This window comes from Physcomitrium patens, chromosome 5 (genome assembly GCF_059467195.1).
Source record: "Physcomitrium patens ecotype Gransden chromosome 5, ASM5946719v1, whole genome shotgun sequence".
In the NCBI taxonomy this organism is placed as follows: domain Eukaryota; kingdom Viridiplantae; phylum Streptophyta; class Bryopsida; order Funariales; family Funariaceae; genus Physcomitrium; species Physcomitrium patens.
Genome location: NC_143414.1, coordinates 10031370 through 10103458, shown reverse-complemented (window position 1 = coordinate 10103458; position 72089 = coordinate 10031370). Strand labels below are relative to the sequence as shown.

At 33.6% G+C, this 72089-nt stretch overlaps 3 protein-coding genes across 10 annotated transcripts in view; 2 read left to right on the top strand and 1 right to left on the bottom strand.

The window, feature by feature from the left end:
* The window catches only part of LOC112282520 (putative polyamine transporter At3g19553), a 3489-nt gene extending 2201 nt beyond the window's left edge, over positions 1-1288 (bottom strand). Inside the window, exons 1-3 of one of the 5 annotated variants that reach the window (XM_090250442.1) lie at positions 1053-1144; positions 472-735; positions 1-299 (exon numbers count right to left, since the gene is read on the bottom strand). The exon at positions 1-299 is cut by the window's left edge and continues 1616 nt beyond it. In XM_090250442.1, the coding sequence (XP_090106568.1) occupies positions 1-125 (125 nt within the window). In that variant the 5' untranslated portion in view covers positions 126-299; positions 472-735; positions 1053-1144. Of the gene's footprint in view, positions 300-471; positions 796-862 lie in introns of those variants that run through there. The other 4 variants (XM_024520190.3, XM_024520192.3, XM_024520191.3 and 1 more) reach the window with 4 other exon arrangements.
* A 52835-nt stretch (positions 1289-54123) lies between these two features.
* Positions 54124-57783, top strand: LOC112282136 (ammonium transporter 3 member 2). The gene is made up of 3 exons (XM_024519405.3): positions 54124-56026; positions 56158-56443; positions 56562-57783. The coding sequence occupies exons 1-3, from the start codon at positions 55349-55351 to the stop codon at positions 57101-57103; spliced, it is 1506 nt and encodes a 501-aa protein (XP_024375173.1). The 5' UTR covers positions 54124-55348; the 3' UTR covers positions 57104-57783.
* A 119-nt stretch (positions 57784-57902) lies between these two features.
* On the top strand, positions 57903-59424 carry LOC112282137 (putative phospholipid hydroperoxide glutathione peroxidase). 4 transcript variants are annotated; one of them, XM_073533927.2, is made up of 3 exons: positions 57903-58569; positions 58710-58809; positions 59095-59424. In XM_073533927.2, the coding sequence occupies exons 1-3, from the start codon at positions 58329-58331 to the stop codon at positions 59111-59113; spliced, it is 360 nt and encodes a 119-aa protein (XP_073390028.1). In that variant the 5' UTR covers positions 57903-58328; the 3' UTR covers positions 59114-59424. The 4 variants fall into 4 exon arrangements, with proteins under 4 accessions (XP_073390028.1, XP_073390027.1, XP_073390025.1 ...); XM_073533926.2 differs by having other exon boundaries at positions 59013-59182; XM_073533924.2 differs by having other exon boundaries at positions 57912-58809.
* Positions 59425-72089: the final 12665 nt, after the last annotated feature.

Genomic DNA, 72089 nt, shown 5'->3' with positions numbered 1-72089 from the left:
ACTAGTGGTAGTAATCCTAGTTTGGATCCTCCATTATTTTTCCCATGCGAATCCTTAGTCATCAATGAGGGAGCCTCTGGAGACTCAGACTTAACCTCTCGCAATGAGTTTAGGAAGACCCCCATCAGGTTTCTCTGTCTATCTAAACCACATGGGGAGGTGGTCCGCAGACGTCGAACCAAATCCCTCACCCTGACTCTCAATCGTTCGATCTACTCGTAGCTCTTCGCCATAGTTCTTTCCTTATAAATCACCCAATTCTGAAGGGTTCTCTAGTGAAGAAGTGAGTGGTACGGAACCTGCAAGCAAAAAATGGGACGGCAATCAGACATGTATCCGGGTTCGGCCTGAAGAAGGGACTGCTGCACAACTTAATTTCAACCCTATGACATTAGATGAGGCACTGACAGAGTGGGACCATCATTTAACACTTAACCAAGTAAAAAAAAATTAAGTGAGAAGGCAACTCGCCATCTGCAAACAGTCACCACAAAGAATCTAATATGTAACAATCCTCCGCCTCATGCCTCGCAATGTCCATTTCACATTTCCTTGAATGTCGGGAAATTCTACGCCTCCATGCATCCTCTCCGTATCACAAAAACCAAAATCCTATCCTCTTCACAATATTGGTGGAAATTGATAGAACAAGTGGAGCGTTGTGAAAGGGAAAATCATGCAGCACTGAATGCGACACCGAACACACCACAGCTCATGAGGCGATCTCAACTTCTTCTACACCGACACCAACAAAATCATGTCACACAAGAAAGAGCTTCGTCTTCTCGAATAGGTCTAAATCCAGAACAATTCAAACCCAAATCAAATCTTAGAAGCGAAACAACAAAACACAGTTCCTTACACTCCAGGGACACCCTCGATCACGGAGTCTTCAGAACACAAAAAGACACAACACTGCTCCGCATCAGCCTCTAGAGTTTGACCGAAAACCAAAAATTACAGAAACAATTGAAAAACAAAGTACAAAAAAGATACCAAAATCTGAACCTCAACTCCACCCAACTCAATCCAGAGAACGCTCCCACACTTACATTCACCACCCCATCCGAACAAATGGTCGGATCGCCAGATCATGCCTTACTCGCCCAACCCCTCACCCCCTCCCCGAACCCTAAAGACCACGGCGGAAACAAACGCGAAGGCTCAAATGCAAAAAACGCAAAGAAAAGCGTCGACTAACGAGGCACACGGCACGCAACACAACAATTCCGTGGGATTTGGAAGAAAGGATAAACTAGGGCAATGAAAGTCCGTCAAAAAAGAGGGTGAGAGAGTGATACATTATTTTTTTTTCATTACTTATTATTGTTTTCCCTATTTTTGTTCCCTTCGTGTTCCCTGTTTTGTCCCCTATGTGTTCCCATCATGTTCTCATTTTGCTCCCACTGTATTCCTGTCGCATTTTACTCGTGTTCCTTTGGAGGTCCCGTTATTGCGGGTGTCCAATTTCCCAGCAAATGTCCTCACCACAATTCAACATTTTGGTGGATTGGTTTCGTTGGAAATGCGTGTGTACGCACGTATTCAAACGTCAATATACACACACACACACATATATATATATATATGTATGTATATATATTCATTTTATTGGATGAATATTTATTATTTGATTTAGTGTTTTTTTAAATATAGAATAGGATTTTTCCAACTAGAGACAATTCCAATTCATTTTATTTATTTGCACATACTTACATGTGCATGTTGTCTCTTTGTTACATATAGGATAAGGTTTATTCATTACTTTTTCTTTTTTATTCCTCACATGTTCCATTAATTTTTATTCTAAAATTAACCATGCAATAGTATTAGTGTCAAATCTTTTGTCTATTGAGTCAATTTATAAGATAACTTGAAAGTGTTTATTAAAAATTTTGTTGATTAAGAACTTGTACTCATATATAATTTCCTATTTTTTTGAAAAAATTACTTGTTGATGTATTAGGTAAAAAAAGAGTATTGCTAACGTTGTCATATTTTTTTGTTACTGCAATTGCAATCTCCCATTCACTACATGTTACTATCGTTTCTGCTATTGTTACACAATTTATCATCCACCACATGTCATCATAGTTTTTGCTATTGCTACCACAATCTACCATGTACCACATGCCATCCACACTTTTTTGTTTATGTTAAATAAGAATGTAACTATTTTTAAAAAATATGTGTATATATATATATATAAAAAAAAATTATATACATATATTGTTGATGTGAGTTTTTATCCTAGACAAACTAAGTACTTACCGTATCTCAAAATTTTATTTTATTTTCTAAAAGACTTAATACTCATAATAATAGTAATGTCACACGTGAATTTTAACTAGATGCTATACTTTAAATGCAATAAATTAAATTAGTTCACAACTTGCATTACTTATTTTGGTGGCACAAGGCCAACAAATCACGGTGACGGGATGTGAGACCTTAAAAGGTGCATGTAACTTTTTTGAGCCATGGATTGGGCCTGAATGGACGTGCCACCTCACCCATCCACGTAGATCCAGGTATTTTTGCTGCCTTCAGGTGGGATATTTATGTCTTTGAGCTGTCCATACTATATGTCATCTTGCCATGTGGATTGGATTCCGGGAGTTCCTGGTTCCATTTCCAGTCCCCACCAATGGTTGTTGAAGCATTAGAAGTAGAAGTATTAGAAAACAACATGCTTTGTTTTAGAGTAACTGCTTTATTTATTTTTATCGTGCATGTGTGTGTATATGTGTGGAAATATACATATATACAAATATCCATATAAACTCTCATATTTCTCAAAAAGTTACATGATGCCTTCTTACATTACATTTACAAGTATAAATGTATAGCATAAATATTAGAAATATCAGAAGAGGTATTAGAAGTAGAAATTGTAGAAAGTACAAGAAAACATGCTGTGTTTGGGAGTAAATAAAATATCCTGCCAAATGTTCAGATTCATGGATCTAACATCTTCACCATAATATATGATAAAATAATAAAGGAAAATTCTCAAATACACCCCCGCAAGTACCCTCAATATCAAGAATACTTTTGTATACTTGATAAGAGCAAATATATCCATTACTTATTGGGTATCACCACCAGCAATGATCCTTGTATTGTATCGTATATTAACGGGTGTCAACCCCTCTCAATGATTATGCTCAATGGTATATCAAAGTTCAAATTTATGATCAACTCCACGTTGATGCTCTCCATAAATATGGACATGATTGCACTGTAGCGGATATCAAATGAAACTGCGTCTAGACATGCAACGTTGTTATCAATCCTCTAGCCTCGCAATCAACACCTGCGACAAGGTAGCATCAAAGATTGAAGACACTCAGTCGAAAGAGTACACTGCAATGTGAGATGAGGTCGATACAGCTACTATTGAAATCAACATCGGCATGTTTCTTTCTTGACGTTCTTATATTAGTTGTGTCTAAGTTGGATGCAATCTTCTTATCCTTGATAGTGTTCTTTATGTTGTAGGCGTAATTCTCAAGTCCGTTCTTTGCTTCAATCTTCTTCTGGTGGTCCTCATCCTTAGATTTGTATTTCCCAGCCTCCTGAACCATCTTCTCAATCTCGTCCTTAGATAGACAACCCTTGTCGATAGTGACGGTGATTTTGTTCTTTTGTCCCGTTGTCTTATCCTTGGCAGACACGTTTAAGATATGCAAATTAAAGTTGAGTAGTTTGCGTTCTTCACAAATCACAACTTGCAAGTTCAGTGGATTATAATTCAATTTATCTAGCACAATCAATTTGCCAAGCCATTCTTTGATGCAATCGCATTCACAATGTGCACTCATCTTTGACTGCATGTGTGTTTTACTCACAGAGTCTTGGGGACACGTTTAAAATTACAAGGAGCCGAGTTTGGCACGGTAGTTTCTAAAAACAACTTTGAAAAATATTGCACCCTCATCCCGTCATCTGAGGACTGACTCCATTGGCGCGGTTTCTAAAAACCAAACATATAGAATTTTAGATGGCTACGACTTCTTCAAGCGGACAGTGGCAATACCACCATCGCCACATTTTTTTCTGTTTGTGTTGCTAGATTTCACGTGCTTCGCGGGTAGAGTCCGAGATAACTCCGATACTAGCGGGAAAATTTTGGGGTTTGAAAATTTAAGGCAGACGAATGTTGGTCAAAGCTCTCTCATTGCTACAGCCTTTGTTGTAGCTAAGTATGAACCCGTTGTCAATAATTACAAATTCTAATGAATAGATCGACGAAGCAAGAATGATTCCAGATCTTTAACTAAATTATTTGGCTATTCACTTGATTAACACAACTCATGCTCGTAGGATGTTATTGAAGTTGTGTGTGACGGATGTGCCAACATGTGAATTATTCCTCAATAATATATATTCAAGTTGAATTTTTTAGAGGTAGGATTAGAGCGGTCTCTTCATTGAAGAAACTCGTTGAGCTCGTCGTCTCTTGTAATTCTTTTGTTTGATTGCTTTTATGATTGATTACGTCTAGAGTCAACTCTTTAACTTCTGAGTGCAGAAGAGCGTTCTTTTGGATCCATTCCGAAGTTACAAAGCAAGTCTTTGCTGCCCAAGGATTGAGTGTTCCCCATCACACGTAGTTCAATCCTTCTCATATCTACATGCTCATCCCTTGATTGAGTCGTTAAAGAATGTATTTTTTTGATTATGCAATGGTTTTGATGGCCCTCCAGACGTTGTGTGGTGCTCCTCAAGTCCTCCAAAAAATGCCGCCATGTATCCCACCACAACAAATTTTGTACAATATATGCACTTGCTGAGAATGCATTTTACAAAGATCACGGAGCCAATAATCTATGCATGAATCACAGGATCAAATACTTGAGTATAGATCACAGAGTCAACAATCTTTGAGTGGATCATGGAATCAAAACAAGTAATAATGAACTCAAGCTCTTAACCACACACGTAGCTCATGTGTTACACTACTCTAGGTAAACAAGAAGAATCAAGCCAAACTGCCTCATTTATCTAGTCCACATTGACATTTTATTCAGAAAATGCAAAAGATAATGTAAAGTCCATAAGTTTAATTTCCATCAGCAACAACATTAATGAATATTAAGCTTTTTATTTTTAGGTAATTGTATTTATATCTAAAGACTAGAGAATACATTAACGTGCATCAGCTTCAATCCAAAAAAATATTCAACATAATAAAGGTATTACAATATCTTACTTAATGGCATGGTGTATATTTTATTTTATTTTTATTTTTTTAAATTGAATTAATTTGCTCCTATAAAAACAACTACTTCAACTTGAAAGCATATTGTCATCAAGTCAAAATAAAGAGTACTACTTCAACTTGAAAGCATATTGTCATTAAGTCAAAATAAAGAGTCTTGAGAGCTTTGTAGAATTTGAAAGTCAATAAATAAAATTGCTTTCTTCAATTGTTTGTTTCCTATAATGCAAGCTTACATGACTTATAATACTATCAACTTGTCATTGATATGGACAATATCTATTTGAAAAAAAATATTATAAAATATTCTTTGCTCTTATAATAATTAATGCAAAGAAGCAAATATTTTTTATTACATTCAATATTATGAATGTTGATATGATAATAATTAGGTGTGATTCTTAGAGAAGTTAAAGAAAATAATTCTTCCATCATATCTACTAAAATACAAACTTTTGAAATTTATATATTTTTTTAATCAATTAAAAGATCTTTGGCTAAGAACTTACAATGATAATTTAAAAATATAATGCTTATATAATATCTTTGTATAGTAGCATAGATACTAATTGTTTCCAATTTCAATATCAAATTCTTAAAAATCTAGGTTATATCCAAAGAAGTTGCAAAATACTTGATAGACAATAGGCCATAATATTGGAATTGTCATAGTTTGATAGAAACCAATTTAGTTACATGATTTTGAATATTACAAAATCTCTAAATTCTTAGATCTTGAAAGTGCATGAAATGCCATTAATTTTAATGTTGAAAAATATTTGGCAGTAATTAATAGCATATTACAATGAATAACATATAATTATAAATATAATTATTATACTATTATCAATTAATACAAAGCAAAAGTTTGAATTGCTACAAACACTTGCATATAGCTATTACATCATTTCTTTATCTTATATTATCTTTGAATGCATGTTGAAGCAATCTTCTAATGTCTTAGATTTAAAAAATTATACATATACTTATAATCAATGACAACTATTTAGAATCCCATGTGTACATACAATTAGTGCTTTGCTCTTCATGTAACAATTAATTGACGACTATACTCCTTACTTTTATATTGTTTAGGCCTAATAAGTAATTTATGCAGCAACTATTATTTCAATACCATCTATTGAGTATTAGACAAAACTAAGCAATAACAAAATTGATGTTGTTCAAATCCTACCATCCTTGATATAACATCCATTTGGCCATCTAAAAAAACATGATATCTGTATAGAGGATATAAAAAGAGTTAAAAGAATATTTAGATATATTAAATATAAAAATACTATACATAAATATTTAACATGAAGGGAACCAATTTGATTCCATCAATGAAATGGTACTTAATGTAATATTTAAAGATGTAATATTCAAGAGAGAATTATTGTAAAGCCTACTTATAACCTTGTGAAATCCAATTTTTTTATTTTATGGTTTTGAATCTAAATTTTACCAACTTGTATACTTGGCTTGACTAAAGATTGATATTATTTTATATTTAATATATGATCTTATTTGATATTGAATTTTTTAGAAATAAAATATAATATATAAAATAAAAAATAATAAAATATTTATCAAACTAATAAACATCATATTCTATCATATAATTTTTGATTTCAATATCTTTGAAAGAATGGGATTTTTAATGATTCTCTCTCTATATTATCAAAACTAAGCAATTCTCACAATTATAGTTTTAATAAAAAAAATTACAATAAACAATCAAATAAAAATATGTACGATTAATAGGATAAGGTTGGATCAAAGAAGAATAATAGGACCTTTTAATTGTTGGAAATAGAACCAATTAAAAAAATCAAATAAGAGCCATAATCAAAATAATACAATATAAGAATAGTTGTTATTTTTATATATATGTATTTCTTGGTATGTATATAACCATCTAATTTGGAACATGCCTAGTTGATATATACTAGTAGAAACATCCAATATTTTTGATGGATTTGGAAGAAGACCACTTCAATATTATTGTTATAGGCAGATAAGACATTATGCTTGTAAATATCTCAATCTAAGAGCCAATGCTGAATATGCTCCAATATATAGAAATTACAAGCAATTGGGACATACTTATCAGTAGTGTAATGCTTTGTTTAATTTTAATAACTAAGACCAGTAGAACCAGCTGCAAAGTAAGATGGAGGATAGTAATTGAGGCCAACAAGTTTCTCCAATAAATCACATGGAATGCGTTCATGCATTACTTACCAAAGCCTAGTAAAAAAGGAAAGGCCCAATTCAACAATTGAGTACACTTGTTGCGAAGGACCAATTCAAACCATTTATAAGAACTTCAAATCTAATACTTGTATCGAAAATATTATTAATAGTGGAAACTTATCTGTTTGCCCAAATCAATGATGTTCTTAGTATCGAGTCTCAAGGACATGAATTTTGAAGAAAGAAAATCCTCAATATACTCTTGTATCACTGAAAGAAACTAAAAAGTTACTCAAAGATGATATAATATTGAACTAGAATAGCTATTGCCAAAAACAAAAAGACTAGGAAGTTTTGAAACAAGATTAAAGACTAGAAAGACATTGACAAGAATGAAGAAGGCTTTATTTTTGCCTCCTTATATACTTATAACTAGAAGCTACATGGCAATGTCTTATAGGACCTCCAAAACATGTTGACTTTGCTAGCCACATGTCTTAATTTGCAAGGTAAGTTATCTATGTATGCACCACATAGTTAGCTTGTTCCACAAGCTATTACATGGAGTTAACTTGTTCTATAAGCTATCAATACATGACTAGTTTGTTGGCCAAGTTTCTAACCTACAAACACATCCAAAGACAAAATAATATCTATGATGCTTCTAAGAAGCTTTTCTAAAAGACTTTATGAAATTAATCTATATTTACTTACTTCTACCTAATCATATAAATAATTATTGAGATAAATGTATATGTCCATAACATTATCTCCTCTTCTAGGAATGAGTTCCATGAAGAGTGGTCATTATCTTTCATGGATCTTTGCAATTCTTTATCTTCATTTTGATAGATGTCATCGATAAAAGGCTTCAACTTTTTTTATTGTATTTATAAGATTCTTTGCTAGCTGCCATGTGTATTCGCTAAGATCATAACCATGCCAATGAACAAGATATTCCAATCTATTTTGGTGCCACCTTGAATCTAAGACTTCTTCTACCTCGAATTCTTGATTATTATCTACTTCTATAGGAGGAGGTGGCATTTGTCTTCTTCTCAAGATATTCACTGTCTTATATGGCTTAAGAAGGAACACATGAAATATAAGGTGGATCTTCATAAACTCCGGTAGATGTAATCAATAAGCAATAAGATTGATTTGTTGACAAATAGAAAAAGGTCTAAGCCTATGATAGTCTAATTTATCACAAGGGCGAATAGTCTTGATATTTTGACAAAATAACTATATCTTATCAACTATGTTGAATTGTAGTTGCTCTTTGTGATAGACATCTACATTGGTCTTTTGTCATTTTTGAGCTTCTTTTAATTGTAACTTTATTGTTTTATGTAGTTCTAACAAATGATTTGCTAAAACTTTCATCTCAAGATTATCAACTTTTAAAAAGTCAAGAGTATCAAGTCATGGATGATAACCATAATTGGCAAAGAAAGGTGTTTGTTGAGTAGAAGAATGTACCAAATTATTATATGCAAACTCTTCCAATGGCAAAAGAGTTGTCCAATCATCTTGATGATAGTTGATAGTACACCTCAAATACTGCTTCAAAACTTGATTCATTTATTTTGTTTGTCTATCAGTTTGAAGATAAAAAGTCAAAAGAAGCTTTATATATACCTTTAGAATCTTAAATAGAATTCTCCAAAAACTTGATAAAAATGGATTCTTTCTATCTAATATAATATCCTTTCGCAATCCATGATAGCAATAGCTATCATCAATAAAAAGCTTAGCTATTTCTTCATCTGAAATAGATTTTGTATATAATATAAAATGTGCCATTTTAGTGAAGCAATCTAAAATTACAAATATGGAATCATATGAATTTGAGATTAAAAGATCCATGATAAAATCTATAGAAACAAAAGACCATGGCTCTTCTAGAATTGGTAAAAATTGAAGAAGTCCATAAGATCGATGGTGAGGAGTTTTGGAACTTGAACAAGTATCACATGATTGTACAAAGTCTTTTATTGCCTTCCACATTTGTAGCTACTAAAAATCTCTGGATGTAAGTTCTAAAGTCTTGTTGTATACAAAATATCTTGTTGTTAGAAAGTCATGATGTGCTTGAAGAACACGTAAATATGCTTCTCTTTCTCGAACATATAGGCATCCTTAAAAATAGAAAAGATTGTTCTTAAATTTGAACTTTGAAATATTATAAGACTTAGAAGAAAGATTCTTGATATCATGAAGAAGATGATCAAAGGACATACTTAATTGAATTTGCTTGATAAAGGTTGAATCAACAGTCAATATTGATTTTATTGCTCAAAGATGAAAACGCTCGAGCTTTAAGATAATCATTCTTTGTTGATCAAAAGATGCATCTCTTTTTTTTGGTGCAAGATAAGAACATTTAGAAAGGGTGTCTAATAGACCTTATTATTTTCCGGATCAATAAGTCATCTTGAAATTGAATTTGGATAAAGATATACTCCAACGGGCTTAACGACAATTCAAAATATGTACTGACATGAAGTGCTTGAGGTTCTTATGATCCGTATATAAAATAACTAGATTTGAAGTGCATTCTAGATTATGATGCCATTCTTAAAATGAATCCATAATTACAAGGAGTTCTTTGTCATAGATCTCATAATTAATTTTGGCTAGTGAAAATTTTCTAGAATGAAAAGCTATTAGGTGGATTTTATCATTTATTTCCATTTGTGACAATACAACATCCATAGCAAAGTTTGGCATGTCTGTTTTTATAAAAAATACCTTAAAAATTGGTGCAGAAGTAAATTCTTTTTTAAAACATCAAATAATGTTTTTTCTTCTTTATTCCACTCAAGTTTGTCTTTATAAGTCAAATGTATAAGTAGAGCTACAACTTGAAAAAAGTTCTTGATGAAGATTTGGTAGTAATTAGCAAAGCCCAAAAAGCATTGTACATCTTATATCGTTCTTGAAATCTGCCAATCTATGATAGTTTGGACCTTCTTGGGATCTATCATAAGGACTTCATTGGAAATGATGTATCCTAAAAAATCAACTTGAATAGTATGGAATACACACTTTTTTAACTTGGCATATATTTCTATATCTGTAAGTTTTTATAAGACACAACAAACATGAAGTTCATATTCTTTTGTACTTTTAGAGTAAATTAGAATATTGTCTAAATAACAAAAAAAAAAAATCATCCAAAAATTCACAAAAATTATCATTCATAAGATGTTGAAAAGTGGCTAATGTATTTGTGAATCTAAAAGGTATGACATTATATTCAAAATGTCCATACTTAGTTCAAAAAACAATCTTCTATTTTTTTCCTTCTTTGATATGAACTAAGTTGTATGCTCTTTGTAGATCTATTTTGATATAGATCTTTGCTTGATTGATTTGGTCAAGAAGTCTTGAAAACAAAGGCAAAGGATACCTATTTTTGATGGTGATCTTATTGAGTCCTCGATAATCCATACTTATCTATAGAAATCCATCTTTCTTCTTCACAAATAAGATAAGAGCCCTGGCTAGAGATTTAAAATGGTGTATGAAGTTCTTTGCCAAATTTTTATCAATTTATTCTTTTGATGCAGCCAATTCATTCTGCGACAAGCTATAGATTGGTCCGAATGCTAGTTGAGGTCTTTCTTGCAAATCAATTAAATAATCATAAGATCAATGCTATAGAAGAATATTTACATTCTTTTTTTCAAAAACATCTTGGAATTCTTAATATTAGCTAGGAATACCACTTGACATTTTTTCATCATTAGAAATGGGTATAGCATATATAACAAAAGATGTTCTTTCTTTTGCAGCATGCATAAAAGCTCTCACACCTACTGGAAAAGTTTTAGATATACTAGACTTATATATTTTTATTTCACTAATTCGATTTTATATAATACTATCAAAAAAATTAAGGTTATGAGAAATTCAATCTATTTGAAGGTTATATTTTTTTATCCACAATAATCCTAAAATAATCACATTATAGATATATCTTATTACATTAAATACTAATATGTTGTTATGATCTGTAATTGTTACATCTAAAAGAACAATCTTATGGATAATATTTCCAAAAGACAACAAACAACCATCTATGACTTTTACATGTACGAGTTTATTTTTTTTGATTAAAGGTATTTTTTGATTTTTGAGAAAATCTTCATCTATAAAATAGGCTAAAGCTTTTAAATCTAAGAAGACAAAGACTTTGTAATTTTTAGGTCCTAAATATACATCTATTATAAAACAAGGTAAAGGGTTTGAGAAGAGAATATGACCTTTACTAGGTGTTGCATATGATTTCAGCCGCACAACCCCTATTGTAGCTAGAAAAATTGGTTTTTTGATACATTATCTTCTTTGGTAATTGTGCTCTTCATTTCATAATTGATTTTCTTCTTTAGACAATATTGAGCAGTGTACTTAGATTTTTCATAATATAAACACAAACCCTCTTGGCAACATCAAGTTTTTTTTTTTTTTTTCAGCTCCGTGAGAGATTTAAAACATATTGTATCAATTTGCATTGGTTCCAGCCTTGATGAATATATTTCAAAAAACTTCAGAGCTACCGCTATTACTTGACTTGTTCCTCTTTAACTAAGTCTTTGTTCTTGACGCCTTTCAAATAATTGATTGTTGCATGCAATGGCTTGAGTAATAAATTATTCTAAAGATTCTACTTTTCGCATTGTTAATAACAAATCTTTGACACTATCTTTCAATCCATATTCAAATTGATTGATAAGTGCTTTGTTATTTCAGTCCACATCACAAGCAAGGTTTTAAAATTTAATAGTATACATGGTGATTGACTATGATCCTTGTTGTAAAGATAAGAGCTTGATCTCTACTACTCTTTTTTGATCATTTTCTCTAAATGTGGCTGTAAACACTTCTAAGAATGAATTCAAATCATAAAAGAGTCATGAATCTTTTTCTATTAAAAGTGCAAATCAAGAAAGAACACTTCCTAATAGAAGTGCACATATGAATCCGACTTGAGTAAATCCATCGAGGTATTGAGAAGGATGCAATCTTAGATAGAGCTTAACTTATTGCAAAAATCCTCAAAATTTTGATCTTGTTCCATCAAACTTCTAAAGTATATTAATCCTTGTTCCTGTCATACTTATAGAAGCAAAACTCCCTAAATTTGGTTGTGAGGTCAATCTACTTCCTTCCTTTAATTGCATAATTTCTTATCGTAGACTCTGAACTTCTTTCATAGGCATAGGTATAGTACTTCCATGATTCACATTAGAAATATATGAGATTTCTATTCTTAGGGTGTTGACAACTTCATGAAGATCTGCAATAGTTGTAAATCTATTTTCACTTCCACTAAGAGTAGCGTCCATAATCTTTCTTTCCATAGACAACTCAAACAAATTCAAAAAGTTAAATTAAAGGAAGATAGTCTATAACTTCTAATAAAAATTTCTACAAAAATAGATAATCTATTCTTTTTAAGAAAAAAATCAGTGTTAAAAAATAAGATTTTTTGTTTAAAAGTGGAAAGTCAACAACCTTCAAAACTCAACAATAGAAGTAGGGTAATCTACTCATTTCTAAGACAAGACAAAAATATTATATTATCACTCTTGTAAAACTGTCAAGAATATAAATCTTAAAGAAAGAAAATCCTCAATACACCCTTGTATCACTGAAAGGAACTAAAAATTCATTCAAAGATGATATAATATTGAATTGAAATGGCTATTATCAAAAATAAGAAGATTAGAAAGTCTTGAAATAAGACTAAGGACTAAAAAGGCATTCACAAAAGTGAAGAAGGCGTCATTCTTGCCTCTTTATATACTTATAACTAGAAGCTATGTTGCAATGTCTTGTAGGACCTCCAAAACATGTTGACTTTGCTAGCCACATGACTTAACTTGCAAGGCAAGTTATCTATGTATGCACCACATAGTTAGTTTATTTCACAAGCTATTATATAGAGTTAACTTGTTCTACAAGTTACTACATGGAGTTAACTTGTTTCATAAGCTACCAACATGTAGTTAACTTGTTGACAAAGTTTCTAACCTACAAATATATCTAAAGTCAAAACCACATCTATAAAGCTTCTAAGAAGCTTTTCTAAAAGACTTTATGAAATTAATCTATATTTATCTACTTCTATCTAATCATATAAGTAACTATTGAAGTAAATATATATGTCTGTTGTCGTAATATGTGATTTGCTATTGAGAATATACTAGATATCTAATTATAGAGAATTTAGCTTAAAATTTTATATGTATCTTGTCTTAGCTTCTAAAACTCTTTTAATTTGCATAAAACTCAAAATATAGCAGAATCCCTTCAAAACATATTTTTTCCGTGAAGGATTTTCTCTTTCTGAACTTTAGAAATTCATAACTCTTGATCTAAGTGTTCAGTTTGTCTCAAATTTATAGAGTAGGTAGAATTCATATTTAAGTTTTATCACAAAAAAATCAACTGTAAATTCACTCTCAATCTTTTGGAATCTAAGAAATCCTAGCAAATGCTCTAAATCCTAATTTACAAGCATCTGAGTACTATTTTCTTAATATCTCAAGAATCCAATATTCAAATGCCATTAAACTTATGTATAAAGTTTATTAGCATGAATATACACATTTCTTGAAATTTTGAGCCAAAACCTTATCAAATTACTAAAGATATAGCACAAGATACAACCACTAGTAAATTAGATTACTTACTACCATTAGATTGCATGTGTTGACTTCAAAATTCAATAATTCTTTTACATCAACTTAGAATCCAATAAGTAGTATGCAAAAAAATGTAGCTACAAAAGTGCTCTCTATAGTAACAGTTGCCAATTCTCAATTGTCCTCTATAAGCATGTGTTATGTTGAAAAGAATGATAGTAGCTTCCAAATCAATACCTTAACTTTGAGCGCCTATATCTCCTTCATGTAAACTCCAAATCATATAAGATTTGCACTAAAACCATAGCCAAAAATCTAAACTCGCCGATTCTAGCCTTCAAAGCTCAAATGGCCTCAAAAAACTAATCCTAATATCTAATATGGCCTCGAGCAGCCTTCTTAAAGCCTATTGGTTATGATTTTTGACCAATAGGAATGGAGATTTTCATCATCCATCTCCATTCATCTATATTGGTACCCTAATTACTCCCTTTGATTCTAAAACCCTTCTACAACCCTTTTTCTTATAAGATTTATATAATTTATGCTCTAAATATCAAATAAAAGAACCAAATAAGTTTTCAAAGGTCACCAATGTCTAACAAAGGTAACTCTAAATATTTAGAAGTTACTATCAATCAAAACCAATCTTAAAAGCCACTATTAAAAGAAATTAAAGTTATATAAATTCTATAGTAATATTTTTAAACAACCTCTTTTTAAGATAATAATCAAATTATATTCTACAACCAACTAAAATCTACTAACATGGCTCTCACCATGTTATTTAGTAAATTATATATTAAGTACATAGATATATTATTTTCATATAGTAGCCAAACCACAACATGATACTGTGACACAGAGGTATTGATTTAACCTAAATCAATATCATTATTTGTAAAGTTCTAAGAGTCATTTTATCTATTAAAAGATCTTTTTATAGATAGATATTTCAAAAAAGTATATTTAGCTATTCTAATTTTGAATCTCGTAAAGAAAGATATATTATCTTAAGGAATTAAGTTGAAACCCATGAAAAAGAAGAAGGCCTTGAGAATCACTACCAATATGGAATTGTATGATATTTAGAAAGATTTGGATGCACTTAAACCTTTAATTTTAATGAAGCAATTGTTAGCACTTATGTCAAAATATTATTTTACATTGAATTTCTTGTTAATACAATATAGGGATTATAATAAAGAAATTCGTGAAGTTAGTTTGAATCTCGATTTAAGCGTATCAACTATTGATGTATCCAACAATGGTGTTCTTATTTTGAAAGTTCAAATAGATAGAGGCTCTAGTATAAATTTAATGATTGCAGATACAATGGAGAATTTTGATTTAGTTCAATTGTTATCTACAACATTGGTATTGAGAATGGTTGATTATAGTCACGTAAAGCCTATGGATATACTTTGTAGTATTAACACTGCTATTACTGGAATCATATACAAAATTGATTATATTATCTTTTGACTACAAAGCTCTAGATTATCCTATCCAATCTTATTGGATTGACTGTGGCTATATCAAACCAAAACTAGAGACAATTGGGACCGTAGAATGTTGACTATTGGGAAGGATAGAGATAAGATTGTATTACAAATGTATTTAGTTTAATATCATGGAGAGTTTTAATTTCTGAATTCAGGAATGACATTTGATAATAAGGGTCAATCTGATGCAGAGTATGATAAAATTACCAATGCAATGTAAGTTGGTGATGACCTAATTTACATGCAAAAGTAGGATGTGATATATCAATGTGGAGGACTTGGAGAATATTTAGTATATCAAGAAGATATATTAAAATTTGACTACGCTATTGCGGATTGGATGAATAATCCCTTGATTAATGAAGTTAATACATTAGACCCAAAATTGAATAGTTCCAATTTGTTAGATTATATGAAGGATTCAGAGCAAGAGAAGAAAATCAAATCAAAGATTGTTGAAGAACTTGTGTACCAATCTATTAATTTAGGAACCAATGACATTATAGATTATCAATGTATACAACGAGATTATGGATATCAAGCTGGAAAATTAGAAGGCTTTCTTTCTAACTCATAAATTTTCTTTTGTTTAGTTATATGTAGATTTGAAAGGCATTCTTGCTGAAGTTTGTGAGCATCAAATTATTTTAGAAGTGAATGCTTAACCAATTTGTCAACATCAACATTGACTTAATCTAAAATATTCTTTAATGGTTAAGGAAGAATTAGACAGAATTCTTAAAGTAGGTTTTATTTATCTAGTTTTATATAGTGAATGGATTTTACCAATTGTAATGGTACCCAAAAAAAATGAAAAAATTTGAATATGTCATTTTTTTTATAAATTAAATGTGACTATCAAAAAAGACTATTTTTCTTTACCTTTCATAGATAGTATCCTAGATGTTGTAGCCGGGCATGAATATTATTCATTTTTGGATGGATTTTTGGATTATAATCAAGTTAAAATTACTAAAAAAATTCAGATAAAGACTACTTTTATTATGGACTGGAAGATCTTTGCTTATAAAGTTATTCCATTTGGATTATGTAATGTCTAAGCCACATTTTAAAGTGTGATGATGCAAGTTTTTCATAATCATTTACAACATTTGATGGAAATACTTTTAGATGATTTTTACACATTTAGTACTAAGATCAATCATTTGGAATGTCTTGATAAGTATTTGGATTGTTGTGCCTATTATAGGATCTCTTAGAATTTACAAAAATACCAATTTGAGATACTATTTGGTAATATATTAAGTTACATCGTTTCACTGGCCTGTGTTGCTAGTGACCTAGATAAAGTTATGTATATATTGGTATTATCAAAGCTACAAATAGTATGAAGTGTTCATGGTTTTGTAAGCCATCTCAATTATTATCGACAATTTATTCATTTATTTGCAGTCATATGTCAACTTTTAACTAATTTTTTAAAGAAACCACCATTAAATGGATCTAATTCAATTTGGACTAAAGAATGTTCATTTGTATTTGAGGGATTGAAACAAAAATTGATATCTGCACTAGTACCAATTATACTTTGTTGGACAAAACCATTTCATGTTTATGTTGATGCATTCAATATTGCTATTGGATCCATGTTAAGTCAGAAGGATGAAAAAGATTTGGATCATCTAATATATTATGCTAGTTGATAATTAATTATTGTAGAATAAAATTATACTATGATTAAACGGAAAGCTTTGGAAATGATTTATTCTATTCAAATATTTTGGCATTATTTGCTTGGTGTTAGGGACATAGTACTTAGAACCTTCTAGAGACAAGTTTCTAGAACCTTCTAGAAGCAAGTCTCTAAAATCTTCTAGAAGCTTTCTAGTTAGTAGAAGTCACTTGAGAAGCTTCCTAAATAGGAGTATATATTGGAATCGAGGTTGAAGAGTTCTTCACTCTCGACAACACATCTCTTAGAGCTCTAGCTCACCTCTCTGGTGTTGTTTTTGTATTCATCTGATTAATCTAGTTCTTACCAGTTCTTCTTGAACTTCTTGTTAGATCTCGAGCATATATTTCTGTGTCTATGATAGTTTGTCGAGACTTCACTCACCTTAGATATCAGAGCTAGTTTCTTCCTCGTTAGGGTGTGGATTATCCCTCTACTTAGAAGTGTACTAGTATTTTAGAGGTTGCGGATTACCCTCCTCTAAACTCATACTTCTTTTGTTATAATATTGGAGTCTTATTCTTCTTGGAGAGAGTGGATTACCCCTTTTCTTGAAGCTCTTAAGGCATTTTAGAGGTTGTAGAGTACCCTCTTCTAAACCAATATTGTCTTCTTCTATAGTCATTTCTGTCCTTCTCTTAGAATGGCCGGAGGCCAAAACATTAGTATGACGGAAAGTTCAGAGTCCAAGTTGGATGCTATCATGAATGTCCTCACTACGTTATCGCAAAGAACTGCAGAGATTGAAGGAGTCGTGGAAAGGCTTCATAATGATGGAGTATGTGGGATAGCACAATCTAGGTTGCACCAACCTCAAACTTCTGCACTTGGAGAAGCAACTTTGCCTCAGGTTCGACAAGCACCACTGGTTCTACAACATAAGGAGCCCCGAGTTAGCCTTCCGGATAAGTTCGATGGTATGAGTTCCAAGTTTTGAGGATTCATCAACCAAATCAGGTTGATAACAGTTTTACAGTCCGAACGCTATCCAACAAAGGAGTCACGTTGTCGTAGTACGTGCTTTCCTGCTCGAGAACATGCCGGACGTCTGGCTGTAGAAGATAGTATGGAGATTCGCCAATAATCAAGCAGTCTATCAGTTTTTAACTGCTGGAATATAAACGAATGCAAGAATACACCGTAAATCTATACGGATGCTCTTCGACTGCTTGTCGAAGTCTTTTTTGCTCCAGCAGGTAGGTCTCTACACATTACAGAGAACCCCGAACAACCCAATCTACTAATCTCCGATACCGCTTTGTACTTACGATCTTGTATCCAGTGACTGTCTTGTTAGATTAACCCAATAAATTTCATTCACTCCGCATACTCAATCCTATAGACACCCTTTTAATTCTTCAATCACAGACGTAACTCGATTTCACAAAACAGTCAAGAGTAATCAAACCCACTTCATTAAAAAAAATCCCGATTCACCATTACAACATTGACTTCAGCAACGATTGCCTTAGTCTTCCCAAAACTCTATGAAGAAGAAAAATCCAATTCTCCGTCTTTTCTTCTCCGACCCGAAGCATGAAGCTCCTCTCCAATCCCTTTGATCTTCAAAAACCTCCAATGAAACCGAACTAGTAACCTTGAAAAGAGCTTGAAGCTAGCTCCCTGATAAAAAAAAACCCCACTCAAAACTTATTCTCCCCCTAACCTTATCCTCTGAATTTCTTCAATCTTCCGTCTTGGATCCGAAATTGGCTCCCATCGTCAGAGCTTAGATCCGAAATTGGCTCACGCCATCAGAGCTTTTTCCTCCGTTTTTACCTTTAAGAGATCCATTTACTGAAAACAACCTTCCTTGAAACGGCACAGAGAATAGGACAGCCTGAAACAGAATCGAAACCCCATACTCAGGTCCACATTGAGTTGCCCGACCAATTCAGGTCTCATATTGGATAAGAGTCCAGTACTAAGACCCGGATTTTCCCGTAATTAGACTGCATTGGGTTGCCCGACCAATTCAGGTCTCATATTGGGTAAGATGCCCGTAGTAACCTGGATTTTCCCGTAACTAGACTGCATTGGGTTGCCCGACCAATGCAGGTCTCATATTAGGTACGATGCCCGTAGTAACCTGGATGTTCCTATAACTAGATTGCATTGGGTTGCCCGACCAATACAGATCTCATATTGGGTAAGAGGACCCGGATTGGATTCTCGAAATTGGATCCAATTGGCTCTTCGAACCAGGTTCACCCGTCGCATGAATTGGTCCTTTCCCTTCCTGCTCACTCCCGTTATTGGAATCGAATGGAGCATTTCAGTATGCCCTGGCTGCCACTCAGTATTTGCACTGGAGTTGGTCATTGCTTCCAATATTCGAGGTAACTGAACATTAATAAAAGTCCCCTTTCTTTATATTTTTACGGTATACTCGTGGTATAATACGACATCCACCCCCTCTGAACCTATGCATCCTCCGGTATGCACCAATTTACCCAATTGCTGTTTGATTCAGAATATATCCTCTACCTCTTTGTCCTGTTCGTCTTCATCACCTTCATTATCCAAATCACTTTCATCTTCTTGTTGCTGAACCTCTATACCTTCATTAAGATCTTCCATATTCATCTCTGCATGTCTTCGTTTAAATATTTTTACTCGCTTCCCTGCAATTGGTATTTTCAATTTTGTACCATTTAACTCCCGTAACGAGTAAGTCGCATTATCATGAACTGTTGTTACCACATATGGTCCAATTCCTGCATTCTTGACAGTTATTGTATTTACCTGTTGCATATCTTGAATAAACCGTAGTGACCCATTCTTCTTAGGTATCGTAAACCATCGACTAGAATACGGCGCAAATGAAGGTTCCAATATTTTCATCTTTATTTTTTCTTTAAATAGTTCAACCAATTTAGGTAAATGTGCCCTCGGTACTGGAATCGGTCTTAAATTCCAAGGTACATGTGGTACAGTGAAGATAACCATAGGTGTTACAATATTTGGATCCACACACCCAATTTCATGAGATTCGAAGGCAAACGATCTACCTTGTTTAGCCAACATCTTTTTGAAGCAAGTAATTTCCTTCAGTAATAAAGAACCATCAGAACCAATCTTCAATTCTTCAAAAGTCTCTTTAATAAACTGATGTCCAATACTCATTGGATCTCTTAAACTTGCTTCTTTTGATGCTTCTCCCATTTGTTCTTTAGAATCTTCTGGTAATGGTCCGGCAACAGGCTTTATCTTCTTATCTGCCGTTTTATATCTCGTCTCTACAATGACTTCTGGTGCTTGAAAAGATTCAAGCATGGTATAAACCTCTCTTGAATGAATCTCAACAATCTTATCATTATCTCCTAACCCAATAGATGTAATCAATTCCAATGAATCTTCCAGTCCATTTTCTTCATAAACACCTAAAATCCTCTCATCATCTTGCAATGTACCTAACTTGCGTAATTGTCCTTCAATATCATATAATCTTTTTCTTTCTTTTCTTTTAAAATCATTAACTTTCTTATACATAATATTTCCATTCTCCAATATACCAATAAAACTCGCATCAAAGGCACCTTCATCTCGCGAGAGTACCTCCTCCTTTGTACCTCCATAATCTCGCTTTACAGTGGTACTTCCCCAAAATCCTTAAATCCTTCAACAATCTTTGGCAATGGTTTCTCCCTCAACCTATCTCGATTCCGTTCATGGTTAGGAGGTATTGTTAGAAATTGTACAACTTTCCTCCCATCTTCGCTCCGTACCCTTGCATAAACAGAACCATCGTCAAGTACTTTTGTTTCCATCCGTGTTGTCGTGATATAAGGTTGTCCTAAAATCAACGGATAAGATGTTGTATCTTGAACAAAGAAATGTTGCTCCGTCGCAACATCCCCAATCCAAATTTTGACATCTGGACAAGCTCCATATAATTCGCCCCATGTGTTATTAGCTGCTCGAATTGCCCATCCATGTTCCATATCAATTGGCCATTTTTGCTTCTTATAAAGATTTTTAGACATGAGATTTATTTCAGAACTATGGTCGACTAAAGCAACTATTGGTTCTTCTATATCTCCTACTTTCACCAATACCTCAGTAGTTGCCCTTGTCCAATGCTTTCGAGTATAATGGCTCAAAGTTTCCATTTCCTTATCAGTATAATCTTCAAAATGTACTCGTTGATTATACCCATTCTTTTCATTTGTTGGTTGCTTGTAACCAATATCAACCTCTTCTTCTTCTTTACATATTCTTGCATCAATAGCATGACTCATTCCAGTTTCGCCCATTAATTGCCTCTTTCGCTTAATGCTGTCAATGATAACATCATGAAACTCCTTCTTTGCAATTTCCAAAACTTCTTTCAATGTGAATTCCACCTTAGCGTTTAATATACGTTCTTCCAGCACCCCTTTCAAATTTGTTGCCGCTTCAATGTCAGAAAGTAGCTTATAAGCAATTGATTTACCTTTATCTTTTATCTCCTTTGTTTTTTCTCCCAATGATGCTGAGGTATCCTTTACAGGCAATTCTTGTGAAGCTGCCTCCCGAGCCTTGTCTCCTCGAGTTTGCCTCTTAGAAGAATTTTCTTCTCTAGTATCATCAAAATTTCCTCGTCTCTTTTCTTCCATCAAAGCTTCATGTTGGCTCTTAGCAATATATGCATGAACAGAAAGAGATTCAACAGGATCCTCCCAACCTGTTCTACCTCGTATTGTAGCTGCAGTTCTCAATAACGCTTCTCGAGGTAATTTCCCTTCTTGCATTGTAGAAACGACAGAAGCCCAAAACTCACTAGTTTTCGTACTTCCACCAATTTCATCATCTACTCTAGCACCATAACTTGCACTTTCTCGTGCTGCTGTTTCATGCTCTTTTAAGTAATCTTGAACCAATGCTCTCATTCTTTCCTTGCCAAAATTGGTTTGAAGAAGATCCTCTCTATTTTTCAATGGTATCTTCCCATCTTTCCAGCAAATAATTCCCTGCCGTATCATATTATTAAATTCATTGCAATCTTTTTTAGTGTGTGAAGCATCATCACACCAAATGCATCTTTGTACATATCCTTGTTTTGAAACATTCTTCGAATTATTTATAGAAGTATTCTCTTCAAGTCTTGCCAATTTGATTTGAAGATCTCGCATTCCTCGTATAATTTCTTCCATCCCCATATCTGCTTTCTTTGATAAGGATGTCGAAGGTTGAACTGTAGGCATTATTGGTGGTGTTGTACGAACTGGAGCTTTGGGTGCTTGTACTGTTTTTGGAATATTCTTTCTATCCTTCCTCCTTTCTCTTATTGTAAGCAATCCCACCGCATCTTCAATGTTCTTCCACTTTGTTGTCAATCCTTCATCTTCTTCTTTGTCTTCAAGAAGGGGTTCTAATTTCCCTTGCAATTCTCCATCAGCAGCTTGAAGAAATAGATCAACTTTGTTCGGCTCCAATGTCAATTTTTCTACCTTCGATAATTGAGAGTACTACCTCTCAAATTTCATTAGTAGCTCTGTTGCTTGCAAATTCTTATTGGGCCGTTCAATCCATTCCAGAAACAGCTTCTTAGTAATGCGATCAGCATCTTCCAAGAAATATTTGTCTTTCAATGCATGTGAAAAAACCTCCAATGAATTCCCATAACGATCCGTAATCGATGTAATGTGGTCTCTTATCTCCAGTATCGTGGCAAGTCCAAATAGTGCAACCATTTTCTTCTCAGAAACTAGATTTAATTCCATTTCACGAACATAACATCTTAAATACCTTGAAATATTCCTCCCATCAAATTGATCAATTTTATTGACCACTGCTTGCAATGCTTTGGTTGCCAAAGCTTCCTTTCGATCATTGCTTTGCTGTTGCTGCATTGACAATGAGAAGGCTTGAAACATACTAGCAATAGATGGATCTATGTGCATACCTTGTCCTTTAGAAGACTCCCCACCAGAAACTCCTCCCAAAAATCCTTCAAAATTTTTATTTTCGTTTTCCATAAAGTAAAGATAAAATCAAACGAAATGTAATACCTTCTACCTCAAGCTTTCACATCGGGTTCACCACTTTTGTCGTATTACGTGCTTTCCTGCTCGAGAACGCGCCGGATGTCTGGCTGTAGAAGGTAGTATGGAGATTCGCCAATAGTCAAGCAGTCTATCAGTTTTTGACTGCTGGAATATAAACGACTACAAGAATATATCGTAAATCTATACGGATGCCCTTCGACTGCTTGTCAAAGTCCTTTTTGCCCCAGCCGGTAGGTCTCTAGACGTTACAGAGAACCCCAAACAACCCAATCTACTAATCTCCGATACCGCTTTGTACTTACGATCTTGTATCCAGTGACTGTCTTGTTAAATTAACCCAATAAATTTCATTCACTCCGCATACTCAATCCTATAGACACCCTTTTAATTCTTCAATCATAGACGTAACTCGATTTCACAAAACAGTCAAGAGTAATCAAACCCACTTCATTAAAAAAATCCCGATTCACCATTACAACACTGACTTCAGCAACGATTGCCTCAGTCTTCCCAAAACTCTATGAAGAAGAAAAATCCAATTCTCCGTCTTTTCTTCTCCGACCCGAAGCATGAAGCTCCTCTCCAATCTCCTTGATCTTCAAAAACCTCCAATGAAACCGAACTAGTATCCTTGAAAAGAGCTTGAAGCTAGCTCCCTGATAAAAAAAAACCCCACTCAAAACTTATTCTCCCCCTAACCTTATCCTCTGAATTTCTTTAATCTTCCGTCTTGGATCCAGAATTGGCTCCCATCGTCAGAGCTTAGATCCGAAATTGGCTCGCGTCGTCAGAGCTTTCTCCTCGGTTTTTATCTTTAAGAGATCCATTTACCGAAAACAACCTTCCTTGAAATGGCACAGAGAATAGGACAGCCTGAAATAGAATCGAAACCCCGTACTCAGGTCCACATTGAGTTGCCCAACCAATTCAGGTCTCATATTGGATAAGAGTCCAGTACTAAGACCCGGATTTTTCCGTAATTAGACTGCATTGGGTTGCCCGACCAATTCAAGTCTCATATTGGGTAAGATGCCCGTAGTAACCTGGATTTTCCCGTAACTAGACTGCATTGGGTTGCCCGACCAATGCAGGTCTCATATTGGGTACGATGCCTGTAGTAACCTGGATGTTCCTATAACTAGACTGCATTGAGTTGCCCGACCAATGCAGGTCTCATATTGGGTAAGAGGACCCGGATTGGATTCTCGAAATTGGATCCAATTGGCTCTTCGAACCAGGTTCACCCGTCGCCTAAATTGGTCCTTTCCCTTCCTGCTGACTCCCGTTATTGGAATCGAACGGAGCATTTCAGTATGCCCCGGCTGAGTGTAATGGGGTGACTGAACCTGGCCACTCAATATTTGCACTGGAGTTGGTCATTGCTTCCAATATTCGAGGTAACTGAACATTAATAAAAGTCCCCTTTCTTTATATTTTCACGGTATACTCGTGTTACAACACGACAACGTGTTGGGCTTGTTAGAACCTTACTTATAGGACAACCTCTATCATGGTTTGTTCTTTTGTTTGAGAAATGATCATCCATACTAAACAACTTTGAAATCTTTTTGGATGCATTTGCAGAAGTATTTGGTGAACACGACAAGGTTCAATGGGTTTCAACAAAGATCCGATCACTACAACAAAGGATGCACTCTACATCAGTCTATGCATTGGACTTTAGGCAATTAGCATGCAACATCAATTGGGACAAAGAAGTGTTGATGAGTCAATTCTATTGGAGTTTAAGTGACGATGTGGAGGATATGCTGTTAACTCTTCCTCATCCGCAAATGCTCAATAAAGCTATTAGCCAAGCTATGAAGTGCCATAACCACCTATTCTAACGCCGCCAAGACCAACGTTCAAGACAACATACGGTTTGTCATGCCCCAACTATGTCGGCAAGCAGCGTGAATTCACATTCAGAGGTAGAAGATATATAAATTGATACGGTATGTGTCAAATCCCTTACTCTAGAAAAAAAAAAAACAGCGTATGGAGGAAGGTCTATGCTTGTATTGCGGTGAAGAAGGCCACAAAGTTGGAAACTGCCCCAAGAAGCAAAATCGACATATTATCAAGACTAGGGACACGTTTGTTCAGGAAAATGAGGTTACCCAGCCACAATAAGAACCGTGTGGTTGGACAGTGAAATATCGCAATAACAACCAGGTTCCTTTCTTTCCACTCAACCTGCCATTTGCTTTACAATCCCTTTGCTTATTGGCCCTCAAAAATTGAGAACCTTAGCATTATTAGATTCAGGAGCATTTGCTTGTTTCTTAGACAAAGAATTTGTAAAGCGTCATAAGATCCTTTTAGTACAAAAATCCAAACCTATTCACATTGAGGTCATAGATGGATGACTTTTATTGTCTGGTAGTGTCACCTATGAATCAAAACTTATAGAAGTGACGTTTAAGGGCCATAGTAGTCATATTATTTTTAATATTATTAGAACCCCATCAAATCCTATTATGCTTGGTCTATCTTGGTTGCAAAAGCATAATCCATCCATAGATTGGAGGTTGCGGAAGATGACCTTTCCCACAAAACCACCCAAGAGAAAGCCTAGTAAAAAACCCCAAATAGAGAAATCCTTATTCATTGAAGCAAGAGCGTTTATAAGATTGTCCAAGGAAGGCACATCGTTTGTCATTTATGCGGCTCCAACTATCGGAGAGAAGATCTCGACAGCAAGTATACCGGAGCAATATAAGGATTTTAAAGATGTGTTTCAAAAGAAGAATGCCGACATGCTACCAGACCACTGACCATATGATTGCGCCATAGACTTGCAAGAAGGAGCACAACCACCTTTTGGCCCAATCTACAATCTATCGCAGACGGAGTTGGCAGAGTTGCGGAAGTACATTGATGAGAATCTAGCCAAGAATTTCATCCGTCATTCAAAATTGTGACCTGGAGCACCCATCTTATTTGTGAAGAAGAAAGATGGCTTGTTGTGGATGTGCGTGGACTATTGAGGCCTCAACAAGGTAATAAAGAATAATCGTTATCCATTACCCTTGATTTCTGGTCTCTTAGAAGAACTTGGACGTCCAAGGATCTTTACAAAAATTGATCTAAGGGGAGCTTACAACCTCGTACGAATCAAGGAAGGAGATGAGTGGAAGACAGCGTTCCGTACAAGGTATGGCCATTTTGAGTATAATGTCATGCCCTTTGGTCTTACCAATGCTCCAGCGGTCTTTCAACATATGATGAATGATATTTTCCAAGAGCACCTTGATGATTTTGTTGTCATCTATTTCGATGATATTTTGATATTCTCCAAAAACGAAGAAGACCATAAAAAGTACGTTCGTTTGGTCTTGGAGAAACTATGCGAGCGAGGACTATATGCCAAGTTAGAGAAGTGTTTATTTCATCAAATAGAGATGGAATTTTTGGAGTTTGTTGCGACTACGGAAGGCTTGAAGATGGATCCCAAGAAGGTGGAAGCAATCGTATCTTGGGAGGTTCCAAAGGCGGTTAGAGACGTACAATGTTTTCTTGGTTTTGCCAACTTCTATAGGATCTTCCTCAAGAATTACTCTCAAGTTGCTGCTCTTCTCACTCGGTTGACATGCAAAAATAAGCTGGAATGGGGACCTCTTGCGGAAAAGGCGTTTCAAGACTTGAAGACCGTATTTACTACGGCTCTAATCTTGGTACATTCAGACTTTACAAATGCCTTCTATTTAGAAATTGATGCTTCGGATTTTACTTTGAGAGTTATACTTTCACAAATGGGAGAAGACAAGAAGCTCCATCTGGTTGCATTCTATTCTCGAAAGTTCTTTGTTGCTGAAATCAATTATAAGATCCACGATAAGGAACTTCTTGCTATAGTGGATTCTTTTCAAGAATGGTGTCACTTTCTTGAAGGAGCTGTACACCCAAAGATTGTATACACAGATCACAAGAATTTGGAGTATTTCATGTCGACTCAAGTTCTAAATCAACGTCAAGCTCGGTGGAGTATGTCGCTATCTAGGTTCGATTTTGTTATCACCTATCGACTTGAAAAGCAGCAAGGACTATCTGATACCTTATCGAGGAGATCGTATCTTGTACCAAAGGTTGGAAAAGCAGTATTTGATCAACAATGTACGATGTTGTTGAAGCCAAAGTAATTTTGGCTTTGTACTATTATTATGCCAATTGATGCTGACTTCCTGAATCAGGTACATTCTGTAACCATTGAAGATTCAGTAGCCATTGATATCAAGCAGCGTGCCAATGACGATAAGTTCAAGGTGGAAGGAGATCTTTTATTCTTTGAAAAACGGTTGTATATCCCAAAAAGACCAGCATGACTCCGAGTTCTTCAATCTCGCCATGATTTTCTAGCCACGGGACATTTTGGATTCAACAAGACCTTGGAGCTTATTTCTCGAGATTTTTGGTGGCCCTAAATGTGGAAGGATGTGAAAGAGTTTCTCCTCTCCTATGACATATGTTCAAGATTCAAGAATCCTCGGCATTGCCCTTATGGACTCCTATAGCCATTGCCGATTCCACGTCGACCATGGTCTTCAATTTCCATGGACTTCATCATGGACCTCCCATCATCGAACTCATTTGACAGCATCTTTGTCGTAGTAGATTAGCTTACAAAGATGGCGCACTTTGTCCCTTCCAAGAAGACATCGTCCAGTGAAGTCACAGCAAGGTTCTTTCTCGATAATGTGTATCGATATCATGGACTACTAAATGATATCGTATCGGATCGAGGAACCCAGTTTGTATCAAAGTTTCGGAGATCTCTCTTTGAGATACTGAAGGTGGATATCAAGCTTTCTTCGGCTTTTCATCCTCAAACTGACGGCCAAACGAAACGGGTGAACCAAGTCTTGGAACAATACTTACGATGCAGCATCAACTATCAGCAAGACAATTGAACCACATATCTGCCGCTAACCGAGTTTGCATATAACCACATCCTCCAAGCGTCAACTCAATATACACCATTCTTTTCCAACTATAGGTATCATCCGAAGCTTGATTTATTGAGTCCATCAACAAATAACAATCCAGTAGCTAAAGGATTTGCGAAACAACTATCAGAGCTTCAAAATACATTGAAGCTTCAATTACAATCCACTCAAGAATCCTACAAGGCGTCTGCAAATAGATTTCGGAATCAAGCATCTACTTTCAAAATTGGAGATAAAGCATGGCTTCTTTGATGGAATATCAAGACCAAGCGACCATATGATAAGTTGGACTATCGAAGAATGGGACCATTTATCATCCAGAAGTAAATCAATCCAGCGGCATACCGTCTAGAATTACTGGCTTATATGAAGGTACATCCAGTCTTTCATGTTTCTCTGTTGGAGCCTTATCGAGAGTCGTCTTTTTCTGGAAGAGTGCAATGTCCGCCACCTAGTATTGAAATCGAGAACCACGAGGAATACGAGGTTGAAAAGGGGTTGGATTCACGATGAAGGTGGGGCAAGTTGGAGTATCTTGTTCATTGGTACGGCTACGACATTAATGAGCGAACGTGGAAGCTAGCTGAAAATCTCACCAATGCGCCACAAAAGGTTTAGGAGTTTCATCAACAACATCCTCATAAACGTAAGCTGGTTTGATGATAGCTTCTTTTTGAAGCTTGCTCACCCAAGAATATAAGAAAGGGAGAGAGCACCACCAAAATTTGTAGTGATGTAGTTGTTTTCTCCAAGATAAAGTAGAATTTTTTCAGTAGCCATAGTTTGGTTTTTTGATATGAATAGTCTAAAGATAGATACTATGCTAGTCAGATTATCTCATTCAACTAGGTTACGAAGGCGACCTCAAGATGAAGAACTACCTATACCACGACGACGATGAAGGATACCAAGTAATCAATTATTGGTGTTTGTATTTGAGTTCGAGCCTGCTTACGATGGTCAACCAGAAGGCGTGTATGCAGGACAATTTCACAATGAGGACACGGAAGTTCATGCTTGGTCAGAAGTCGAAGGCGTGGGCCACTACCGTTGGCTTCAAGGGCCAATGAACCACTTACCTCGTGAATAACAGTTGGAGTTCATAGTAGATGTTATGCGACAAATCTTCATTTTCTTGCGTTGGTATTGTTTAACAATAACATTGCTTCTCAGAGACCTCGAAGCTAAGGGAGGGGGTGATGTTAGGGATATAGTCCTTAGAACCTTCTAGAGACAAGTTTCTAGAACCTTCTAGAAGCAAGTCTCTAGAACCTTCTAGAAGCTTCCTAGTTGGTTGAAGTTATTAAAGACATAGTCCTTAGAACCTTCTAGAGATAAGTTTCTAGAACCTTCTAGAAACAAGTCTGTGGAACCTTCTAGAAGCTTCTTAGTTAGTAGAAGTCGCTTGAGAAGCTTCCTAAATAGGAGTATATATTAGAATCGAGGTTGAAGAGTTCTTCAGTCTCGACAACACATCTCTTGAAGCTCTAGCTCACCTCTTTGGTGTTGTTCTTGTATTCATCTGATTAATCTAGTTCTTACCAGTTCTTCTTGAACTTCTTGTTAGATCTCAACCCTATATTTCTGTGTCCATGACACTTGAATATCCATTTGTATTTCATATGGATTATGATGCTCCTAAATATATATTTAATAAACCTCAATTGAGTGGTCGTATTGTTCAATAGATGTTACTACTTCAAGAATTTAATTTTACTATCAATATAAGACCAAGAAAGAAACATGCCAATGCAAACCACATGTCCCATTTATCCAATATAATGGATAATGAGCCTATCAATGATGCACTGCTTAATGCGGAATTATTTGTTGTTGATGTGATTACACCTGAATATAACAAATTGACTCAATATTTGACTTCTCAATCATTTTTCCTTACATACAGTGAAAAACTTAAAAAATATTTAATCTTAAAAAGTGCATCATATACAATGATTGGTGACGCATTGTATAAACAAGAAAAAGATGGAATTTTATAACATTGTATATTTTTGAGTGAAGTATATAGTATATTAGATAGTTATTATTTCAATAATTACAGAGGACATTTTGTTGGTGATAATACTGCTCGTAAAGCTTTAATGGCAAAATATTGGTGGCCCACAATATCTTGCCATTAAAGTTTTTTGATGCACATCAATATGTATGCCATTAAGATCCATGTTAGAGAATTAATTATCCTATTGGACAGTTTGCCATGTCGTTGGTATTAATTTTGGCAAAAGTACTATTTAAAAAAAAGAATATTGATTTTATTGGATCCATTGCATGAATTGGACAAAAGAGATATATTTTAGTTACAATGGATTATGTCACCAAATGGGTAGAAGTGATAGCTACAAAAATTAATAATATCAATATCTTGGTAATATTTTTTTATAAGAATATTATTATTCGATTTGAATGTCTAAGGGGATTGATAAGTGATTGGAGAACCCATTTTATTAATGCTAAAATTACTGCATTGACAGTTAAGTATGAGATTAAACATCAAAAAATAACTTCTTGTCATCTTTGAGCTAATGGATAGACTCAAAAGACTAATAGTATTTTATGTAATATTTTAACTAAAATTATTTTGGGGGTAGGTATGGATTGGAATACCAAGTTATTTGTAACTTTATGGGCATATTTTATAGAGTATAAAGTGACTACCAATTCTATGCCATTTCAATTGGTTTATAGAGAAGAACAACATTACCAATTGAATTAGAAGTCTAAAGTTTACGAATGGCATTGCATGAACAAATGGATGATAAAGAATCCTTATAATAGCGGATAGCATAATTAAAAAAATTAGATGAAATTAGAGCTACTATTCTTTTAACAATGGAAACTATCCAAAAAAAGATAAATAAGTTATTATAATAGTAAATTGAGACCTAAAAATATTATGTTTGATGATTTAGTATTGCTTTATAATAGTCATTTTCACAATTTTTTGAAAAAATTTCAAATAAGATGGCATAGATTGTATCATGTAGTTGAAGATTTTTTTCAATGAGTCAATCTAATTAGAAGATTTTTTGGATCATCAATTTATTATATGAATAAACAAGAACCAATTAGAGTTGTATTATACTTAAAACCTAAGATGGGTTTAAATTGGTTATTGAAAAAGTGATTTTGCATGATTCAAGGTATTGTACCTTCTGATCAAAGAGTGTTGTATCTTTCGATTTGCAAAATTTTGATAGGAGGTGAAGTATCCACAAATTTTAAGCTGAGAAGTTATTTGAAGATTAAAGAGCAAATATTTGAGAAGAATCAAGGCTGGAAGGTAGCAAAAGCAATTACATTTAAGCTTGAAAAATGGATGGGATTCATGTAGAAGTGATTGGGGTTGAATTGACATACTACCTTCATGTCGAAGAAGCTTTTGTTTATAGCAATTGGAATAATGGAGAGAATGTTATTTAATTAGGCAACATATATGGCAACAAAGATTCATGAAAAATTAAAATTAAAGCAAAAGCAAAGGAAGTGTATTTCCTTGTTATGCTCTTGTTATGTATATGCAATGATCAAATATATAATGAATCAACCCGCATTAGGAAAAAGAAAGGTAGTATCACCAACATTGCTTGAACCATGTGTACCTGAATTGTGTGAGAGGAGCGTGGTGTTGTCTACAATGAAGCTAAGTGTAGAAAAAATAAAAGATGGTAAGTATGGAACCAAGTCAGAATTACAATCACTAATTGTGGGGACATCAAGATAGGAGATTATTTGCTACAAGATCAATTTGAGATTAGATGCACCAATTTTGGTTGAGCTTTACCAATTGATATATTAAACTAAGATAAGGTAGCAAGAAAAGGATTTAAAGGAGATGCTGTTGGCACAAATTTTTCAATTGCAGATGATGGTCACTCAATTGGATGGAAAGAACAATCTACATAAGAAAGTGGAGAAAGGAAAAAAAAAAAAAAAAAAAAAAAAAAAAAAAAAAAAAAAAAAATCTAGATGAGAAGAATCAATGTATCATGGAATTGACTTGTATTACAACTCAATAAGAAGAAAATCAGTTATAAATGGAAAGGCAATACAAGGGGGTAAAAAGAGTATAGGCTAAAAAAAAACAAATTATGATAGAAGAAATGGGAATTGATAAACATGAGCAGAAAGAATTGAAAGAGAAATAGACCTTAGAGTATAAAAAAGTGATAGAATTGGAGCTAGAATGCAAAAAATTGGTTGAGCTTTGGATACAATAAAAGGAAATATTATAGATAAAAATTGATAATTTGAAAGGTACTATGAAGAAATTAAAAAATGATTTATTACTAAGGAAGAGGGGGAGAATCCCACACCAATAAAATTAATAGTGGAAGTATTAAAGAGACAAGTGGAGTAATAACAAAAGCAATTTGAGAGTAGGGAGATCAAGATCTTATAATTGGAATCCCAGATTTGGAAATTGGAAACGTATGATGAAGATTTAATGGCCCAATTGAAGATAGAATTAGATAGAGTAGATGATACAAAGATTGAATTGTCTCCAAAAACTGAGGTGGATGAAGATGAGTAGGAGATACAATATGAATCAATGGATGAAAAGTTGATTGAAATAATAAAGTGAATTTTGGCAAGCCATGTTATAAATATTATATTTGCGAGGGCGCTGTATAGTGAAGAGTAGAACTATATGGAATGGATAGAAATTGGTTTTTGTAGGATATTAGTTAAATATAGATAAAATAGATTAATCATCTATCCGGCAATCAATTCAAGAAGTAGGATAGATGATTTAGTTGAGAAAAGAAATTGAGAAAGAAATGTTGATTGGAATCTCTGTTTTGGACATAAAATAGTTAGAGTAGAAGTATAGTGGCTCAAATTGTGAGAGTCATGAGCTAAGATAAGCTTGGTGCTAGCCACATTATTTTTATTTGTGGAAGAATTAAAAGAGAAATTAGTTTTTAAACCTAGAACAATGAGAATTTTTATTATTTGGGTTGTTGAATCAATGTATGCTGACTGTTTAGAGCATGCAACAATTTACATATTATTATTATTATTATAATATGGGAGAAAAGAAAAGTGAATAAAAAAAGAAATTGGAAGAGATAAGATTATCAATTTTAATATTTGATTGTATTGGAAGGGAATCAATAAATTATGAGTTATAATATAAAATTCTATATATATTTGTGATTATGAAAGAATGGATTTCAATCAATCAGTCTTTAGTTAATTGAGTGATCCTAATGTGTGAATCTTGTGTAAATTAGTCTTTTCTCATGTTCAAATCCACCTACACATGTTTATTCTAGGTAGTTAGTTACAAAAGAAGTAAAATAATAATTAGAATCATTAACTTTGAAAATCCTTCAAAATTTCAATATTAATTCAAATAACATGAAACCAATACTCAAGAATCTCTCTTCAAGTTTGTTCTCAAATTTCACTCTTAAATTTGCAAAAGAATCCCTAAATTCTTATAGATATGAGATTTTGTGCCTTAGGATCTGATTTTGACTAAGTTAACAATAGGTCCTTTCTAAGTATCAATTTTTGATAATTTAAGGTAAGTTTTACTTTAACCTATTTTTAATTCTTTCTTAAACATGTCTATATCAATTTTTTATATTATTTACTTTGATTTGGCTTATTTATGATTTTAAAAAGTAAATAAAAGTTTTTTCTATAAATAGTAGTATTAAGACTAAAATTTTTATTATTTTTTATTATTTTTTATTATTTTTTAATATCTTTTTATCAAGTTCTTCTATAATTACATCCATATTTTTATTTTTCACAAAATAGTCATTTTACCATCCACCACCTCTAAACTTGTGTATTCTTTGGTATGCACCAAATAATTCAAATCTTATTTGATTCATATTATGTTCTCCATATCTTCATCCAATTTTTCTCTATCATTTTTACTAGGTCAAAATCATCTTCTTGTCTTGAAAGTTTTATGTCTTCAACAAGGTCTTTTATATTTATTTCCATTTATCTTTGTTTGAATATCTTCACTCGCTTATCTATAATTATTAATTTTTATCTTATTTCATCTAGCTTTTATAGTAAATAAGTTGTACTATTATAAATATTGTTATTACATATGGTCCAAATCATCATCTAAAAAACTTCTTTACAGTATTATAATGATTGTTCCAGCTATTATTATAGACCAAAAGTTAATCACCTTCTTCAATTGCTTTAGGTCTCAATTGATGTTGCTTATTAAACCATGTCTTATTTGGTAAGCTTGCCCTTTTTAACCTATTTAATGCTATTTTCACATTTTTGGTCTTTGCTCAAGTTGTTGAATTTTAATAGCTAAAAGTCTCTCTTATCAATTTATCTTTTCATGATAGTATATTCTAAGTAGATATTTTTTTTAATTAAAATAATAGATTTTCTCCTTATCATAAGCTCAATAAGTATATATCTTATTATTGAACTATAAATTGTTTGATTAATTCATAATCTAAATAATAAAACTTGAGGCCATTTTCTAATCTTTTCATTACAAGATTTAATTAATATTTATATAGTTAATGAATGACCATATTCACTTTTTTTATTTTTTTTAGGATTATAAGTAATAGTCAATAATAAATTAATTTGACAGCTTTCAAAGAAATTATAGCCTTCTTATATATTTAATTCTCTATGATCTCTAGTGATTTTTTTAATATATTTGTAGCAACAAATAACATCTTCAAGTAAAAATCTATATATTTCTTCTATAGACTTTGTTTTTATTGCTCTAATTTTTACTTTATTTGATAAATTTTCATAAGCCAAGACCAAATATTTTATTTGCCATAATCCAATTGGTATAATAATTAAATCAATAATCCATTTAAAATAAATAACTAAAAGATATGTTAGATAAAGACCATCTTGATGTTATGTTTTAGAATATATATGATAAAAGCATATCTTGATACATATTTTTCTACCAATATTGTTCTTTGAATTTAGTAAAAGTAGCCAAATTCTCCTATATCCTGCCTATAAACTTTCATGAAATTCTTTTAGAAGTTTTTGTTGCTCTTCTTTATTTCCTATTACTTATTATAGCATCCAAATTTCTTCTTTTGATCTCTTCTATAAAAACCATTCTTGAAGCAAAAATCTATATGTTTTTTTTTAATTTTTTTCATAAACCAATTTTCTAATTTAGACAAAGTATTCAAATAATAATTATATGAAATAATTTTTCTTCATAAAGCTCTTCAAAAAAACTTAACTTCCTTATTAAGATTTGATACTAAATAGAATTTTGATCCAACATCATTAATATCTTTAACTATCTTATCTTTTCTTTCATAACATGCTCAAGATAACTTGTCTGCTACCAAATTGTCTTTTCTAAAAATATGTTTAAATTTTAGATTTAATGATTTTATACAAGGAATCTATCTTAGCATTGAAATATTTGGTATTGAAAAATTAATAATCATTTCAAGCAATAGCAAATAATTTATTTTAATTACTACTATTTTATCAATCAAATAATCTTTCTTAGCTTTTATAGCCAAATTAACTCTCTATAATTCTCTTTTAATTTGTAAATATGTACATTCACAAGTATTTAAAACTTTAATTCTAAATCAAATTTAAAATCTATTTTTATTTAAATAATCTTAATCCATAGCCTATCTAATAATAATAGGATTAGTATCTACAAAAATTATTACTTATCTATTACATTCACAATCAATTCTTCTTAAAATTAGAGGTATCAATAATAACATATTTAGCTTTTATATTATTTTAGTTTTTTTATTTTTTTATTTTTTTTTTCCATTTAAATTGACAATTCTTACATAATAATTCATACAATAGATCTGCTATATAAGTATAATAAAGAATTTATATATAATAAAATATTCAAGCTCCTTAAAACCTATGTACTTCTATTAAAAAATTACATGTATCTTTTATCCTTCTAATTGCATCAACCTTACTTGGATTTAAATTTCTCCCATAAAATCTATACAAATATCTAAGAATGATGACTTCTTGTATTTAAAATATAAATTTTACTCTCGAAAGTATGAAATAAAATTCTATAAGTCAAAATAAAATCTTTTTGCAATCTTGTATATAATCAATAATATACTTGTGGCATTCCTTCTCATCTAAAGTTTCATCTTTTTTTCCATTTTTACATTCTTTGATAAGAACATCATCTATAAAAGACATTATTTTTTTAAGAATGAAGACTTTTAATACCTTATTCATCCCATTCATCATATGTGCAACTGAGTTTGTAGCACCTTATGGAAGAATACACATTTTAAATAATTCAAGTAGTATTTTCATCATTATTGGATTTCTACTCCTATGTGTAAATTGAAATTGATCATAGCCCAAATATAAATCATTCATTGAATAAATTATACTCTTTACAAATGCTTTAGTAAATTCATCTATTAAAGATCTTATCTATATATATATACACACACATATATATTTTTAATATTTATTACATTTATTGGTTACATATTTTGAATAAAACATAATAATCTATTTTTTTAGACACCATAAATCAATAGTTAGAATATTGAGTAAAAAAAGACTCTAAAATCTTCATTTGTATCATTTTTTTTTTCAATAATTCCACCAATTTAGGTAAGTATGTCCTTGACACAAGAATTGGCCTTAAGTTCCTAAGCACATGTATTATTGTGAGGATAACCATTTGAGCAACAATATTAAGACCTACACATTCTATTTCATAAGGTCCAAAGGCAAATAATTTACCATGTTTTATAAAAATTTCTTTAAAAATTTTATTTTTATTAATAACAAGGAACCATCACATCTTATCTTCAATTCTTCAAAATTCTCCTTTGTAAATTGATGTGCAATATTCTTTGGATCTTTTAAATTTTCTTCTTTTGATGCCTCTTTTATTTCTTCCATAGAATCTTTTAATAAAGATTTAGAAATAGATTTAACTTTCTTGTCTATTATTTTATATTTTATCTCTATAATAAAATTTGGTGCTTGAAAAGTTTTAAATATTGAATAAACCTCTCTTGAATGAATTCTCACAATCTTATCATTATCTCCTAATCCAATAGATGCAATTAACTCCAAAGAATCTTTTAATCTATTTTTTTAAAAAAATACCTAAAATCTTTTTATCATCTTTTATAAATTATTTTTTAACATTATATATTATTTATTATTATTATTTTTAAATCATCAATTTTTTTGATATAATACTTTTATTTTTAAAAATGCTAATAAAACTTGGATCAAAGGCATCTACATCTTTGAGTAATACCTCTATTTTTGTACCTCCGTAATTTTATTTTATAGTGGCACTTCCTCAAAATCCTTAAATTCTTCAACAATTCTTGATAATGGTTTTTTCCTCTACCTATCTTGATTTTATTTGTGTTTAGGAAGTACAATTAGAAATTATATTGTTGTCATATTATGTGACGTCTTACTTGAAAATATGCTAGGCACCTAATTGTCAAAGATAAAAGAAAATTACAATACCAAGTTCTAACAACTCTAATAAATCCATATATAAATTATAATTAAAGCTTAATAAATATAATCAAATATTAATCAAATCTAATTAAACTTTTAAATAAATTATAAAAAAATACAAAGAAATCCTAAATAAATCCTAATTGAATATTAATCAAATCCTAAAAAAATCTTAGATAAACATCATATAAACTTTAATCAAATCCTAGACAAATCCTAATCAAATTCTAATCAAATCCTAAATAAATCTTTAAAACATTCTAAACAAATTCTATAATAGATTGAAATCTCCATAATTAACAATCAAACCATTGATTTCAATTCAAATTTTTCATCTATTTTAAAAACTAAGCTGGCGACAAACACAAATATTTTTTAAAAGATAAAATTTACTAAATAGAAGTTAAACCCTAGAATTTACTCAAGTATTAGCATGTCTCTTTTTTTAATCTTAATGATAATCATTTCAAGCCAAAATTTCTTAATTCTATGATTAAATACTTATTAAAATTTACATATATGTTGAAAATAAAGTCTACTATCTATACATACAAATTTCATTTCAATCCAATTAATAAATTATTAAAAATCTTAAAAATCTTCATTGATCTTCATTGACCTCAATCTATTTGAATTTTAATAACATTTAATCTAATTATTTAATCAAGTTCAAATTTATAACAAACATTAAAAACAACTTTAATTACAAATCCACAAATTATCATTTGTAGATCTACTATCAATCTCATAAAATTTTGTTATATATATATCTATATATATATATTTCTTTTATTTTACAAAATCAAATTCACCAAAAAAAACCTTGACTTTATAATGCTCTTATAAAGTCATTACAAATTCAAATTGCTCAAAATCAATGCTCAAAGAAATTTTATGAAGTCTTCTCTCAAATCCTATTCTTTGATTTATCAAAAAATCCTTGAAGTTATTGTAGGTATATGGTTTTGTATCTTAGGATTTGATTTTGAGCTTAGTTGGCAATCAATCCTTTCCAAGTATCAATTCTTATTTTCTTAAGATAACTTTTATTAAAATAAACTCTTAACTTCTTTAAACATTTGCCTATATCATTTATTTTTTTAATCTACCTTATTTTGTCTTTTTTATGGTCCTATAAAGTAAGCAAAAGCCCACTTTGCAAAAAAAATAAAATTTGAAATTTTAATTTTATTATCCTTTGATTATTATTTATATTTCTAAAATAATTTGCTATAATATTTTGAAATAAGACCTTCTATAATATAATATTTTTTTCACTCTTTCACCTAATAGTTGTACCACATTATGATATCACTTTTTATCCATCTTTACTATGTATCCATATATAGGTTGAACCATCATCAAATAATTTTATTTCTATTTGTGTTGTTATAATATATAGTTGTTCTAAAATCATTGGATAAGATATTATATCTTAAACAAAAAAAAATTTCTCTATTATAATATTTCCAAATCAGATTTTAATATCTAGATAAGCTTCATTTAATTCACCTCTTATATTATTAGCTACTTGTATTATCCATCCATACTCCATATTAATTGGCTACCTCTATTTTTTATAAAGATCCTTAGACATAAGATTTATTTTAGAATTGTAGTCAACTAAAGCAACAACTAGTTTTTTTTATATCTTCTACCTTCACTAATACTTCTATAGTTTCTATTGCTTAATGCTTTTGGATATAATAGCTTAAAGCTTCTATTTCCTTGTCACTATAATCTTCAAAATGCCCTTATTGATTAAAACCATTTTTTTCATTTGTTATTGCTTGTAACCATTATCAATCTCTTCTTTGTTCTTATATAACTTTGCATCAATAGCATGACTCATTCTAACTTCACTCATTAATTATTTCTTCTTTTTAATGCTATTAATAATAACATCATGAAACTCTTTCTTTGAAATTCCTAAAATTTCTTTCAATATGAACTCCATCTTAGCATTTAATACACATTCTTTCAATACCCCCTTTAAATTTGTTACTGCTTCAATATCAGAGAGTAGTTTATAAGCTATTGATTTAACTTTATCTTTTGTCTATTTTTTTTTTCTTTTTTTCTAATATTATTGAAATATCCTTTATAAAAAATTCTTATGAAGCTGCCTCGTAAGACTTGTCTGCTTGAATTTGCTATTTAGAAGAATTTTCTTCTATTATATCATGAAAATTTCTTCTTTTCTTTTCTTCTATTAAGGCTTCATATTGGCACTTAGTAATATATGCATGAAATAAAAGAGTTTTTATAAGATATTCTGAATCTATTGGACCATGTATTATTACTATAGTTTTTAATAATACTTCTCAAGGTATTTTTCTATTTTACATTTTAGAGATGGTAGAAGTCTAAAATCCACTTGTTTCTATATTTCTATCAAAGTCATCATCTATCCAAATACTATAATTTGTACTTTCTTGTATTACTACTCTATATGTTATTAAATAGTCTAGAATCAAAGCTTTTATACATCTCTTATCAAAATTGATTTGAAAAAAGTCCCTTGTATCTTTTAATACCTCTTTTCTATCTTTTCAAAAAATAACTCTTTATTACATTACATTATTAAATTCATTGCAATTCTTCTTAGTATAAGAAGTATTGTCATACTTAATGCATCTTTGTACATATCTTTATTTAAAAATATCCTTCAAATTATGTATAGGAGTCTTTTCTTCAAGTCTTATCAATTTGATTTAAAGATCTTGCATTCCACATATAATCTCTTCAACTTCCATATCTTCTTTCTTTGATATAGATATTAAAGATTGAACAATAGGCATTGTTGATAGTATTGTATATACTTGAACTTTAGGTATTTGTACTACTCTTAGAATATTAATCTTTTTTCTTTTTTCTTTTTTCTCATTTTGCAAAAAAATCCACTACATCTTTAATATTTCTCCACTTTACTATTAATCCTTTATCTTCTTCTTTGTCTTTAAGAAGAAATTCCAATTTTCCTTGTAATTCTCTATTGACAACTTGAAGAAATAATTCAACATTGTTTGGCTTCAATGTTAACTTTTCCACCTTTGATAATTAAGAATATTGTCTTTCAAAATTCTTTAATAGCTCTCTTGCTTGTAAATTCTTATTAGGCTACTCCATCTATTTTAGAAATAATTTCTTAATAATAAAATCAATATCTTTAAAGAAGTATTTTTCTTTTAATATATATAAAAATATCTTCTATAAACTCCCATAATACTTCATAATTGATATAACATGTATCTTTATCTCTTGTATCATAGCAAATTCAAATAGCTCAATTATCTTCTCTTCAAAAATCCAATTTAACTCCATTTTTTACACATAATATCTTAAGTACTTTAAAATGTCTCTTCCATCAAATTGATTAACTTTGTTAACCATTTCTTGTAATGCTTTGGTTGCCAAAGCTTACTTATGATTATTGCTTTCCTATTATTGCATGGATAATATAAAAGCTTGAAACATGTTTGTAATGATTGGATCCATGTACATACCTTGTTCTTTAGTAAAAATTCTACTTGAAGCTCTTTCCATAGCTCCTTCAAAACTCTTAATTTCATTCTCTATTAAATAAAAATATGAATAAAACTAAAAAAATTCCAAGACTTTCTTTCTTAAGCTTTCACATTAGATTCACCACTTATATCGTATTATGTGTGTTCTTGCTTGAAAATGCACTAAACATCTAACTGTAGAAGATAAGTAGAAATACAATAACAATCATATCATGTTTAATAGAATCTTAAATAAACTTTAAGTAATCCTTAATAACCTTAATTAAACTTTGACCAATCCAAAATAAATTTAAAGGAAATCACAAAGAAAACAAAAAATAATTCTAAATTAATCTCAAAAAAAAAATAACAAAGAAATTTTTAAAAAATATAAAAATAAAAATTTGAAGTAATAAAAATAATCTTTATATATATATATATATATATAATATTTAAAAAATATTAAAGATAAAATTTTAAAATAAATCCTAAATAATTCTTAATCAAATCTTGACTTAACTCTAATTAAAATCTTAATAAACATTAATCAAATTTTAGGTCAAATTTTAATTGAAATCCTAATTGAATCCCTAATGAACCTTAATCAAATCCTAAGTAAAATCCTAATGAAATCCTAATAAAATTCTAAATCCTAAATCAACCTTAATAAATCTTAGTGAAATTCTAATCAAATCCTAATCAAATCTTAATCAAATCCTAGTCAAATTCTAATCAAATCTTAATCAAATCTTAGTCAAAATCTAATTAAACCTAAATGAAATCTTAAATCTTAATCAAATTTTAGACAAATCCTAAATCCTAACCAAATCCTAATCAAAACTTAGATCTTAAATCAATTCTAATCAACCTTTAATTAATCCCTAAATCTTAATTAAATATTAATAATTCTATAATTAATTAAAAATTCAATAACTAATAATTAAACTATTAATTTTGACGCAAAATTTGCACACCTAGCAACAACTAAGTAAACAAAAAGCATAAAAAATTTGAAGATCAAACATACCAATAGCAAACAAAGCTTCCAAAACTTCTTGGTTGTTGGTTGCCTTCATTCTCCAACTTGAATATTGATCTTTCAATACAAATTTTTCCTTATTTAATTGTTCAATTGTTCCACAATTTGCATTATGTATAGATATTTTAGTCTAAATTGCTTTCACTAATTTTTTCTTCAATTAAACTAGAAAATATTGCTAAATCGCAAAATCCTTCATTGACCCTAAATCTCAATTATCCAAGACCATAACCCTCATATTCTTCAATTGAATTGCTTAATTGACCATAAATTTTTTATATACATTTACAACAAGCACAACAACAAATTGTCTAATTTTAACCTATAAATACACTACAAAATTCACAAAATTTTGAAATTTAAAAATCTATTTTTATTTCTCAAAATCTAAACCTACCAAATACATCATTAACTTTGAAAATCCTTCAAAATTTCAATATTAATCCAAATGATATGAAATTAATACTCAAAAATTTTCTCTTAATTTTGCTATCAGATCTCTTTCTTGAATTTACAAAAGAACCTTAGAGTCACCATAAGTATATGGTATTGTGCCTTGAGGTCTAATTTTCACCTATGTTAACAACAAGTCCTCTCTAAAATCAATTTTTAGTAATTTAAGGTAAGTTTTGCTTTAACATGTTAGTAATTCTTTCTTAAATATGTCTATATTAATTTCTTATCTCATTTATTTTGATTTTGCTCATTTATGCCTCTACAAAGTAAATAGAAGTATCTTCTATAAAAAGTAGCATTAAAACTAAATTTTTTCTAACTTTTTTATAATTTATCATTATCTTTCTATTATATCTTTTTTTCAAGTTCTTCTATAATAACATGCATATTTTTATTTTTCATCATATAATTGTATTACCACATGACACCATGTGTCTATTTCATTATATGAATTAATTAGTTCTATCTTATCTAGCTACAATAGATTTTAGAGGTTATGTATTCTTTGTGATGGAGTAGGAATTTGTAAAGATAAATAAGACTTTGTTTTGAATGGTGTTGGAGATGGTGCAGTAAGATGAGCATATAGTGGCATCAAATTTGCTAGTTGATATTTGTTAATAATTCCAATGTATCACTTGCTATCATTGCCAGTGGTGATTTCCTATTAGCAAGTGATACATTTGCTATCATCAAGAATACAAGGATATTCTTGATATTTCAAGATACTTGAGCCATATATTTGAAATTTTCCAATAATAAATAAGATGCAAAAGGAACCATCTTGTGATATTTCCACATTTAGTTATACTTTTAGTGCCTTAAAATACTCCAAATTTTGAAAAGTGTACTCATGATTGCTAAAATTGTAATTCCAATTTTTTTTGTATAAAAAATGATGATTCATTTGAGGTTTTTAAAATTTTGAGTTTTTATATTTTTATATTTTTATTTTAAATACAACAATGAAAGAGTGAAAGATAAAGAAGAGGATGAAAGAATGTCCAACAATTCACACTAGCAAATTAGTAGTCCAAATCCAATGCTCTGTTGGAACTAAGTAACTATGTTGTTCTGTTGCGGCCGAAGCTTTGCTGAAGGGCTGGCGACAGTTGTTGTGACAAGCCAGTGCAGATGCAAGGGCGCTTGATGATGATAGCGATGTCAAAGTGAAGTGTTTGAGGCTTCCCATTCAACACAAAATTATGGTATTTTACAACATCGCCTCCAAGAAGCTCATGGAAGTATACAGTGTGCTCTAAGCGGATTCATTTGGTCTGTTGAGGGCGGTTTTTCTTGTGGGTTGATTTGTGGTGGTGTTGGAGGGTTTAGGGTTTTGGGTGTGAGTGGCCGCTGGTCGCCTTGAAAGTTGCTTGAGTTCCACATTTTGGTAAGATTGTATTGACTGCAGATATTTATATGTTGTGTCAGAATATGTTGTTTCATATCCCTGAGCCAAGTAGGTAGAGGATACCGCCTAACTTTAACTTGCATAGGTTGAACCCAATTACCTGCTTTACACTACACTCAACACGTTGGAATTCTCATGAAGTATTTTGTGACCCTAAGATAACTGCATGTTTGGTACTGTTCAAGAGTGCTTTCAGGTTTTGTTGTTAAAGTAGTTGTTGTCTATTTTTGGATAAAATGGGGATAGGTATCCGTTTGTCGATGAGGTTAATTCAGGTTGTTTGGCAATTAATATTCCTTTGTGATTCTACTGAAGTATCACTTGACCCAGAGTGGTTGTCTTTACTTTTAATTTTTGTGCAACTAGTTGTTTAAAAGAGTTGTGCGAGATGCCAATTGCAGTCTGATTGATATCATTGTAGTGAATTCAGGACGACGATGGATTAATCAGTGAATGCTCTACGTAGTATTAGCTCTTCTCAACGAGGATTTTACAAGCCACCACTTGGTGATGACTTTTCCTAACATTTGCCACAGTTTAATTTCAAAGATATGAGATCTACATGTACTTAATTCTGCTATCACAATATCTGCATGTGTTTTATCTAGGTCCTTGACGATTTGCTTGTACTTTAGGTCTCTCCAAACTGATGATCCATCTTTTAACTTGGTTATGTTTAAAAGATGATAAGATGAGTATTGTAACATGTTTTGCTTATTTGTTTCTATGGATTGCTGGAATACGTATCCGTGAATTTTCGGACTAGTTTTGAGTGATCACGGTGAATTCAACAGCCTTGTCTACACTTCTATTATGTGAACTTGTAGGGTGCAATTGCCAGTGATGGTTTGCCAGATGTACCAAGTCTGCAAAACGTATTGCATTTGGAATTCAAGGTGCCATCTTAACTGCATGTAAGAGGTCATAACAATGTTTGCTGTCTGCAGGGTCAACATCTTAATTGTAACAACGTATAAGACCCAATTTTACGGAGTGACAACGTGAAGACCCAATTTTACGAAATGAATCCACAGCCTAAATGCACATCTAAACTTCTCAACCGTAGCACCCTGTAAGAAATCGGTCTTCACAAATTTTTCATTTCTGTTTCAAAATCAATTAAAAGTCTGGTCAAGGAAATCAGTTTTTACAGACATACTATTGGCATGTTCATGATCTACTACCACATTTCAAGTTTACTTAAATCCAGTTATAATAACGACAGAAAAGTCGTCCCAAGCCTCGCTCTCCGCATTATAATGCAACTTTCTGGAGTTCTAGTGAGATGGATGTGATAAAAAAAATAATACTAATATATTTTTTTAAATAATTTATAATCCAAAAATGGTCACCCTAGGCCAACTTATACATATTATAAGTTTCATAATTAGATCAATGGATTTACTGGTATTTTATTTAACTATTTCTGTTAACAGATAAATGTGAAAATTTATGTCCCTATAAATGCATTTTGATTATTTGAAAGAAATATAAGGTAGATTTTGGTCTAAAGAATCATAGAAAGAAGCAAGTATATGTTATAGTTTATACTAATTTTATTTACTTTATTCATTCTTTTCCCTATTCAAAGTCGTCAATATGCAATGGAATAGCTTTGTTTTGAAATATTATTTTAAATATGGTAGAAGTTTTAGTAGAATTTATTCTTATTTAAATAATAGATTTAAGAGTTCTTATCAAATTTTACTATGATGAAATAGTTGCAACTTTAGGAGGTTGATAAGAAAATTTGGAGAACATTTTAAACGTCTCAAAACATAATATTATAAGTTAGTTTTTAAAAATATATTTACAAAATAAGATTTTTAATAACCATGGATATAAATCTACATAAACATATAACAAGAATATATTTGTATGCAAGCTAAGAAGAAAAAAAAAATACTAAAAAGAAATATATTCTTAAAGAATAAAAATAATAAAATGACTACTACCAAATATGATTAATTAAGGATTTTGAATTAAGATAAAAATATATGAAATACATTAGCAAAATTATATTTGTCTTTGATTTTTTCTTCTATTTATATCATTTGGGAAAAAAAAGCTAATAAATTCCTAATGAATACAAATCTTATAAGACAAGTGTTCAAGTTTTAAGTTGTTTTAATTTTTTATTTTAGAAATAAGAAAGGTCTTAAAAAAATTAATGTAACTATATAACACACCAAAAGATCTATTCATGATTAAGAGATCTTTTTAATATTTTAGATAAAAAATTATAAATAAAATATATTTTTATATATTTATATTTTATTTCTATTTTTTATTTGTATAGATACTCATAATTTTTTTCTTTTTAAATATAAGTTTGATTTAAAAAAAATATTTATTTATTTTTCTTCTCTTTTCTTTTCATGAATTAAAAAATTACAAAAAAAATATTTGCAAGATATTTATTTTTAAAATTCTAAGTTATGTTTTAAGTAAATATAATTAATAGGTTTTTAAAACCATTAATTAAAATCTATATTTAAAAAATAAATCCATCTAATTATTTTATTAGTATAATTTAATGTGATTTTTATCTATAATACCATCATTAAGCATTATAATTGGATAAGTATCATAATTAAAATTTCAAAAATTTATTTTGGTCTATTTACAATCTATTAGATAGCTTCTTGATATATTTATTAATATCATAATTAAAAGCAATTTGATTTCCACATACAACATGATTTCTACATGCAAATGCTTTGATACCACATGTAACGTCCTCCTACTATGAAACTTCATCCACCTGAAATTCCACGAGGACAATGTTAGAATTAACTGAACGCAATGTGGAAACTAGCAACACTTACTCTCGCATTTTCTTCCCAACTGACTCAGTCCATCTTACTCGGGATGGGAGAAAGAATGAGCGTCCTACACCCACACTCTTCATGGGGTGCATGGCACTGAGTCCTCACAAGGATTAGTGTCAAGCGCTGCCTTGGTTGTCTTGTCTGATGGATCTTCTCAAAATAAGTCCCATTATTCAGTTAGAGAGGATGATATATGTATTGACCCAATCTATCTCCTTGGTCACCTCGAGTCATCATCTGGGTTACTTAAGGTGTTTGAAGGGACTTCTCCCTCTCCATTGTTCTTCTAGGCTAACCTATTGTCTTAACTCTCAAGCAACCTAAGCGTAGGATCTTAAGTGCATTCAAGCACATTCAGGACCTAAAGTATTAAAGTCCTTGCGACCCTCTTCATGCCCCCATGTAAAGATCCTTTTTGTATCAAAGGGGTGGCCCTCCCATCCTCTCTTTTTGCCACCTCATTGCAAGTAGCTCGTGGGCGTTGAGCTACCTTTGATTCATATTGTATTTTGTAGCCGTTGTAAAGACTATCTTTCTGTCCATTATACCCTCCCCCACTTTGATGAGGTCAATGTCCTCATTGACATGGATGGCTACTCTATTACAATCAATCTTCTTGAGGAACGGAATTCATTCCTAATTGCTCATAGAGTACTCCTAGCATAACTTTTGGCACTTTTAACATTCAAGCAACATAAAGGCTCTATTTTTGCCTATTACCTCCTAAACTCCTAGGGAAGTAATGAAATTTTTGAGATGGGATGCTACCCCTTCTTGCATTCTTTGTACATTTTGCCCTCAACTTCTTACGAATCTTACTTAGTAAGTAACTTTAGAAACTTGCCTTTCTCATTACAAGTTGTAAAAGTTTGTGCCCTCACAAGACTTACCTTGGTCGTTGAATCCCTTAACTGAAGCTCGCCTCACTCCACTACTCTTCCTTACCTTATGGAAGTGACTTGTAATCATCCAACAAGAAACTCGTTTAGGAAAAGCTGACCAATTAGGCCTGGTCACTGAAGGCCTTGTATCCACCTCATACAAGCTCCCTAGAGGTTATCTTCTACGAAGTCCCTTCAGGTTGGAATCTTTCTCTTGTTCTTTACTACTAACAAGCCTCACATCTCTATCATGACATTGCATTGTGACTTTGTTCCAAGTTCTAAGCACTTTCACTTTCTTATGTTCTTGCCTACTATTGTGAAATGCTTAGTTGATTTTTTGACTTGATTTTATTAGCTTCTTTCTCTTGCGTCTTTATGGAAATTCCTTGCGGCCCTCCTCCTCCTTCTTAGAATGAAGATGTCCTCATCTTCTTGGGCATCGTAAAGCTGCTTTGTTGTAAGTAGAAGTCCTTAGTTCTTCCACTACTTCCGCGTGGATCTTCCTTGTATATACTTCCCCACTTTTTTATTAAAAGCAGTCACTAGTCCTTGCACATGTCATAGATTTTGCTTGTTAATCTATTAGAATTCATGTGGCAAGTAGTCTCTAAAGATGCATAGATACTATACTCTCCAAATATCAGTCTGTTTCTTGTCAAGTATTACTGACACTTGATCCATAGTTTGATCCCATATATTTTCTTGAGGTGGAACTCTAGCCTTCTCTTTCTAAAAATTGTTGTCGTCGGTCACAAACTTCTTGAAAATACTGACATGAAAGACCAAATGTCATTTCAATCTCTTGGGGACGTCTAATACATAGACGTTTTTGTGCAATGTGTACTCAATCACATAGGATCCCACCCATTTTTGAGTCCACTTTGGAGTGAGATGTACGGTACAAGTGAGGTTATTTGTATTCAATCACATTTGGTCTCTCTTCTTGAATTATACATCCTTTCTATGCTTGTCGACTTATTTCTTGTATCTATTCTAGGTTGCTTCCAGTCTCACTCTGGATGTACTCATGATGGCCTCTCTTCGTGCCATCCACTTAGCCTCTTCTATTTAGTAGAATTCCAAAGCTAGCTCGTCGTTTTGTTTGATACCAATCAGATTAATCGGCTTGAGTGTGTTAAATCCTTGAGCTACTTAAAACAGTGTATTACCCAAAGACTCATTTCGAATTGTATTATAATGAACTTAGCTACGAGCAACTATTGACCCAATCTTTGTGGTTACTTGCCACATAGTGTCTTAGGTACATCAAGAGAATTCCATTGATTCTCTCTATTTGGCCGTCCCCTTATCAATGCCAAGCGATTCTGTGAATGATCTTGGATCCCAGTTTTTGCATAACATACTGCCAAAACTAAGTTGTGAAGCATATATCTCTGTTGCTTACGATTGATATTGGTACCCCATACAATGTGATTCAAGTGTCAAAGAAGAGATTCACTATTAATTGTGGTGCTATCTTTGATTCCTCCTTGGAGTCTTTTACAAACATCTCCATTGTCGTAAATCTTGTCATTTTACTGAACCAATCAACTATGACCAAGATTGAATTAGCTTCACTATATTTTGGTAGACTAGTTATGAAGTCCAATGAAATATCCCTATAAAGTAGGAATGAAATAGATAAAGGCTTCAATAAACCTATCTTTGCTTCTGTAGAGTGCTTGTTTCTTTGACACACTAAACAACTTTTCACATACTATTCTACATCTTCTTTCAAAGGCTAGTAATATGATTGCGCCACGTCCTTTGTTGTAGTCTTCACACCTCTATGTCTTAAATATGGGGCGTCGTGAATCTCATACATCACTTTTCTTCTCCACTTTCTCTTTGGAATGTAGAATAGAGTCTGCTTAAACTAGATCAATCTGTCCCTTATCGAAGAAAGTCCTATAAGCCTCCTCTGTTCTCTTATGGACTTAATTGCGGCAAACGCTCTCTTGATTTCCACATATAACACCATCATTTTTTATGGCAAAGGTTTTTTAAAAAAAATCAATATAAAATGAAATATTTTATAAAAAATAATATCAATTGGAGGTCGATGATATCATTAAGATTGTTAAAAATAAAATAAAATAAAATAAAATAAAATATTTTACTTGAAATATCTTTTATGGATAATATAAAATATATTATTTTTATTACATATTCTATTATTACTACTAATAAAATCTTAGTAGATACTTACTAAATTTTATTGGAACAAATAACCATGGTTTTTTTTAGGAGTAGTCAATAGTTAAAGAAGCCCATTTAATTTACAATATCAATTGGAATAATTTACAATATTTTTTTAACAAAAAATACCATAAGATAGTAAAAATTCTTTAAGAATTTTTTATATTTAAAGCAACCAAAATTATCTTAAAATAAAATTTAGATTTTTATTGTATCTAAAAAAATATTTTTGCTATAAAATCATATTATATTTTACCTTTGTGATATATATGTATATATCTTTTTAAAAATAAAACTTTAAAAATAAAAAGATCTCAAAATATTTTTATATTTTAATTTTTAATTTTTTATAATTTTTTTTAGAAAAATTATATATATTTATAAAAAAATTCATCAATAAAGATAGAATCAAAAAATTTGTCAATTTTATAGCTCAAAAATGTAAATTCTTTGATTTTAATAAAATTTGTAACAAAGACATTCTTTGATAGGCTTTGCAATAATTTAATATCTATATTGACATAAAATATTCAAATTTCTTGTAATCAAAATAAATTAAAATTAGATTCAAATTATTTCTAAAAATTATATTATTTTAAAATAATTAAATATCAATAATAACATATATATATATATATATATACAGTGACAAACAAAACCGAGTACAAAATCTGAAGTGCCAACTTTCAAGAGCAATTATAGAAATTTCAATGATTGCTTTATAAATCTGAAAGTTACATGGAATAATATACACAGTCTTGTACACATGTACAAAGTTGCACATCAAATTGATAACTAAACATCCTTCTACAAAGTCAAATCAACAACTATGTCTTGTACTCAGTATTATTCAAAGAAAATCTTCAAACTTCAATATTTAGTCCAATAACCTTTTGCTTGCAAAATAGCTGAAATCCTTCTTGGCATACTTTTGTATAGTTTCTCACAATCTTTTGCATCAAAACTAGCGTAAATACTACAAACATTCTCCCACAATTCTTGAACACCTCTTGGCCTTGGCGTGACTTGGCTTAAACGCTGTTTGAGAAGGGCCCAAAAATGTTCCATTGGATTCAAATCTGGAGATTGAGCTAGCCATTGAAGGAGCTGAAATGGCTGTGAAGAGAGCCAAAACTGAACACTTTTTGCCATATGTTTGGGATCATTATTATGTTGAAAAACCACCTTAGTAGGATCTAAGTTGTAATTCTGTGTGGTACTTTGCAAGTAGGTTTCTAAAATTTTTTTGTACAAGTGTTGCTCCATTCTACCTTCAATTTGATACCAAGCACCCGGCCCAAAAGCAGTCATACAACCCCAAATCATAATTGAACCACCACCATGTTTGACAATTTGACTAACATGTTTAGGTCCAGGTCGTTCTCCTTCTCTCAACCAATACCAAGACCTACCATCTGAGTTGATTAGGTTAATCTTTGTCTCATCACTGAAAATAATCCGTCTCCAATCATCAACGGTCCAATTTTTGTATTTATGAGCAAAACTCAACCTTGCAAGAATATGTCTTTTGGCAAGTAGAGGCTTCTTTTGTTACACACAAGCACCCAAACCAGCTTCTCTCAAACCACACCTCAAGGTGATGTCTGAGAAGTGTTTACCTATTTTTTCTCGAAGTTGTTTTGCAGCTGCACTTGCCATTTTGAGACAACCAACAGTGACAAGGTGCACACCAAGTCGCTTCTCTTGCTCTCCTAAAACCTTTGGACGTCCTCCTCTTTGCTTTTCTATTTCACCACTAATCTCCCTCCTCAGATGAGCTACTGAAGACTGACTCATTCCAAGTGTGTTTGCAACTTTTCTTATAGAAACACCACTCCTAAGGTGCACCAATGCTTGGTGCTTCAATGATTCACACAACCGAGGCATAGAGATACAATTGACAAATCAACTTTTACTATAGATAGTACACAACAAGAGCAACACAACAAACAAAAAATGCCCTCAAATCTTGCAACAAGGAGTGTACATTGAAATTTCGAAATTCAACAAGAAGAAGCAACCAAAACTGAGTACGCACGTCTGTGTGCTTCTACAACACTTTTCTCATAAACCCTACTTCAAATGATAATGAGATTTTTCATCCATGTAGAGGACTGGATGAATACACACAATAAAAAAGTAATTCTATCAATTGACTTATGTGTCAGTTGGAAGGATCAATGAACTATGAGTGTTCAGATTTTGTACTCGGTTTTGTTTGTCACTGTATATATATGATTTAGTTTAATTCTTTTTCATATATAATCTTAATTGTTGAAAATCTTCTTGAATAAAAGGTGTTAAGATGTAGTCTATTGTTTTTGTTTATTTGTTATTATATTATATCTAATGCATAATTCTACTCTTATACTTCTATGAAAAAGTGACCTTAAAGAAGCAAAACAACATGGTTTGGAGGTGGAGTGAATACTAATTTGTTTTAAAGAAGAACAACTTTTAATTGTTAAATAGATATCACCATACTTTTATGATGAATTTCAATGATGGGACCTCTTCCAAGAGCATTGGACCTCTTCCAGGAGCATTGGAGCTCCGTGTGATGGGTCTTTACGAAACGTTGTTACAGAGCAGGAGTTGGCGCAAATTCGATGTAATAATAAATGCAACGTTCATTACATGATGGTTGGAACCAGTTCATCTTAGCTAAGATTTTTTGTCGCCTAGAGATTTTGAAAAATAATTAATATTTTATCCCAAGTAATGATCGTGTGGATCACACACACACCTGGAAATTTGTGGATCTCGTCTCGTCATGATCACACAGGTGTACTGTATACAACTCGGGGAGAATATTACACTGGATCATCGTGCCAATTATTATCTATGCAGAAACTGTGAAACTAGTTGGATTGCAGAAGATCGCAGGTGAAGAGTAGCCGCTAAGTTACAGTGCCAACTGCTTAGAAGATTTGTTTTCCCAGAAATCGTTCTAGTTATCCTGTTCAACAGCAAAGCTTCACTGGTCACCTTCGCTATCTTTACCCATCGGCAAGAATCATTCCCGTGTGTTTCAGCTGCACTGACCACAGTCCAGTGGACAATGAGTAATTGAAATCGTTCAGCAATCTTAAAATAGGAATGCTGCACTACAATGAGGCGGCAAAAAGCTTGGGCAGACATACAGTATTAACTGCCGCCCTATCGGCAGTCAGCTAATCCCGCCTTCGTGATTCCACTTCTACTTAGATAGATTTGCAAGTTTAGTTGACAGCCATATATCCACGCAGTACGACCCTTACAGATCCCAAGGAAACAACAATCCGCACTAAATTCGGATACGCGGCGGCTGGAATCTCACCATCTCTCGCCCTCAATGAACGCAGATGTTACGATCGCAACCGTAGTTGGGATTACAGGCTGAGACTGGAGGTCGCCCTCTACAGTTTTTGTGCAAGATGGACGGCTGGTATCCATCGCCTGCTGTCAGTCCAGCACAGCGAATAGTGGACGGAAGTGTATGCGGCGAACATGACTGCGCAGAATTTAATCTGTGGAGGGATTTGAGGTGCCTTCGATGCTGGGTGCCGTTTTCCTCATCATCGCTGGATTTCCTTATTTACAAGCTCACGGGGATAAATATTTTTTCTTTCAGCAACTTGGAGCCTTGAGCAGCTCGTGGTATGTGGTCGGTAATTCGATAGACAATTTTCAGGGTCCAAGTTGAAAACAATTATAGCAGTTATTGTTATGGCACAATTTTTCAGCAATGGAAAACTCGAAAATGAGTTTTTAGACAGTGGCCAGATAGGCAGTGAATGTATAGTTTCTATCGAAGTGTTTCGAAGAGACGAGATTCCGGGTGCGAGACGATGCACTGAATTCAAGAGACGTTCGGAGGATTTTGGGACGGAGAAATGAACTGTGCATTCCTGTGACTTGGGTGGTTAGTGATGCCAATGTGGAGCTCCAGGCTGAGTGATGTGATCCGATTTGGGTTTACTACAAATTATTCTGACAATTTGCACAACTGCAATAATGGGAGGGCGTATCTTTCCCTCCCTATCTAAGTAATTGCATGTTGTTACGCGTCGTGAGCATGGGTATTGAAGATATTCCAAGCTCCGAGACTGAATTGACTACTATTTTTGAGGAAACCCTCGAAATTAAACTTAAGGCTCCCTTCACCCCGACCAGACTGTATCATACAAAAGTTTTCCGCAGTTTTGTTCCGAAATCTAGATATTCCAGTATCAGCAGCTACAGTTTGGAATTCAAACGATCGAAAGTATGAATAGGATACGGCTAAGCCTTTGGTCCGCATTTTTCCAAGAGATGCACAAAACTTTCCTGAGAAAGCTACAAATCCTCTCAGAAAGTTGGATGTCTGCCTACAGTGGTGAGGACTGATAAATCGGCAGGATTTACGTTGTCACGTCGAATTCTGCTTTCTGGTAAATACTGTGCAAGTATGTGCACAGAGTTACCCAGCGCAGGTGTATTTCTGAAACAAGCTTGTGGTCTCCCGCAGATGAGGGCTTCACGTGTGGGCCTCTTTGGTATAAGAACTTCCCACGCCGACGTGGTACATTGTTACGACGCCAATCTCTGCTGCTAATTGCTTTGGCCTCGTTTTCTTTGTAGTAGTGTTTCAGAAGGCAATTGGGATGGTTCCTCAGAGTAAGTGGGCACACATTGTAGGCCAGGGCGAGGTCTCTTCTAGCCTGATTTAGATACCTGTGGGTATTGATGGCAAAATGACAGATCTGGTATGGGCTAATCGAGATGCAACTCACGCCACCACAATCTCTTTTGTGTCAGCAGCAACCTTATGAATCCTCGCAACTTGGTAGAGGTTCAAATCGTCTTCCGGAACCAGCCTTCGAATTGCGATACAAGTTCTTAGCCAACATAGTGTGGTGTGTAAGCCAAAACACTGTGCAGAGGAAGTCACATTGGTCTGCCGGTGGTTAGACCAGAGTTTGTAGATACCCGTCTCACGACTACACTAGAATCCGCGTCAACTTTGCCTAGGGAGTGGAATCATTGTAGGAGGCAGTGTAGCTAAATCGTCAGTTGTATCTCTGAAGAATTCTTGTGTGCATTCCAGTTTTGCGATCATTGGCATAGTTCTGCATGTCATTAATGAATGTAGCTGAAGAAACTCCGCATTTAGTTCTGGAATCGTTTGTAACACTGCGAGTTGAATGCTCTTGTTGCTTCAAAATGATGGCTACGAAGGTGATGTTCACATGAGCGATTCTAAATAGAACCCAAGGTTGGATTTCCGGATTGAAAGTGGCAACTCGTAAGCTTCGAATCCTACCAACCCTGATCAGCTGAACCACTCGTCGTCATGGCGATGCCGCATCGTATGATTGCTGAATCTACGTCTTACGTCCCCTCCGCGTACCAGAACACAGGAGGCGTATTGCCTGACTGGCTCAACAAGGGCGACAACGCATGGCTATTGACAGCGTCTACACTCGTCGGGCTACAATCCATGCCCGGCTTGGTCATCCTCTACGGCAGCATTGTGAAGAAGAAATGGGCGGTGAACTCTGCGTTCATGGCTCTCTACGCGTTCGCCGCGACGTTGCTGTGCTGGGTGGGATGGGCGTACAAGATGTCCTTCGGAGACCAGCTGCTGCCTCTGTGGGGAAAAGCTGGCACCACTCTCCGTTACACATACTTGCTGTCGCAGGCTGGGATGCCGTCCACAATACATTTGTTTAAAAACGGGACACAGGAGGCATCGGCTCTGACATTAAATTATGGCATGGCGAACATGGTTCTGTTCCAATTCTTCTTCGCCGCTATCACGATCATCTTGCTTGCAGGGTCAGTGCTTGGGAGGATGAGCTTCCGCGCGTGGATGCTGTTTGTGCCTTTGTGGCTCACATTCTCCTACACTGTGGGTGCATTCAGCGTGTGGGGTGGGGGTTTCTTGTGGCAATGGGGAGTGATTGACTACGCCGGGGGGTATGTTATCCATGTTTCCTCGGGTGTCGCTGGCTTCGTCGCAGCGTACTGGGTATGAACTCGTCTCTTCACAGACCCGACCCCTTTGTCTTGTTGGAATTCTCGAGTTGGGCACTTCCGGCATTCCAGTGTGGCAAAGATGAATGGAGATGGCGATGTCTGATTTGTTGCGGTGCAATGCAGGTAGGACCGCGGCTGCCTAAAGATCGAGAAAGGTTCCCACCGAACAACATGCTGCTCATGCTCACGGGAGCGGGGCTACTCTGGATGGGATGGTCAGGCTTCAATGGTGGCGCGCCTTTCAGCGCCAATATAGTATCCGGGCTGGCCGTGCTCAACACCCATGTCTGCGCTGCAACCAGCCTCTTGACTTGGACAACCTTAGATGTTATCATCTTTGGGAAGCCATCGGTCATCGGAGCAGTGCAGGGCATGATGACAGGGCTTGTGACAATAACACCTGCCGCTGGTGAGAAATTCAAGCCTCTCGAAGCATTGACTTGGTTTTGCCGAAATTCAAAGATAGTCTGTAAGATCGACTACTGCTGTATGCATTAAGCACAGTCGAATGTTGTTGAATGTTGCAGGCTTTGTGCCAGGGTGGGCTGCTCTGATTATGGGAGTCCTGGCCGGAAGTATTCCGTGGTGGACCATGATGTGGCTGCACAAGCGCTGGTCGCTGCTGCAGAACGTGGACGACACGCTAGGTGTGTTCCACACGCACGCCGTAGCAGGATGCTTGGGTGGCCTTTGTGTGGGGCTGTTCGCGGAGCCGGAGCTTTGCACGTACATGAATTTGCCCGTGACGAACTCCAATGGGCTCTTCTACGGCGGGAACGGCGGAGTGCAAGTGCTGAAGCAGATTGTGGGAGCGCTCTTCATCATTGGCTGGAATATTGTGGTGACCACTTTGATCATTTTTGCCGTCGGAATGCTCATGCCCCTACGTATGTCGGAGGAGCACTTGCTAGTCGGCGACGATGCCGAGCACGGCGAGGAAGCCTACGCGCTGTGGGGCGACGGCGAGAAATTCGATGTCAGCAGACACGCTCGCTCGGCAGACAGCTATGAGATGGAGCAGAGCCATCATGGCCCACGTCCGGACCGCAACGCCATTTTGCACATCTGATGATCAGCGCATTGCACGTTCATCATTGGTGCTGGGGTTGCATCAACCGACTCTCTGCCATGGCTCTTCACACAAAGCAATATTTCATTGGTGGAGGTTGAATTTATAATGTCACTAAATTATCTGACATAGCTTCGAGACTCAGCATTGTGCTATCATCAAGCTGCAATCGGCAAACTTTGCGATATGCACTGGACTCCTTGACGCAATGGACCATCAACAGTATTTCCCCGAGGGCAAATGCAACTTAGTCGACGTCGAAGCTGGATTGCATCCCTCCAAGTTAGTTTCAATTTCTTCATGGAAAAAGAAATCGCAAACCAAACGACCTTGATTGCGCATGCCTGTGGGCACCTTGTAATCCTAAATTGTATCAGTTGTTTCATTATCCCAGAATTTAGCAAGAGTAGCATGCCAGCTGGAATAAGACATGTTCAGTTTCAGCCGCAGAAAACAAATTACTTCACAATCGACGAATCGCCGCTGAGAAGTGGGCAGAGCACTGATCATTTTAGTGCAGCAGAATCATAGGATATAGTATGCTAGACTTAGACAAATGATTCAATTGCAATCCATTTCACTCAGGATTAGCACAGTACTTTGTAAGTGGGTGGTATGATTAGTAATGCAACCACTCAACTTGAATAGAGTGCTCCTCATTCAAGAGAGATTTCGGAGCAGTGCACTTCTCAACGGTGTCTTCACCGTGCCAACCTTTCCTCAGCACATGTTCCGAGTCAGTCATTTTGCCTTGTGATTGATAGATGGAGAATCGTATCGTGCCGCCTTGTCACAACTTATTAGCATTACAGAGCAGCGGGCAAAGAGCAGCATTCCATCCTGAGGCATAACGCGGATTGTGGTCAGTGTAGACGACGTCTAAAACCTCTGCGCGTTCAACTCGCCACAACTGAACATCGACGAACTCTAATCGTCATCTAAGACAGACTTATAAACCAGCGGTACTCGATACTCGTTCCTTCGCATCTCTACGTTTTAACTTCACGATTTGAGTTCTCCAATGAAAACTACGGAACCGAAAGAATCCTTACTTATGACGTTGCATATTGAGATGAAGGCAAAAGCCAAGAAGAGACTGGCTGAAGTTCGTTAAAAAATTACTAGGGCACGATTGTGTCTGTTATCGCGATTGTGATTCTGCCTGTTCTTGAAACGTTGTTGGGGAGAGTGTTTGCTCTATCTCACGCTTGTGAGTGCCGTCTGGATGCTCAATACCCGTCAAGCCATGACGGACGAAGGTGAAGTAATTGCTGAAGGCAAGGCTAAGGCACCGCTCGAGCCTCCCATATACGACTTCGTTGTGAAGGACTTGAGCGGCGAAGACTTTCAGTTGAGCGTGTACAAGGGGAAGGTTCTGCTCATTGTCAATGTCGCGTCCCTGTGCGGGTTGACGACCCAACACTACACAGAGCTCACAGAACTCCACACCAAGTACAGAGAAAAAGGTTTGGAGATTCTGGCATTTCCTTGCAACCAATTCGGACGGTTGGAGCAAGGGGACAACGAACAGATCAAGGAATTTGTTACTACGAAATTTCAGGCTGAGTTCCCCGTCTTTGACAAGGTCCATGTGAATGGTCCTCAGGAGTTACCGCTGTTCAAGTACCTGAAATCGCAGAAGGGATGCGGCGTGTTGGGCGACAGCATCAAGTGGAATTTCACCAAATTCCTCGTCGACAAGAGCGGTAATGTGTTTCAACGCTACGCTCCCACCATTCCTCCTTCCAAGATAGAAAATGACATTCAATCATGTTTGTAAGCATTTCTGTGCAACGTCCGTTTCTCGAAGTTGGTAACTCATTTCACGCCGCTATTCGGTACGTCATCGTCCTCTTCCTCATTTCGAATGAAATCAGAATGACATTGTTGCTGTTTTATACGGACACAGGGGTCGTTCTGACCTCGACCCTTAGGGCAACGTCTTTGATATTCCAACTTCTGCAACTGCGAGCTACAACTTTTCTGTGCAGTGATTGCGATCCATGGTGATAGTGCACATCACGCACCGCCTTGGCTCTCTTTATGCGGTCTACGATCTGGTCTCTTGGTCACAAAAAATTGCAGTAGAGCTTGAAAGTGCCGGATGTGACAGTGTAGAGAGAGTTTTAGAGAACACTATTGAAGGTCACTTAATTGATCTGATCATCGCAGTGTTCAGAATTTTGCATCGAACAGACTAAACGCATCAAGTTCTGACAATTTCATTGTTCCGGACTGCACCACCCACTGCAGTTGTAACTGTCCATGCACACCAAGTATACGGAAACAATTAATGCACAATATGTGTGAGCTTTTCGTTACTTGAATCATGAACGTAACAACAAAAACAATGAGCGTTAATATTTCCAACTATGTAGTTTATAATTTGCTGTAAGATCATGAACGGGATAACAGAACCCACACATAGTGATGTATAAATTGTAGCACAATGTGTGTGAATCAAAGTGCGAAGGTGAGAAAACAACAAACAGAAGTGAATGAAATGCTGGCTGTGGTTTTTGAGAATGTGAATTTTGCATATGAATTTTGTAGAATCTCTCATTAGCAGATCATAATGTGAGACATTACTCACGAAGAGGGGATACAATGCCACAACGTGGTCTGTGGTGGAAGTGACATCTGACTGGTTTACTAAGATTGAATCTGAGAGTGACTTGGTGTATATCTGAGATTGAACTAGAGGTAGAATTTAATGGAGAGATTCTGGAAGAGAAATGGGTGTTGAAATAGCACTTTAGTAGAACAATCCACAAGCTCATATTCATGCAGAACTTCTTTTTTGTGTATTTATTTTAAGTTTTTTTTTTTAGGGTGAAGTTCATGAGTTGGTCTTAAATTTATCTTGTTGATATTCTTGATGATTGATCCATCTCTTCAAGTTTTATAAATTTTATTTGTAAATCTCTCATCCCTCATATAATTTCTTCAATGCCCATTTCTTCTCTCTTTGATGTAGCCATTGAAGGTTGAATCATAGATGTATGATAGATAGTAGGTATTTTTCCTTTAGATGCTTGCAATGGTCTTTGAATTTCCATCCTATCTTTTCTCCTTTCTATTTTTGCAAGCACCCCAATTGCCTCTTCTACTATCTCCCAATTTATTGTCAATCCTTCAACTTCTTTATCCTTCAGCAAAATTTCCAACTTCTCTTACAACTCTCCATTAGCTGCTTGAAGAAAAAGCTCCACTTTACTTAGATCTAATAATTACCTCTCCTTCTTTGATAAACAAGAATATTTCTTTTCAAACTCCTTTAGTAACTTCATTACTAGTAGATCCTTCTTAGGCCTTTCAATCCATTCAAAAAATGACTTCTTTGTAACTCAGTCACTATCTTCTAAAAAATACTCATCCTTTAATGCTTGAAATAATTTTTTCCATGAACCTCTAAAATGTCCTATAATGGACTTCACATGATTTCTTATTTTTGGTGCAATAGCCAATTCAAATAGCTGAACCATCTCCTTCTTTGAAATACCCTTCAATTCCATTTCCTTTATGTAACACCTTAAATATTTTGAAATATCCTTGTCTTCAAATTAATCAATCTTGTCTACAATAGCTTGTAATGCTTTGTCTGCCATGCCCTCTTTGCGATCTTTAATCTGTTGTTGTTGCATGAGTAAGGCCAATGCCTCAAACATGCTTACAAAGTTGAGATCAAAATACATACCTTGTCTTTCAATTGAAGCTCCACTTCCAACTCTACTTGAAGCACCACCAAAAGCTCCTCCTTCCATTCTCTTTCCTTCCTTCTCCATAACTCAAATAGATCAAAGAAACTCCAAATACCTCCCACCTCAAGTTTTTCACATCGGGTTCACCAAATATGTCGTATTATGTAAAGTCTTGCTTGAGAATGCACCGAGCACCTGGTTGTGGAAGGTAAAAGAAAATTACAACAAAAGGTATTAACAATCCAATAGAATTATAGAGAATTTATAATTAAATATTAACAATTATAATCAAATATTAAGCAAGGTCAATTAAATTTTATTGAAGTTATAAAAGAAACATAAGGAAATCCTAAAGAAATATAAAAGAATATTAAAAAAAACTTAATCAAACTCTAACAAAAATCTAATAGAACCTTAAATTCTAACCAAATCCTAATCCTAATCTAATCTTAATCAAATTGTCACGGACATACATATAATTACCTATATGAATAGATAAAAGTATGTAAAAGTAGGTTAATTATGTAATATCTTCTAGAGAAGCTTCTTAGAAGCTCCATAGACGCTACTTTGACTTTATAGGAGTCTATAGTTGACTTTTAGGCTAGAAACTTGGTCAACAAGTTAGCCATGTGCCACACATGTTGGAAGCTTAAAGAACAAGCTAACTACGTGGTCCATCCATAGAAAACTTGCCTTGCAAGCAAAGGCATGTGGCCTAGAAAGTCAACATATATTGGAGGTCTTATAGAACATCGCCATGTGGCTTCTAGTTAGATAGTATATATAGAGGCAAGAGTGAAGCCCTCTTCACTCTTGTCAACTCCTTTCTTGCTTCTAGTCTAGTTTCAAGGGTCTCTAGTTTTCTTGTATTTTGGCAATAGCCATTCCAGTTTCTTTCTTAATATACATATTTCTATTTTGTCCTATTTCTTTTTGAGAAAAGTCTCACTTACTCTATAGCTTTCATCGAGTTCTTGTCCTTGACAGATTGACAAGAGTACACTTATAATATCAGAGCTTTGTCTTTTCTTGATTAAGAGTGGATTACCCCTTTTTCTTGATAAGACATAAGCGCATTAGAAGTTGCGGATTACCCTCTTTTAAACTGATATTGTTCTTAGTATTTTCTTTGTTATCAATTCCTCTCTTCTATTTGTTTTGAGCGTTGTTAGACATCTTCTCTTTTCTAAGTGCTACTATGGCAGAGCTTGTTGAAATGAAGAGTGCAATGGCACAGATGCAAGAACAATTGAGGGAGTTAATGCTTGCGATGCATCAACTCAATTTACCACCACAAGGAGCAACAAGAATGGTAGGAAGTGAAGATATAGAGATGATTGGGGCTGCTTCAGCATCCGCACCAAACCATGTCCCTTCTCCCAGAATGGAACACCCTTCGAGTGTTAGAGAACCGAGAGTTGCCTTGCCCGAGAAGTTTGATGGTACCAGATCCAAGTTTCGAGGATTCATCAATCAGGTCCAACTAGTGATTGAACTTCAACCCCAGAGCTATCCAACTCCAGGGTCACAAGTAAGATTCATTGGTACACTTCTTTCAGGTTCAGCATTGTCATGATTTTCATCTTTTCTTGAACGACGAGATCCAATATTGGATAATCTGGAGGCTTTTTTGGCGGAGTTTCGATCCATGTTTGGAGAACATGATGCAATTCGTGTTGCAACCAACAAGATCCGTATTTTGCGACAAGGCAATCGATCAGTAACATTATATGCTTCGCAATTTTGACAACTTGCAACTGATATCAAGTGGGATGATGCCGCACTTGTGAGTCAATTTCTCTACGGATTACAATATGAGGTAAAGAAATTGATGCTTAATTTACCTGATCCTCAAACATTGAGTCAAGCAATTGACTTTGCTGTGAAGTGCGACAATCGACTTTTTGAATTTCGATCCGAGAGTCGCACAAGTGGGCCTCAACGTTACTACAATTCAATGGCAACACCGACGTCTCCTCAACACATACCTTCGGAAGTAGAGGATATGCAAATTGATGCGATACGTTTCAAACCTCTTACTGAGCAAGAAAAGTCTCGTCGTCGACAAGAAGGATTGTGCTTATATTGTGGAGAACCTAAGCACACTGCTCAACATTGTCCAAAGAAGCGACGTAACTACAAAATGAGGAGTACGGCTGTCAAAGAAGACAGTATGTCGGAAAACGAGTACGTCCAGCTACAATAGGGACCGTGCGGCTGGAATCTTGTACAACTTCTAATAAAGGTCCTATCCTCTCCTCAAAACCATCTCCTTGTTTTATAATAGATGTGCGTTTAGGACCTAATAATTACAAAGCCTCTGCCTTGGTAGATTCAGGAGCCTCATCTTGTTTTTTAGATGAAGAATTTGCTAGATGTCATAGAATATCATTAATACAAAAAACTAAACCTGTACACGTAGAAGTCATAGATGGTCGTCCGTTGTCTTCTGGAGATGTAACTCACGAAACACTTCCTGTAGATGTAGTAATAAATGGTCATAGTAGTTGCGTAATTTTTAATATAATTAGATCTCCCTCTAATCCAGTAATTTTAGGCTTATCATGGTTAGAAAAGTATAATCCTCGAATAGATTGGATTTCTCGTAAACTTGATTTTCCTCAGAGCATTAGTAACAATTCTATTAACCAAGTAAAAAACCATGAGTCTAGTATAGTAAAACTCACACCTATAGGTGCAAAAGCATTTATACACGCAGCAAAAGAAGGATCAACTTTTGCTATTTATGCTGCACCTATTTCTGAAAGCGTAAAGACTTCAAGTGGCATTCCAAGTCAATATCAGGATTATCAAGACGTTTTTGAGAAAAAGAATGCAGATATTCTTCCTGAGCATCGCCCATACGATTGTTCAATCGATCTCAAGGAAGGAACTCAGCCACCATTTGGACCAATTTACAGTTTATCGCAACATGAGTTGGCTGAACTCAAGACATATATTGACGAGAATTTAGCGAAGAATTTCATACGCCATTCAAAATCTCCAGCAGGAGCTCCAATTTTATTCGTAAAGAAAAAAGATGGATCTTTACGAATGTGTGTTGACTATCGAGGACTCAACAAGATCACAATCAAGAACAGGTATCCATTACCTTTGATATCAGGACTCCTTGACCAGTTAAATCAAGCTAAGATCTATACAAAAATAGATCTAAGAGGAGCATATAATCTAGTACGGATCAAAGAAGGAGATGAATGGAAGACTGCGTTTCGAACCAAGTACGGGCATTTTGAATATAATGTCATGCCTTTTGGACTCACGAATGCACCAGCTACTTTTCAACATCTCATGAATGATGTATTTCGTGAATTCTTAGATAATTTTGTCGTCTGCTACCTAGACGATATCCTGATTTATTCTAAGAATGTTGAAGAACATGAAATACATGTTCGTCAAGTATTACAAAAACTCAGAGATGCAGGATTGTACGCCAAGATGGAAAAGTGTGTATTTCACACTACTCAAGTTGACTTTTTAGGATACATCATTTCAAATGATGGTCTTATGATGGATTCTAAGAATGTCCAAACAATCATGGATTGGAAGATTCCAAAGACTGTGAGAGATGTCCAATGTTTCTTGGGATTTGCCAATTACTATCGGATCTTCATCAAAGACTTCTCACGAGTTGCAGCTCCACTTACACGCTTGACTAGTAAAGATAAATTCCAATGGAATCAAGAAGCGGAAGCAGCATTTGAAGCCTTGAAGACATCGTTTGTCTCTGCACCAGTCTTATATCGTGTTGACTTTTCCAAGGCATTTTTTATGGAAACAGACGCATCGGATTTTGCCTTGGGTGCAGTTTTATCACAAATGGGAACAGATGACAAACTTCATCCGATAGCTTTTCATTCAAGAAAATTCTCAGCAGCCGAGATCAATTATGAGATCCACGATAAAGAACTTCTTGCGATCGTGGATTCCTTTCAAGAATGGCGTCATTATCTAGAAGGCGCTTCTAGTCCAGTCACTGTGTATACAGATCACAAGAACCTCGAGTATTTCATGTCAGCACGCGTGTTGAATCGTCGTCAAGCTCGTTGGAGTATGTCTTTGTCAAGATTCAAGTTCATTATCACTTATCGGCCAGGAAAACAACAAGATTTATCCGATGCCCTATCTAGACGTTCTTATTTTGCACCAAAAGAAGGAGATGCAGCTTTTGAGCAACAAAGAACGGTCCTCTTGAAACCGGAGCAATTTCATCTCCGAGCAATGAAATCAACATTGACTGTTGATTCAACTTTTCTCAAGCAAATCTAGTCCAGTATGTCCTCAGACCCTCTTGTTTATGATATCGAGAATAATTCTTCCAAGTCTCATGATCCTTCTAAGTTTGAGTTCAAGAATAATCTATTATATTTTGAAGGACGCATATATGTTCCAGAAGGAGAAGCACGTTTACGTGTTCTTCAAGCACGTCATGACTTTCCAGCAGCAGGGCACTTTGGATATAATAAGACTTTGGAACTCATATCAAGAGATTTTTGGTGGCCACAAATGTGGAAGTCAGTCAAAGACTTTGTACAATCATGTGATATTTGTTCAAGATCAAAAATTCCTCGTCATCGACCTTACGGACTTCTTCAGCCATTACCTATACCAGAACAACCATGGTCTTCTGTTTCTATGGATTTCATCACAGATCTTCCAGGCTCAAGATCTTATGATTCTATATTTGTGATAGTAGATCGTTTCACCAAGATGGCACATTTTGTGCCATGTACAAAATCTATCACAGGTGAAGAAACAGCTAAGCTTTTCATTGATAATATCTATCGCTATCATGGATTACCTAAAGATATCATATCGGATAGGGGAACTCAATTTGTGTCAAGATTTTGGAGGACCCTTTTCAAGATTTTAAAAGTGGACATAAAACTATCTTCGGCTTTTCATCCTCAAACTGATGGACAAACAGAGCGCGTAAACCAAGTCTTGGAGCAATATTTAAGGTGTACTATCAACTACCAACAAGATGATTGGACAACCCTTCTGCCATTGGCAGAGTTTGCTTATAATAATACGGTACATTCTTCCACGCAACAAACACCTTTCTTTGCCAATTATGGCTATCATCCACGACTTGATACTTTTGATTTTTCAAAAGTTGATAATCCTGCAGCAGAAGATATGGCAAATCGGTTGTCAGAGTTACATGCAATAATGAAGACACAATTGAAGGAAGCTCAAGAACGACAAAAGATAAACGCAGATCTATATCGTAAGGAGCAACCACAGATCAACGTCGGTGATAAGGTATGGCTACTTCGTCGCAATATCAAGACTACTCGACCTTGTGACAAGTTGGACTATCGTAGGCTTGGCCCCTTTTCTGTTTCTGAACAGATCAACCCAGTTGCATATCGGTTACATCTACCGGAGTCAATGAGGATCCATCCTGTATTCCACGTGTCTCTTCTTGAACCATATAAGACAGTGGATATACAAGGAAGAAGATAAATGCCACCGCCTCCTATAGAAGTAGATAATAATGAAGAATTTGAGGTGGAAGAGATATTAGACTCAAGGCGGCGCCGAAATAAGCTGGAATATCTTGTTCATTGGTGCGGATATGATATTAGTGAGCGCACATGGGAGCCATCCAGGAATCTAGCAAATGCATCAGCTAAAGTCAAAGTTTTTCATCAACGACATCCATCAAAACCAAGATGAAAACCTCTCTTATAAAAGAGACAAGATTGAGGCAAGATAACATTCAATTTCCTATCCTTGTTTGTAACTTCTTTGCATTTTGTGACGCTAATTAGATGGAGAGCCAACAACCAGCGGATTCAACTCAAGAACCTTCGTTTGCTGACTTACCGGATGAGACATTGCGATTGTCACAACCTTCAAGACGACGCAACCGAAATGAAGACCCTCAAGAACGACATGTTCTTCCTCGAATAGATGGTGAGATACAACGCGTTTGGTATCACGACCTTGGAAGAGATTCTCGATGTTTGGTGATATTATTGGAGATAGGAACGACTCCTGATGGTGTTTCAAATGTATTATTTGAAGGAAGTTATGAAGGCCTCAACAGTGATCAAATAACAGGGTGGTCTTCTCGCCCTGGAATGGGACACTATCGATGGCTAAGAGGACCCATCAACTATCTTCGAAGAGAACAAAGATCAGAGTATGTAGCAAATACAATTCGCCGCATATTAGATTTTCTCAATATATAATCACCGCTCCTCGTGGAACTCGTCCCTAGAAGGGGGGGTAATGTCACGGACATACATATAATTACCTATATGAATAGATAAAAGTATGTAAAAGTAGGTTAATTATGTAATATCTTCTAGAGAAGCTTCTTAGAAGCTCCATAGACGCTGCTTTGACTTTATAGGAGTCTATAGTTGACTTTTAGGCTAGAAACTTGGTCAACAAGTTAGCCATGTGCCACACATGTTGGAAGCTTAAAGAACAAGCTAACTACGTGGTCCATCCATAGAAAACTTACCTTGCAAGCAAAGGCATGTGGCCTAGAAAGTCAACATATATTGGAGGTCTTATAGAACATCGCCATGTGGCTTCTAGTTAGATAGTATATATAGAGGCAAGAGTGAAGCCCTCTTCACTCTTGTCAACTCCTTTCTTGCTTCTAGTCTAGTTTCAAGGGTCTCTAGTTTTCTTGTATTTTGGCAATAGCCATTCCAGTTTCTTTCTTAATATACATATTTCTATTTTGTCCTATTTCTTTTTGAGAAAAGTCTCACTTACTCTATAGCTTTCATCGAGTTCTTGTCCTTGACACAAATCCTAGATAAATCCTAAATCCATTAATCAAATCTTAATCAAACCTTAATCAAACCTTAAACCTTAAACCAATCTCTAACCAAATCCTAAATCAAATCCTAAATCCTAATCCAAACCCTAAATCCTAAATCAAATCCTAAATCAAATCCTAAATCCTAAATCTTAAACCAAATCCTAAACCATATCCTAACCTTAACAAATCTTAAATCCTAAATAAAATCCTAACCAAATCCTAATCGTAAATCCTAATCAAATCCTAATCCAAACCAAACCCTAATCATAGATTTGAAAATTAAATAACTAAAAATTCTAATTCAAAATTTGCACACTTCTTGGAGTTTAAATTAGAAACCAGTACACAAATTTTGAAGAAAATCACACTTACCAATTAGTCGATGACCTCAAAATTCCGCTCGGATGTTGGTTGGCCTCTCCTTCTCCAATCTTGATGTCAACTTCCAGTGCTGATATCTCCTTTTTTCACCATTCAATTGCTTCTAAATTTTACTTGCATATAAGAAATCAAGTCTTCTATTGATAAAAACAAAAATCTCTGCAATCCAATTGGCAGATTGTTAGATATCTAAGAAAACCTTACTGGTCCTCAAAACCCTAAATCTCGAGATCTTAGCCCACAAAAACCTTCATATGTATCGATCTAGCCATTCGATTGACCTCAAATCTCTTACACACTTTCACAATAAGTATATCAATAAGTCTCTAAATTTTTACTTATAAAAATACTACAAAAGACACAAAATCCAAACATTTGTAAACCGGTTTTATTTCTCAAAGATCTGAATTCAAAGAGAATATCACTTGCTTTGAAAATCCCTCAAAAATCCAATACTGATCCAAATGATATGAAATTATCTCTCAAAAATCCCTCCACAAGTCTTCTCTCCAATTTGGCTCTCCGATCTCCCAAAGAACCCTTGACATGCCGTTAGAGCACAGTTTTGTGCCTCAGGGTCTGATTTCGACCCAAGTTCATAACCGGTCCTCTTTGGGTATCAACTTTCGTCTTCTTGAGGTAATTTTTACTAATTTGTACTCCTAACTCCTCCCTACATATGTCTATATTCTTAATTTTTCTAATCTACCTTGTTTTGTCTTATTTATGGCCTTACAAAGTAAATAGAAGCATAATTTGTAAAAAGGCAGTATTAATACCTTTAATTTTTCTACCCTTTGACTAATATCTATTTTTCCAAGATAATTTGCTACAATATTTTTGAAGTGAGATCGTCAAAACATGATATTTTCTTCATCCTTTCACTTGTTAGCCGTGTAACATCATGACACTGTTTTTGAGATCAATCCATAATAGTTTGAACTTTCTTAAGATCCATTGTAAGTATATCATTTGAAATGAAGTAACCTAAGAAGTCAACTTGAATAGTGTGGAATACTTACTTTTTTATCTTGGCATAGAATTCTATATTTCTTAATTTTTGTAACTCACAATGAACATGAAGTTCATATTCTTCTTTGTTCTTAGAATAAATCAAGATATTTTTTAAATAACAGACAACAAAATCATCCAAAAATTCTCAAAAAATATCATTCATAAGATGTTGAAAAGTTGTTGATATATTTGTATGTCCAAAAGGCATGACATTATATTCATAATATCTGTACTTGATTTAAAATGCAATCTTCTATTCATTTCTTTCTTTAATGTGTATCAGATTATATGCTCTTCATAGATCTATTTTTATATAGATCTTAGTTTAATTCAACTAATCAAGAAGTTCAGATATTAAAAGTAGTGGATACTTGTTTTTAATGGTGATCTTGTTGAATCCTTGATAATCAACATACATTCATAATGATCCATATTTTTTCTTCACAAATAGAATTGGAGCTCTTGCTAGAGATTTGGAATGGTGTATAAAGTTCTTAGTTAGATTTTCTTCAATATTATCCTTGATTTCAGCCAATTCATTTTTTGATAAATTATAGATTGATCCAAATAGCGGTTGTGTTCTTTCTTGAAGGTCAATTGAGTGGTCATAGGAACAATATTCTAGAAGATTATTTACATTCTTTTTCTCAAATACATCTTGAAATTCTTGATATTGGCTTAGAATGCTACTTGAAGTCTTTGTACCATTAGAAATAGATGTGGCATAAATGACACAAGATGATTCTTCTTTTGAAGCATGTAAAAAAGCTAGTGCACCTACAAAAACATGTTTAATTGTACTAGACTTGTGTTTTTCTACTTAATTAAATATACTCTTAATTATACTTGTAAAAAAATGAAGAGTATAAGAAATTCAATCTATTTGAAGATTATATTTTTTTAATCACAATAAATCTAAAATAATTGGATTAGAAGGAGATCTTATGATATTAAATACCAAAAAGCTATTATAACCATTAGCTATTACTTCTATAAGAAGGATTTTGTGAGTAACATCTTCAAAAGACAATGGACGACCATCTATGACTTCTACGTGAACAGGTTTAATTTTCTTTATTAAAGATATTTTAAGTCTTTTAGCAAATTTTTCATCTAAGAAATATGCTAAGGCTCTTGAAGCTAATAAGATAGAGAATTTGTAATGTATAGGTCCTAAAATAATATTTAATATAAAACAAGGAAAAAAATTTGAGAAGAGAATAAGACTTTCATTAGGTATTGTACAAGGTCCCAACTGTACGACCTATATTTTATTTGGATAATTTTATTTTTTAATATATTATCTTTTTTGATATTTGTACTCTTCATTTTATAATTGCATCACTTCTTTGAATAATATTGAGCAGTATGCTTAGATTCTCTACAATATAAGCATAATCTTTCCTAATGGTAATAAGTCTTTTTTAGCTCAGTAAGAGGTTTGAAATGTACTGCATCAATTTATATATCATCTACTTCTAAATGCATGTGTTGAGGAGGCGTTGGTGTTGCTATTGAATTATAGTAATGTTGAATCCTACTTGTCTAACTCTCAGATTGAAATTTGAAAAGTTGATTGTCACACTTCACAACAAAGTCAATTATTTAACTCAATGTTTGAAGATCAAGTAAGTTGAATATCAATTTCTTTATCTCATATTATAACCTATAGAAAAATTAGCTAATAAGTGCAATATCATTCTATTTGATATCAATTGTAAATTATCAAAATTATGAAGCATATAATGTCATGGATTGATTGCCTTATTGCAAAATATGGATCTTTTTAGTTACAATACAAGTTGCATCATGTTCTCCATACATGGATCAAAAATATGCTAAAAAAGCCTTCAAATTATCCAATATTGGATCTTATTATTGAAGAAAAGACAAAAAAATATGATAATGATGAATGTGAAAGAAGTGTACCAATGAATCTAATTTATAATCCTAGAATTTAATAGCTTTGGAGTTGAAGTTCAATCATAAGTTATATTTGATTAATAAATCCTTAAAATTTGGATCTTGTACCATCAAACTTCTCAAGCAGGGCAACTCTTGGTTCTCTTATACTAAAAGGATGTTTTACCATAAGAAAAGGGACATGATTGGATGCAAATGTTGAAATAGCTCCAATTATATCTATATCTTTACTTCTTACTATTCTTGTTATTTTTTGTGGTGGTAAATTGAGTTGATGCATTCCAAGTATTAATTCCCTCAATTCTTTTTACATTTGTACTATTGCACTCTTCATTTCAACAAACTTTGTCATGAAAATACTTAGAAAATAAATGTCTAATATCACTCAAGACAAACAAAAAAGAGGACTTGAGAATAAAAAAGATATAAAGAGCAATATTAGTTTAAAAGAGGATAATCCGTAACTTCTAATATGCTTATGTTTTATCAAGAAAAAAAAAATAATCTACTTCTAATCAAGAGAAGACAAAACTCTAATATTTTAAGTGTACGCTTATCAATGTATCAAAGACATGAACTAGAAGAAAATGCATAAACATGAGAAATCTATGTCAAAAGAAAAGTAGCAAAATAACAATAAAGTAGTATGTATATTAAAAGGAAATTGGAATGGCTATTGCCAAAAGATAAAGAAACTAGAGACTTTTAAATCTAGACTAGAAACAAGAAAAGAATTGACAAGAGTGAAGAAGGCTTCATTCTTGCTTCTATATATAATCTCAAAATAAGAGCTATGTAGCAATGTTCTATAGGACCTCTAATATGTATTGACTTTGCAAGACACATGCCTTAGCTTACAAAGTAAGATTTTTATGTTTGGGCCACATAGCTAGCTTATTCTTCAAGGTACCAACATATGTGGCACATGGCCAACTTATTGACTATGTTTCTAACCTAAAAAGTCAATTATAGATATCTACAAAGTCAAAGCAACATCTATGAAGCTTCTATAGAAGATATTATAGAATTAACCTACTTTTACATACTTTTATCTAATTATATAGATAATTATTGATTTACATATATATATATATATATATATATATATATATATATATATATATATCTATGACAAGAGGTAAAAAAAAGTTGATATCAT

What these genes read in the sequence shown, in the direction of transcription:
- LOC112282136 (XM_024519405.3), top strand. Translation starts at nt 55,349, where the DNA reads ATGGCGATGCCGCATCGTATGATTGCTGAATCTACGTCTTACGTCCCC. An exon ending in GCTTCGTCGCAGCGTACTGG is followed by an intron (nt 56,027 to 56,157) that starts GTATGAACTCGT and finishes GGTGCAATGCAG; the next exon opens with GTAGGACCGCGGCTGCCTAA. An exon ending in GACAATAACACCTGCCGCTG is followed by an intron (nt 56,444 to 56,561) that starts GTGAGAAATTCA and finishes TGAATGTTGCAG; the next exon opens with GCTTTGTGCCAGGGTGGGCT.
- LOC112282137 (XM_073533924.2), top strand. Translation starts at nt 58,329, where the DNA reads ATGCTCAATACCCGTCAAGCCATGACGGACGAAGGTGAAGTAATTGCT. An exon ending in ATTCCTCGTCGACAAGAGCG is followed by an intron (nt 58,810 to 59,094) that starts GTAATGTGTTTC and finishes TTTTCTGTGCAG; the next exon opens with TGATTGCGATCCATGGTGAT.